Raw genomic sequence first — 72,089 nt, forward strand, 5'->3', positions numbered from 1 at the left:
AGCTCCTTACAATCTATATCAATCAGTGACTATATAAGGCTTAAACCTGATAGGTTTGAAATTTGCCCTTTTTAAGTCTTTGTAATGAGGGATCTGGTCAAATATATCAATTCTGGTATTCAAAATTCAAATTCAGTTCAAAACTGATCAGTTAAAAAAGGCAGATTCTCAAAAAGCTAATAGGAAATATGAAGCAACATGAGTTGAATTGCCAAGGATGTTGTGAGATTCCTTTTAACAATCTTGGGCTTCCCAGTTGGAGAATAGATTTCCAGCTGGACACAGTTTTCTAGCAGTTTTGTCCTCAAAAGAAGAGATGAATAGAGAAATGCAGGGAAGTAGATAAGTTCAGTTCAAAGAATACACAGAACATGCATAAATACAATAGGATATGCAGAATCATGGCTTGAAGAGGTATCTCTGTCATATGTATAATGCCTCACACTAGAACAGGTTTGGGTACAGAAGGCAGTGCTGTGTTCATGGCTATATTACATGCATGTGTGTTTAGGGGGGGTGGTTGGACAGAGAGAAAGAATTTTATCAGAGTTTGGGGGTTTATTTTTACATGTGAGGACATATGCTGTCTTCAGCTGCAACACCTATTTGAATTTCCAAACCAGAAGAAAAAACCCAAACTTAAGTTACATTTGAAGGAAATTTATAGTCAATTTCAAGTACGAGTTTTCTAAGCTGAATATAAAAGATCTTTTACAACACTGAAGTTGAAAGAGAGCTTTCACTTTCTGCAAGCATTTTGGAGTCCAATACTGTGTGTTTATAATATATCCATATCATATTTAGCATTCACTTTAATGGTTCAAATATTTCCTTAATTGAAAAACAACTCCAGTGGAGCAAGGGTAGTTGAGAGTTTTTGCTTTAAATAATGTTTTGCTTCATCTAAAGTTAATGATGACTAGTGAGGGCTTATTTATATAGCAGAATGTAATTAAAAATGATGCACTGATGTGGGTTATTCTCTATGTCCCTGATCCTGCAAATACACAGGAGATTAACTTTATGCAAAACAGTTTTTACATTAAGTTCCACAGAAATCTCCAATCATATAAAGAGGCTCAGAAGAAGAAGTGGTTTTAAAATTAAGTTATATACAGACATATCCTAGTGCTCAGGATGTTCTGCAGTATTCATATTGCTCTTACTGAACCTCTTTGCCTGCTCAGCATCAGTAAGAGTCGGTATTCTTAGTTCATAGAAAGTAAACCAAACATTACATCTCCAGCAAGGACAGGAGTTTTTGTTAACCAAGATTAATTGCCATAGTAGCTTTGGTTTAAATTAAATTAAACAGACTGAAATTCAATCCAGTGTTGCCAACCCAATTCAGAACCTTGCGAAGCGAAGAAGATTTCACTCAGCTCAAACTCCAAATGCCTCGTGAAAAAAAAATATAGAAATCCAATGTCAGAAATTTACAGATCTTGGCTCATAACTTCTTGTAGTGTAAATCAATTTGGCCTAGAATTTATTTGATGAAATATGCCTCCTGACAGTCTGTGTAGGTGATTGAAGCTACAGAAACATTTACACCTGAAAATATGAGCTGCCAAAGAGAATCAGTTTTAAAATTATGTCCCTAAACTGCAGTAGCATTTACTGGGGGGATGCCATCTGGTGAGGATATTAGCAATTTTTAGGTCTTCTGTAATGACCTTTTTCTGATGCACCTCTAGCAGTCTGTATCATATACAGAGCCAGATGTTGAATCCCATGTGGCGTGATGTATGAACTCTGAGCTGGAAGGCATGAACCAGCGCCGGTCTACTGAGACTTACTGGTTGGGCAGCATCAATCATAGGTTTATCTAAATGGCTTTGAACAGTGTGAAACACTCAAGAGACCAGGCACAACTAGTATGACTGTCTCCATCACATCATGTTGATGTGACAAGTATGTCGTCAGCTGCCTAGACCTAACAGTCTGTGCTGGATGTTTGGGGTTTTGCATGTCAATTCCCTCCCTGGTTTTTCTGTACAAACATGATGGATGACGAGAGGGACCTGTTTTAGCTGATAGGACTTTAAAAAATGGATCTGATTATAACTGTTTTAATTATGTTTATAAAGTCATAGGCTTAACAGGAGAAACATGACTGATTCCCATGGCTTAACATGTTTAACAGGAAACATTACTGATACCCTTCTTAACTTAAAGAAAAAGAACTACCCAACATATTTTTTTCATTCATCGCACACTTAGTCTGAGCAAACATTTCCTGAGGCCTTATTCTGGACCACTGAGCATGAATAAGCACCATAGTGCTTTTGCTAAATGACCAGACTAATATAGCATCAGTATAGTTAATGCATCATTTGTCATAGTCACAAAGATGGAAAATAGTTTCATGCATTTGTTTTTATTTGGGAACTGCATACTTTCAGCCGCCATACTCAGCAGGAAACCTAAGATTATTAGAGCACAAGCAATCTTTGGAATCTAGATAACATCTGAAGATATCTCTATCATATGTCGTGATCAGAAAACTAAACTCCTTGCAGCTACTTTAGAATAAAACTGTGCACCTTCATCAGTCTTATTTTGAAAATATCTTATTATTCTTCAAGATTCTTGAGCTTTGGTTTGTATATCAGTTAGGTCTAGAATCTCATTCCCTTTGTGTGTCTGCACATTATTTTGACCAATGGCAAATTCTACACTAGTGACACACTCAAGAACATTATTAGAGATGGTCAGATCCATGGCAGACACAAATATTGAAGTGACAGAGGACAAATAAAAATGATGTGCATTTTTAGAAAAGCCCAAGGACATCCAGCCACACCTACATAAACACATTACTCACATGAACCAGTGAACAGGTCAGGAATAGCAGCACTTAAAACACATCAGAAATACAGTGAAATTAATAAAAAGGATTCCATTAATTTCTGTGAGCTTTTCATAAGGCATAGCTGCAAACTATGCCACAGAGATTTAACCAGCAGCTTCTTCATGGCCATTAAAATACAGCTGCTTCCTTAAATTAAAGAACCTTCCTCTTTATTTACTGCTTGAGAAGAGTGAGGATGCTGGGTGCTGCAGTAGCCCAGCCCGTGTGGTTTGAGCTATGCAGCTGCTTGCTGTGCTTTTCTCCTTCTTGCATTTCAGCATTGCTCAGCACATCTATTTGGAGCAGAATTAAGTGTTTGCTCTCAAAGCAAGGCCCAAGGAATACAGAGGGAATGAAAAGGCCAGCAGGACTCTGCTCTGAGCAGCGACTGTGCAGTGCCTGCAGCTGCTTATTCCTATTCCATCCCACAGCTTCTACACTAAAGTTATTCCACTTTAACCTTTCACTATGTCGGGTGTGTGATGTGTGGGTGTTCATTTATGATGGAAGGAGTTACAGATAAATCCATTTTCAGGTGTAATTCCTTCACTTCAGATCATTGTTTCAGCTTTATCATCCATTTCTCTTCAACTTCTTTTACTAGGGTTCTTTCCAGTTTCCCAGTCTGCCAGACTACCTTCAGTTCACGGCTAAAAAACAAAACATTGTATTTTTCATTCTTCTTACACTGCTCTGTCCTTCAGATGATGGGCTCACAGGAAGTACTATAACCTGAAAAAGTTATTTTAACTTTCTGGAAGACCTATCCTGTTGTTTACATACCTCATTGCAATTCCTGTCTGCCTTGTGGGATGCATATACTGGACGTACAACAGCATACTATTGATACCTTGGATCTTGCAGAAAGATTTGTTTGCTTAGGCTTCTTTGTTGCATCTGAATTCATTTATTGATGCCAAATGCTAACCCAGAGATTAACATTTGTTAAGAACTTCCTGGGCCTGACTGGTAAAATGATTAAGGAAAAGAAAAGATGTTTTATGATGCTACAGAAAATGCAAATCTTCATTTTAGCAGTTCTAAGATCTAAAGCTGAAAAGAAATAACATTTTAAATGGCCAAATTGAATGAACTGAAAAATGCACCATCCGGAAAACATTCCGTCTGACTCCCAATTGACATCTTAACTAAATAATTTTAATAAACAAATAAGAAACAGAATTGAAAAGAGACAGATTGAAGGGGAATGAAAATGTCTGTATGAATGCTGAATCCCATAGTTTTGTCAGTTACAGCTGATATCAGAGAAAAGTGATAATTACCAAGTAAATCTCATACTTATCATGACTGGAAGGTCTTTAATGCTGGCAAAACAACTGCTGATCTTCCTCAATCAACTTCCACATTGCAGGAGAAGGGTGATATTTTTCATCTTTGGGTTATTATACAGTTATTTCATTGCCATCTTGATTTCTCTTTTCTAATCCATTGATGAAGAAACTATCCTATGAATACTGTGATTTAGCACCATGTCAGTATGCAAGTGATGCAGCACTATGCCCCCTTATAGCAGAGTCTTCCACTCCATTTGGTGTGTTTAATCATCTGGCCTGTGTTCATGAAATCTTCTTAATTTAGTTCCTGCTTGCTAAAACAACTTACTGTAACATTTAAAGGTTTGTTTCATTAGTTGAAACATGAGGTACTATTGACTACAGGCTGGCAGATAACCTGTCGACATTTTTAACTGACTTTCTCATGAAACTAGCAGCATCCTTCGATGTTGCTCCTGAGATTATCATTTATAACATCTAATATAAGGTTTTTTCACAAGTGAAAAGTGAGCTTTCTCTCAGTCTCTTAGCTGTTCATCTCCCTTTATATATACATATATATATATATATATATGTAAAAGATGATGCCTGATGGAGAGAGTGGATAATTGTAGTTGTTTAGCATGATGGCTTGTGTTATATATTTCTGGTTTTCACCTGGGATAGTGTATATCATATAGAGATTTTTCTTTCCTAAAATTAATGGATGAACTTGAGTCACTTTATACTCATTTTTTTCAAGCTCACCCAAAAACATTTTAGAACGAAAGAAAGCTGGGGTTTCTGGGGTTTGTCAGGAGTGCAAGACTGCAAAGGCCTGATCCAGTAGTCCTGAAATGGAAAGATTTCTCACTGACTTCTATAGCCATGCCTACAGCAACATGGCCCCATGGAAGTGCCCTAAAAGTTTTTGTCAAGCAGCATATTGCTTTTCCTCTTAGGAAAAGGCTAGTCAGATCTTCTAGGAACAGAGACCATTCCTTCATCCCCATGGGAAAAGACAGAGTAACGGATGCACATGTCCAACAGAGCAAATGCACCTACACCTACACTTACACCTACACTGTGGCTGCCATAGCTGTCATCATTCTAAACTGGAGCTGCAGGTGTGAGGCTCGTCCCTGGCATAAATTGGAACAAAGTTTGCCAGTGAAGCATTGCAGTTAAACTGTATAGTGGTTCAGAGGCAGAGTGAAAGAGTGTGGGAGGAATAAAGAACAGTTTTTTAATGGGGAGGGATTGGCTGCTCCCTTCATCATCAAGCCAGATGCAACATATTCTGTTCTCAACCATTTTAGTACCCCAATAGATCAAACCTATCAACCTTTGCTTTTACTGGAGCTCTTTGATAGAATTATTCTCTTTAATTGTATATTTAATGCTTGATCAGTGAGAAAGATGAAAAGAACAAGTTCACTGCTTCTCACTACCTTCCTCAATGAAGCTGATGAAGATTTTTCCCATCTTTGTGCTTTAAAAATTACTTAATAAATCTTTACAGACTGAGGAACAGTAAAAGCTCTAGTGCTCTTTTAGGCAGAAAAACCCAGTATATAGCAGGATAAATAATTCAGTTTAATACATCTCACCTCACTAAATAATGTTAGCACACAATTCAGAGAAATGTTGGTGTGAAAATCAACACAGACCGATTAAAATATTAAACAAAATTTGCCTGATGGATTTATTTATTTTTATGCTTTCCACATGTTTAAATAAAAGTACTTTCAGGGCATAATCTGTATGTCAGTAATACAGGAAAGAGCTAATCAAGACACCTATATCAACATTGTTTCTACTTCGAGCTGATAGTCAACAGAAGTAGTGCAAACACATGGTTCTTTCAATTTATCCTATGTATAGCAAAAATGAGTTTTTATACAAGATGTTAAGGTGAATATATACTTAGGGAGTAGCTTTTTTCTTTTCACTGGTTTCTGCATATTAAAAGGTTGACAACTATGCATTGCTAGGGTATCATTCTTAAAAAATTAAATATTTACAAAAAAATTGCCATATTTTAGATCTGGATTTAGTGAACAACCCTCCATTTTAGGTGCAAAGACAAAAATCATCATATTTTAGATCTGGATGTGGTGAACAACCCTCCATTTTAGATGCCAAGACAAAAATAATCATATTTTCCAGTGTAATACCTACTAAAATAGCCATGATTTCAGAGATTATTAATATGTGTGATCTCATTTTAAAGTTTTAACTCATTTTAACTGCTAAAATGTTTTTGAAAGGCTTTTTCGATAGATTTTGGTGAAAAACATAAAGAAGAAAAACCCACTTCAGCCTTTCAGACACTTTCAAATTCAATCGGAATCAGAAAACTGTTGCATTTTATTTCTACATATTCCCTCACTAATAATATCATTCTGCCTTCTTCCTGTGAGTGCATGTGAATTCATACATTCACATCAAATTGCACAGTCTAAATTATAGGGTTTCAGTGTGGCTTTTTTCCTCAATTTGGAAAGGAAAGGAGGCCAGGAATTCAGTGCCAGTAAAATCCATTTCCTCCTATGCCTGTGGGGTGTTCCAGACCACTCTTCCTTCCTCCACACTGCTACCTGCCAAAGCCTGTGAGCAAGAGAAAGAAAGGGAATTTTCAGTTCCCCTGCTGACAGTCTTCTGTCAAAAAGTAGCTCGGCCAGGCGACTAAAGGCAAGTAAGCAAATCTTTCTAAGCAACATCTGGGGAGGCCAAAGTAGAAGTCCTGATATCACTTCTTACATTAATGATCACTGCATTAAAAAAAAAAAAAAAAAAAAAAAAAAAACCATAAAAAAGACTGAGGCAAGCAACAGAACTCAGAATAGCACCTTATGATGCATGAAACAAAATTTTTACTGGTCTGACATAAGAGGATCTACCTAAGACAAAAAAAAAGCCTTCACCAGAGAATCAACCACATATCTTAAAATTTCAAAGCACAGCTAGAAATAAATCGACAGACCAATCTTTGATTCTAGCAAGTGGCTATAGCCCAGCATCATTCATAGGCAAGCAGAGTTAGACAAATGTTCTCATAGAAAATAAGCAATGCTACTGTTTTTTCAGGAAAATATTGATTTCCATACTTTTTTCCCTGAAGGAAATCATGAAAATAAAACATTTTTATAATACTAAATCAAATACGTTTGAATATTTAAAAGAAGATACACAAATTGTGGGCTTGAGGCTTGATTTATTTGCCTAAATTTTAAAAACATAGGCCTAAACAATACTGATGCAGTACCTGAAGGTTATGCAGGGTTTGCCATGCATCTCCATTGGTACTAGATATCTAGACAACTGAACCAAGCCTTTTTGTCTTATCATACTTGAAGATTGTCGTGGTTTAAGCCCAGCCGGCAACCCAGAACCATGCAGCCACTCAATCACTCCCCTGACTTTCTTCCTCCCCCTGCTCCCGTAGGGATGGGGAGGAAAATTGAAAGAATGTAACTCCCATGGGTTGAGATAAGAACCAATAACCAAGATAAGAAGTCCAGTAACTAAGGTATAACACAAAACCACTACTGCTACCACCAATAATAATAATGATAAGGGAAATAACAAGGGAAGAGAATACAGTTGCTCACTACTCAATACCCAGGCCAACTGAGCAGAGATCTAGCCTTTCCAGGTAACTGCCCCCCGTTTATATACTGGGCATGACGTGCTGTGGTATGGAATACCTCTTTGGTTAGTTTGGGTTAGGTGTCCTGTCCCTGCTTCCTCCCAGCTTCCCCTCCTCCCTGGCAGAGCATGAGACTCACAAAGTCCTTGGTCTGAGTAAACATTACTTAGCAACAACTATAAACATCAGTGTTATCAGCTTTGTTCCCAGGCTGAAAGTCAAAAACGCAGCATTGCACCAGCTACTAAGAAGGAGAAAAATGACTGCTACTGCTAAACCCAGAACAAAGATGAAGTGAACAATTGAAAAATCTTAAAATACCTTTTAAGATCAACATTCAAAATGTTAACTCGTCTGTGGAAAATAAGTGCTTTCCATTAGTGAGGTGACTTTTTTAATACAGTCAGCTGAGACCCACTCCATTACAAGATTAGAGATTAACCATAACCATACTCTTTGAATAAGACACTTGGACAGTCAGGACCAGACTAAATACATATGCTTATAGAAGGAAAATCTCTCTTACTATCAAAAATTCTATAAAGACATTATATGATTACATCTGGATCTATTTGTCTTGTCTGTGATGTTTTTTCTTTCTCTTGAAGAAGTAAACTGGCCTGATTACTTTTAAAGAAATCTTTCTTCTTAATGACTCCAAGTTTAAAACATCTTTTCCAGTAAATGCAACCATCAAGGGATTTTCTGCAAATTGCAGGGAACATTAAAATGTCAATAATTAAACACTGCAGGAATAAGAATTTTGAATTAAAATGGCTTATAGCTGCTTTCTATCTTCAAAGTATTTTGAAAAGAACTTCCGATAACTTCAGGGGAGCTATTTTGATCCTTCATTTTTAAAATTAATGCAGGAGATCCATAAAAAAAGAATATTTTCTTTTACCCCAAGAAATACTTGAGTTCCAGGAACAGCTTATTTGTGCTTATTTATTCTGATTTACAATTTTGAGATGCTTTATATTGTGAAAACTCATAGCTTTGTGTTAAAGAGATTGATGAATATAGGATTCCTCTACCACATTGATTAGATTTATTCACATTAGAAATGCATTGCTTTGTTTGTTAGTCAATATCCATTCTCCTGAAACTTCAGATTTTATTACTTGAAGAATTCCACAATCATAGATTTTTCAAATCCAGCAGTACTGCAAACTCCTAAAACAAATGTTTTCTTCACCTTTTGTTATCAGGATCTGTCCTGGGTTCAGCAGCAGCAGTCATTTTTTCTCCTTCTTAGTAGCTGGTACAGTGCTGTGGTTTTGACTTTCAGCGTGGGAACAGCGCCAATAACACCGATGTTTTTAGTTACCGCTCAGATGTTTAGTCTGACCAAGGACATTGTGAGTCTCATGCTCTGCCAGGGAGGAGGGGAAGCCGGGAGGAAGCAGGGACAGGACACCTGACCCAAACTAGCCAAAGAGGTATTCCATGCCACAGCACGTCATGTCCAGGATGTAACGGGGAGTTACCCAGAAGGGCACTCTCTGCTCAGTCAGGCTTGTTTCGGTGGGTGGCATTGTATTCTCTTCCCTTGTTGTTTCCCTTATCATTATTATTATTGGTGGTAGCAGTAGTGATTTGTGTTATACCTTAGTTACTGGACAGTTCTTATCTCAACCCGTGTGTCCTGTTCAGCAGTAAAAGTCAGTTTTTCTCCTTCTTAGTAGCTGGTGCAGTGCTGTGGTTTTGACTTTCGGCCTGGGAATAATACTGATAAAGCCGATGTTTTCAGTTGCTGGTCAGAATGTTTACCCTGACCAAGGACTTTGTGAGTCTCATGCTCTGCCAGGGAGGAGGGGAAGCCGGGAGGAAGCAGGGACGAAACACCTGACCCAAACTAGCCAAAGAGGTATTCCATACCACAGCACGTCATGCCAGGGGATGTAGAATGGAGAGTTCCCGGAAGGGCTGGATCACTGCAGGGGTGGGGGTGAGGTACCGGTTGGTGAGCGGTTGTATTCTCTTCCTTGTTATTTCCTTTATCATTATTATTATTGGTGGTAGCAGTAGTGATTTGTGTTATACCTTAGTTATTAAACTGTTCTTATCTCAGCCCGTGGGAGTTGCATTCTTTTGATTCTCCTCCCCGTCCCTCCAGGAGCGGAGGGAAGAAAGGTGTGGAGGGGGGGGAAGTAGACTGCGTGGTTCTAATTTACGACCTTAAACCGTACGGGCTTAAACCACGACACCGTGGGAGTTACATTCTCTCAATTCTCCTTTCCATCTCTCCAGGAGTTGGGGGGGGAGTAGAAACTGCATGGCTGACTTGCCGACAGGGCTTAAACCACGACAGGATCAAATACTGAAGTTATTAGATTATCATTCTATTTTCTTCAAGGCATTGAAAGAGTGAAGAACTGCCTAATGGCATGTTCAGTGTTTTGTTCATTCAATACCCTCCTTGTGACTTTCAAAATAAGACAGTGTGGGACATATTCAACAAAAATTCACTGTCAGGTTCTTGAACCATGCCTACTAATACACTTATCTTAACTGGCTTATCACGGCTATTCTAAAATATTTCTTCCTATTTCTTTAAATAGAGCATATAGATCTTTACATATGGGCCAACAGTGAGAAGCATTTGAAATACACTATTATAGTATGCCAAGAATAAAGCAGCACTACCTACAGTAAAAAATATATATTAGAAATTAAAGGAGACATGGCATCAAAAATGGCAATGTGACTTCTGCTTTTATCAGTGAATGTAAAACACGGGTAAGCATTTTTCATTTCAGTAGCAATCAATTCATAGAGACATGCATCATTAGCATTTGCAAACAAACATAGCCTCTTTTCCAAGAGCTGAGAACCTCAAGTGCAGTGAATGATGCATTTCATATTCCAGTTCAATGTATCTTTTATATTTATTTTGTATTTGCTTTCAAAAAAAATTAGGACTGCAATACTATTAATATTGGTCTCCAAAATATTTTTCATATAAGTGCATGCCGAGTCACACAATCTGATATTTTTGACTGCTCTTGAAATGGTTCCATAAGTCTCAAAGCTATAAAAGAAGGCAACAATCCAGTATATACTTCATCAGTACCTTATTGTTCACAAGACTTTTTTACTCATACAGTCACAGCAGAGGCCACTTCTTCTTCATATACATATGGCTGATCAAATACGTATGGCAGTCACTGATGCTGATTGGAAAGCCTGAATTAAAAATGTTCTCTGTTGCAACCTGGATCATTAAGGGACAGTCTCCAACAGTGGACAGATCAGTGCAAACCTGATTGTACTGTTCTTTTTCGGGAATTATAAAAGTCCAGCTGGCTGACCTATCCACTGTAACATCTCTTCAGTTCTCTCTTTCTGTCCTTAAAATAAATCTGTCTCACATTCAACCAAAATCCAGGATTTGGAGAAGGCTGAGGTTCTTAATGACTTCTTTGCCTCGGTCTTCACTGGCAAAGGCTCTGACCACACCACCAAAGTCTTGGAAGGTGGAAGCAGGGACTGTAAGAATGAAGACCCTAGGCCCACTGTAGGAGAGGATCTGGTTTGAGACCATCTTAAAAACCTAAACGTACACAAGTCCATGGGACCTGATGAAATCCATCCGCGGGTCCTGAAGGAGCTGGTGAATGAAGTTGCTAAGCCACTGGCCAGCATATTTGAAAAATCATGGCAGTCAGGTGAAGTTCCCGATGACTGGAAACAGGGAAATATAACCCCCGTTTCCAAGAAGGGGAAAATGGATGACCCAGGGAATTACAGACCAGTCAGTCTCACCTTTGTGCGTGGCAAAATCTTGGAGCAGATTCTCCTGGAAGGCATGCTAAGGCACATGAAAAACAAGGAGGTGGTTGGTGACAGCCAGCATGGCTTCACTAAGGGGAAATCCTGCCTGACCAGTTTGGTGGCCTTCTATGATGGGGCTACGAAACTGATGGACAGGGGCAGAGCAGTTGATGTCATCTACCTGGACTTGTGCAAAGCCTTTGACACTGTCCCACATGACATCCTTGTCTCTAAATTGGAGAGACATCAATTTGATGGGTGGACCACTCAGTGGATAAAGAACTGGCTGGATGGACGCACGCAAAGAGTTGTGGTCAATGGCTCAATGTATGCCTGGAAACCGGTAACGAGTGGTGTCCCTCAGGGATCGGTGTTGGGACTGGTCTTGTTCAACATCTTTGTCGGTGACATGGACAGTGGGATTGAGTGCACCCTCAGCAAGTTTGCCAATGACACCAAGCTGTGTGGTTCGGTTGATACGCCGGAGGGAAGGGATGCCATCCAGAGGAACCTCGACACGCTTGTGAGGTGGGCTGATGCCAACCTGATGAAGTTTAACCATGCCAAGTGCAAGGTCCTACACCTGGGTCGGAGCAATCCCAGGCACAGCTACAGGTTGAGCAGAGAAGAGATTCAGAGCAGCCCTGCAGAGAAGGACTTGGGGGTGTTGGTCGATGAGAAAATGAACATGAGCCGGCTTCAGTGTGAGCTCACAGCCCAGAAAGCCAACTGTATCCTGGGCTGCATCAAAAGGAGCGTGACCAGCAGGTTGAAGGAGGTGATCCTGCCCCTCTACTCTGCTCTCGGGAGACCTCACTTGCAGTATTGTGTGCAGTTCTGGTGTCCTCAACATAAAAAGGACATGGAAGTGTTGGAACAAGTCCAGAGGAGGGCCACGAGGATGATCAGGGGACTGGAGCACCTCCCCTATGAAGACAGGCTGAGAAAGTTGGGGCTGTTCAGCCTGGAGAAGAGAAGGCTGCGTGGAGACCTCATAGCAGCCTTCCAGTATCTGAAAGGGGCCTACAAGGATGCTGGGGAGGGACTCTTCATCAGGGACTGTAGTGACAGGACAAGGGGTAACGGGTTCAAACTTAAACAGGGGAAGTTTAGATTGGATCTAAGGAAGCAATTCTTTACTGTGAGGGTGGTGAGGCACTGGAATGGGTTGCCCAGGGAGGTTGTGAATGCTCCATCCTTGGTGGTGTTCAAGGCCAGGTTGGATGAGGCCTTGGGTGTCATGGTTTAGTGTGGGGTGTCCCTGCCCATGGCAGGTGGGTTGGAACTAGATGATCTCAAGGTCCTCTCCAACCTTAACTATTCTATGATTCTGTGATTCTATGGTTCTAAAATTAAGATATAGTTCCTGATCCTCGTGTTTTCAGTGGTCAAGTGTCTCTGGAATTCTTCTTCTCATTTAATCAATAGTAAATTGGATGGTATTTAGGGCTTTCAAATACTTTCCAGTTTACTAACCTTTAGCACTACACTAAGGAGAAATGTTTGCTGCTTTGTTGCTCAGTAATGCTTTCTGCTATGAAACAAAAGCTTGGACCTTCACCCTCCAAACAAGAAAAAGAGGCATTACCTTCTCTGGACCTCAAGTCCCAGGCTGAGCTCCTGACCACGCAGCAGTATACCGACAGCTCTGCTGCAGCTTAGGGATCGGGAAACTGCCCTAAACGTATTCCCCAGCTCATCTGACACAAAGCAGGGTGCCATGGCCCTGCTATGCCTCCTGCCTCGGAAGGAACATGTGTATACATGCCTTGGGGAGCAGGACTGGGTGACAGCAGAGGAACATCAGACAGCACACCAGAATGGCCCAGGATGCTTTCAGCAGAAAATCACCATAGGCAACATTACCACATGAAAGCATACAAAGGTCTTTTCTCTCTTGTCACTTGCTGTAGTATAAGCCAGGATGAATCCTGTGGAGCATAGTCAACTTAGGCTGGCATTAACCTGGAACAAACATCTATATCTAGCCTCTTTATGTATACTGAGAGACAGGGCTTTGTTGTTGTAATTACATTTTTTTTAAAGATGTAAGTTGCATAAATTTCATAATCATTTCCTCTGTCTATAATGGCTGTAATCTGCAGTTCAAGAATATTCCTAATTAATATTAATTCCCACCCTGTGCACAGTGTTTTGGCAAATAATTAAGTCTGAAGGGATGGCCAAACACACTGATCTTCAAATTTTGAACAATTTAATTACAGGCTTGCTTTCTGTGTGGAGCTGCATAAGCTATGGGTTTAGTAGAGAGTGTCAGTGTGGTCCTGTTACAGAGGCTGTCTCTGGAGCAAACAGCAGACAGTGCTCAGCAGGATGGAGAGCAGGCAGCTCAGGCCTTCTGCCCAAAACCATTTGATTTAAATTTTGATTTAAATGAAAGCCAAACTGTCAGCTTATGTGAGTGACTGTTTACTTGGAGGCTGCTCTGTCAGACTGCTGAGTTTGCTGCAAATGCCTTCTTATGAGAAGCTGGCTAACAACAGAAAGCAGAAAGTAGACACTCAAAAGCAGGAATACTTTAAATTTTAAATGAGTCCATCAATAAAGAAACTTCCTTTGTCACAGATTTACAGAGTAATTTCGCATGACTACGCACAAGAGAAATTGCCCTTTTCAGTCTTTTAGAAATTCAGCCCTTCATTAGGTATTTTTGAATTTATTTCTCAGTAAGTTTTAGTCATTAAGTGAGAGTGGCTAACGTTAAGGCCACCTTCAAGAACAAGTTACTGTTCTAGAAAGGAAGAAACATCTCCTGTCCCAATCTGTCATTCACTAGATGTTCCTTTGATGTCAGGTAATGGGACCTTCACTGATAGGGGGAGCTCTGAACCCTTTACTCACTCTGTTAACACATGTTCCAAAGAAAGTTAATATTAGTAAAATAGCTGTTATATATCTCTCCCAATTGCTTCTGCCCAGTAAAAGGTGTCAAAACAAACTGATCAAAGTACCAGAAGAAACAAGACTGCTAACTTGTCAACGACTTAACTGATGGAGAATGATAATACAGTTAAATAGTTAAATGTGTAATGGTAAGTAACGAATGCTATATAAATGATTAAATGTGTTTTCACAGGTGCTTCAGGAAGCCCTTACTTGTAAACTCTTTACTTATAACCTAACTGTAATTGTGGTGGATAAAAGCCAAGAATTGCACCTGCTGGAATTGCTTAATATAAACAGCATGAACCAGAACATCTGACTGGGGTGATCATGTTTAAAGATCAAGAGAGGAAATAAAAAGAAAGAAAAAAATCTATGCTGCACTGGTATTTCCTCACAGGATATTCTCTGCACTGTCTCAGCATGTTTGCCTACTTTGGTATCCAAAGTATTAGCTATGCACATAATATAACCATTGGAAGAAGAATTGATCTTGAATAGCAGCAATAAGCATGTGTATCTATCTAATCCATGCTGACACTCCCAGACCTTACACTTGACTCTGGTTCACAGCAACATCATTAAACAACAGTATTCCCCAAACAGCTCAGGCGTGCTCCAATGGGGATGCTAGCTCTAGGTGGGCAATGTTAAGAGACATATACGTCTCAGATGTCCCTCTGCAGTGGACACCAAATTGTGGTTGAACAGGAATGTGAATCTGTTTCAGAGGAGGCGCAGTTGACAAATGTCACAGGTATTTAGTCTGTTTCTTGTGTTGGTATTTAATGTTTATGCTGGTACAGTTCCAGTAAACATCCACACCTACCTAGGGGCCTTTACAGCACTGAGCTCTGAACAAGGCATTTGTGATCCATAAGTACTGATGTCAATTCAAGAGTTTGAGTTAAATTTCATTTCTGCATAGTATAAATAAAACTTCTTCAGTATGAATGTTTTCTTTGTACAGCTTATAGTTAATTTGTATGGCTTCTGTGTTTTTATTTTCAAGACTGAAAGATTGTTAGAGTTAGCTGAATCTTATACAGCTATGACAAGCAAGTAGAATACAAATAAGGGAATGTTAAATATTGTGCTAAACCAGCTTCCATTTGCAATACTTGCTGTAACTTAAATGATCAAAGACTGGTAACAGATACTATAGGTTTCTGATTGATTATGGTCTTCTTACTGCTAATTGATTATTTTGATGGGTTACCACTTTCTGATCTCCTGAATATTCTGTAAACTTAAAATCAGCATTGCCTTTGCAAGACAGATATATAGCAGGCTACAGTACTTGCTGCTACTCCAGCTATGCATCTTTCGTGAGTTAAACTCTTCTTATTTGGAAAAGCCTACGTTCACCACATTCAGTAGATAAGTTGATCCTAAAGGAACACTGCAATTTTGACAGGTTTTACCTAATATTCTTGGAAATCAACATTAGCTTCAATACAAATGCGAAGTATAACCGACTGCACACTGCAGGTGTTGAAAAAATGGATGCGATCAGGAAAAAAAACACAGCACATGAGTCCATATTCCTCAGATGTTTTGTGAAGAGGGGATGGAAGTAGCAGTTTCATCCCTCCCTCCCTTGCATCCTCTCTCCACCTCTTCCTTGCTTCATCTTTCTTACTAGCAAACATGAGAAAGAATGAGTTAAATGAATTAAGAATTAATTTTATGACACTTTTTCTGCTTTGAAAGATGTTTCTAATGAGCCATTTTCACTTAAAAACTTTGCTGACACTTAGTTATGTATTGATATTTACTGATTTGCCATTTCTAAATATAAGGCCCCATTCATCAAAACACAGAAGAACATGCATAAGTTTAATTACATGCTTGAGTTGAAAACCAAACTAGACAGTAAAATGTCAAATGCATCTCTTTGACCTGCAGGTGATTCTCCAGTGGACTGCATAAAGTGTACCAAGAAATACTGCTATAGCAGGGAAGTAATGCCTGCTAGAAGTCACTACTCCCAACTCATTCCCAACGGTGGGCTCCTTTCTGGAATATAAAGCTTGTAATACAGGCTGTAAATAGTCTCAAGTCATCAAAGTGAAATATTACAATACATAGAGAGTATCAGAATTCTTGGCAATAATATAAGTGCATGTGTGAAAATTACTAATATCTAATATCAAGCTGGAACAAATGAATATGATAAGAAAAACAATAATGTTCTTTACACAGCTTTTACTGGTCTTTACTAGCAAGGTCCAGCATGACATAAACGATGTGTTGACTTGACAGATACAAATAGGGTATGTACAGTCAAGGCTCACTTGATAGTAGTGAAAAGGCTTCTTGGTTGTATTGCCCTTTTTGGTGGAGGGACACTATTCTTTCAAAATTAAACACATGAAGAAATGCTGGATCTTCTCTGACACCATTACTAGAAGTCAGGTAACTCTTTTCGGTATATGATGAAATTCACGGACACTGGGGACATATGAACATCAATTATACATAACCACCACAAACATTAAAAATATATCAAGAAAATATTATAAGAAAGATTAATAGCCCTATAAAGGAAGGATGAATATAAAAGGAACGATTTTCAATTGTAACATTCAAATAAGCTTTCAGCTGTGGCAAAAGCTGTATTTGACATTATACAAAATGGGAAGCCATTTGTAAATTTTATATCAATATAGCAGAGACTGTTCTTTATTAAAACTAGGAAAGAAGAGTGGATTAGCAATGCCACATGGGATGCTATTACAGAAAAAAGTCAGGATAAGTTAAATCTACTCAATACATTAAGGTCAGAAAAGTAAACAAAGAAAAAAGGAATATAGGAATAAAGATAAAGCAGTAAAAAGATTAGCCAAAAAAAATTATAAAAGAGGCTCTCTTGATAGACAGGAACTGAAAGCAGAACGGCAGCACTGAAGGGACACATGAGAAAATTTTATCAAACTGTTTAAAGTCTCACTGGAGGTTTTAAGCCACAACAAGGAAAGTGCAGTAAGGAGTAATGACTGGAAATCATGAATGTCAACTTATTCTAGGGGTACAAAAGAACAGAAAGGCAGAACACCTCCCAGGCAAAACTGCAAGAAAAAACATCTTATTTTCCTAGTGAAAGATGGCAGAACTCGATGCCTGTCTTAAAGAAATCAAATCTTCATGAGCTTGAAGCAGCCTCTGAAAGACAGAAGAATGCTAAATTAACAAATACAATTCAAATCACTATAGTATACATATGAGGAAATAAAAAGGACAACATGATGTTTGGACATGTCCCTAAGGTTTCATCTGAAGCAGAAATAATACAATCTGTTCTTGTTCCCATGGAAAGTCTTTGGTGCAGTCAACTATACCGCTTTGAAGTTGTCACTCTAGCAGACTTGGGAAACATGGCAACATTTGCTCTCATTGATCTTGTGCAGACACAATTTTCCTCCTACAAAGCACCACAGAACAATGTACAAGATAGTAGATGCCTCTTCTCCCAGACTGCATGAGGTTTGATGATCGATTATCACAGCAATTAATACCAGCCTTTGAAATTCGTTGGATAGTGATTCAAAAAATTAAGATGTATGTCACGAAGTAGATACAGCTGGGAGGTGATGAACCATGGTGCCAAAGACTGCACCATCTACTCCCCCACCCTCCGTTGTAATGGTTTCTGTTACTTGATCATTACTGTGGAAATGGGTATTTCAATATAAATGAAGAGGGCAGAGATGTAAGGATTTGCAGCCAAAATCTGTCCTAACTAAATCAGTTGAAAATCTGTCATAAGAAAGCTTCTTACACTTATGCCAAGTAGGCCCCACAACTAATAAATTAGAGGTAGGCAATGTCACAGATGATAAATTATCTACACAGAATTTTCTCTATTTAGAAGCTGAAGCTCGTACAAACTTGCAAAACCTAATTCAGAATGCAAATAAATGCATGCTTAATATAAGTTAAGAACAATAAACTATTTCCCAGACACATTATTGTGCAGAAGTCTTGCATGATTAAAAAACCACTGAAATCAAGGGGAAGAGTCCTCAAATGCAGTGCAGAGTCCTAGAAAAATAATGCACTCATCCTGTGCAAATGGCATAGCTATCAGTACAGGTGTCTGTAAAGGCTATTTAAAGTACTGACTTAATAAATAAGAAATGAAGAAGCCTTAAAATGAATACAGATAATGGAAACAGTACAAATAGGGAAAAGGAAGAGAGGGGACAGATCTATTTTTCATGACTCTCCAGTAACAAGGAGAATCAAACAAATAATTCTGCGGTAGGTTTGGTTCCAAAGGGCTGAATCAATGGCACTCTGCAACACAGTTATGGTTGACGTGATTCTATTACAAAAGCAAAAAAGACCTCCAGAAATGAGTCAGACAGTATATGGCTGACTAAGATTATTTGACTTCTGTTTCATGGTCTTACCAACAACGACACTGTTTAGTAAAAGCTTGAAAAAGGGTTACAAATATATTGGAGAAGAAAATTGAATTAGGGAGCTGAACCAATAACTTTCTTCATTCAATTTTAGCTCAAGCATAATGCTAACTTCAACATTGTGATTAAGTTTTAGTTCCACATCAAGGAAAAAATAATGAATAAACTGGCTTTGATTTGGTATTGATATCTTAATTGTCAATGAAATATTCTTTCACACAGAAGAATGAGTTTGAAACAGTCTCATTTCAATCAAAATTTTCTCCTTCACTGGACAGTGTAATAAAAAATAATAGCTGAAAAAGATGTTCAAGTCCAAAAGTTGCTTTAAAAAAGAAAAAGTGGTTTCGAAAACCATTTAATTCCATGTTTCTGATGAAATATTTCAAATATTCACAAATAAATATAAATTCCTGTGGTATTCTTTCCCCAAACATTCTTATTTTTTTTAGGATTTAAAATGATGCTGCGATTAATTTTTTGGTGAGTAGACAACAAAGCAAGAACTTAACTGGTCCAAATCTCATTTTCAAAGAAAAGGTCAGCTGATGCCTAGACGTACAAAAGAGTCCAATTATCCTGTATCAAAGGAAAAATGATCAGGTGCTGTCATGAGAACCACAATGGAAGCAGGTTGACACTTAAGTCTTTTGAGAACTTGGCTCCTTTTCTGCACACTAAAAGTTTACCCTGATTTCTTTCAGTAATTTACAGGTCAATGTCTATTTAGTGCTATAGGATTTTTCCCTTGATAACAGTATTTACTTTTTGAAAGACCTGAACTCTCCTCCAAAGTAACTGTCAGTTTCGTTACATTTAGTCTCTTTCTTTCAAGATCCGGAACAGGCTACTTCACTATCCCATTTTGCTATCACAGGGTTTGTACTGCAGCTTATCTATTTAACTACTTACAGAGATTTCAGCTGACCTGTTCTATTCGATCATGGCATCCTGAGCAGATTTATAATGCAAATTGTGTCTCAGAAAGTATATAGATGTACAGAATGTTTTGTCAGCAGACAGTTTCTAGTACATTTGATAAGACTGCATAATTTTGCCTATTGATGTAAAGCTTAGTTTGAGAGATTAAAGAGAACTTCCAAATGTTTAATAAATCCAGCTGGCCTATAAATCTTTTCGTATATCCAAGACATATTTTCAAAGTCACAACAGGAGAAGTAAGGACCCCAGTTCCCACTCAAAATCAAATACCATTCCTTTTATTAAGAAAGCTGACATATTCCCTCTATAAATCATAATGTTGCTCTTCTGTGGAGGGAGGGATTATTAAAAATAAAGTGCAGTGAAGAGCATTTAATAGCATGGTTACAATTGTGATGACTTAAAGATATAAAGTATAAGAGGACAGGTCTGTAGGGGGAGGTAGTATTTTCTGTGAACTCATCTGATATGTTTGGGAGGAAAAAATAGACAAGCTTTCAAGCACACAAGTTCTTCAGATCTTGTACAGAAGAGGCAAAACATGTTTGGAAGTGCAAAGCAGCTAGAACACGTTTTACTTCTAAATCTGTGTTTGTGCAAGCATGGCATGAAAGCACTATTCAAAGCAGATGTCCAGATGTCCTTATACAACCTAACAGAAGCCTAAAGATTAGGGTGTCAGCAGGAAACTTTCCACCAACTTCAGTGGCTGTGCTGATGTCACCTTTGGTAATTGTCCCTGAGTTTGGACTTGACTTCTTGAAGCCACAACTGGCCAGGCTCCAAGCGACAGCTTTTGGATTTCCCAAGATTTAAACCCAGATGAAGGTCATGGGTCTCTGGCCAATACAGTCTTCTGGTAGCCCAAATTGAACTAAAGGTCAGTTTAGTTTGAGAATCCAAGTAAAAAACAACAGGAATTAGAGACAACAATCAGTCAGAAATAGTTCTGCTTCTGCAGGACCTTCTCAGTCTGCTGTGATGGCAGGTTTGTATTGGGATGCTGGATGAGGGAACCCAAGCAGCAGTGACAGCATACAGGTAGATTGGTAGAGCACCATATGTACTGGATTACTTCAGGAAGTGTGGTCTTGGTTCATTTTAAGCCAGGTCCATCTTACTGCCTAGAAAAGCCTCATACAGCCTCTAAACTGCTTTATTTTTTTTAATGAGATCCTGTTAGCATCTACCAAGCATAAGCTCCAATAAGTACATTTAATTTATCTGCTGTCATTTACCCTGCTCCTACCTTTGTCAGACTAAGCAGATTTTTATGAGGGTAGATTTTTTGTATCTGTGCCCATGCTCCATATACATGAGCTGGGGTGACATATGGCTATTTAGGCAAACTGAATCTCAGTTACACACATAAAAACCCAAAAGTTACTTCCCTGGCTTCAGTGGAGTTGGATACCAAATTGTTTCAGCTTCAGAGTAAAACTTCGGTGCTAAAAAAAAACACAACAAAATGTGGATATTTTGCTCCAAATTTCTTTTTTTAATTCTTTTTTAAATCCCAATTGGCATTTCCTTATTAGAAATGCCAAGTAATTGCTCAGACATTTTGCTTGTCTCATTCTTTTTGTTATGAAACTTTTGCATTGACTTAATTTGATCAAAGATAAGTCTTGAAAAGCTTCAGCTCTTTTAACCTGAAGCCCCAAATCATTAGCTGAAATTTTATTTCAAGTTCAAGTTCACACAACTTTAAGACATACTTGGTCAGTCTAACTTCATAATTACGCTAGTAAGGGAATTAAACATTGTGGGGCTTATATACCCCTTTTTGACAGTTAGTTCCTGAATCCTAAATGTTCATGTGATTTTTGAGTTTGTATTTATTGTATTTTAATCCCAGATGGAACCAGGTAGATCATTTATTCTTGCTTTCTCCTTAACTCCAGTCACATAAAAGGTTACACTTGTCTGCTCAGTTTATAGATACCATTATGAAACTTTCAAATATGAAGAATTGACCACAAATATTAAGAAGCTGCTTCAGTGGTTATTCAGGTTTCATGTTAAAAATGTGCCATTTACTTCCTGTTTGAACTTTACTAACCTCAACATCTATTCATTTAGTCATCTTGTGGTTTTGTAAGCTTTTTTAAAGAGGCCTCTTTATCAGATTAATTGTATATTTAGGAGGACTTGAGGGGGCATCAGATTTCTATTTCCTTTTGTTATATATGTTACACTTTGGTTGTTCAGGTGATTACTGCTTCTGCATTTCACTTTTATCAGAGCTTGTTACCTAGCACAGTTTAGTTCCAACATTATTTCCTTTCTCTTCCAGATGCAGGCACAATGTGTTTATTCACAGAAACAGAGAATGGTTTGAGCTGGAAGAGACCTTAAAAATTGTCTAGATCCAACTTCATGCGCCATGGGCACCTTCCACTAGACCAGGTTGCTCCAAGCCTCATGCAACCTGGCCTTGAACACTGCCAGGGATGGGGCAGCCACAGCTTCTCTGGGCACCCTGTGTCAGTGCCTCAGCACCCTAACAGGGAAGAATTTTTTCCTAATATCTAATCTAAATCTCCCGTCTTTCAGTTTAAAGCCATCACTCCTTGTCCTGTAACTAGATGCCCATGTAAAACATTTCTCCCCACCTTTCTTGTAGGCCCGTTTAGGTAATGGAAGGCTCCTATAAGGTCTCCTCAGAGCCTTCTCTTCTCCAGTCTGAAGAACTCCAGCTCTCTCAGCCTGTCTTCATAGGAGAGGTGCTCCAGTTCTCTGATCATCTTGTCAATTAGTTTTCAAACATAAAAAAAAAAAAAAAAAAAAACAAAAAAAAAAAAAAAAAAAAACAAAAACAAAAAAAAAAAAAAAAAACAAAAAACAAAAAAAAAAAACCTTCAGACTAAATTGCTTACAAAATAGATTAATTAGATCATAATCTCCAGAGGAATTTTCATTCCTATCAGAGCTAAGCATATTCACTTCTAACCCTTCATACTCCAGTCCATGTACCTACACAGAGAACAGAGGAGCCAGTGCTGGTTGCCCTAAAAGGATAACTGGAATCAGAGTATTCCTTATCATCTCCCAAAGCCCCCGGCTGTTGTATTTCAACTTGTGCACCATTAAAATATCAAGTATTTTACTATTTTAAATGTTATACAGAGAAAGAGAAGTGCTCTGGAGTGTATTTGCCTTCACTACTCCCAATTTCGTGTTATAAATATAAACCTGGCAGTAATAAGCAGAACATGTACCAGACTGTGACTCTCCCAAGACCTAGGGATACTGCATTTCTGGGTCCAGATGGGGCGCAGGAGGGAGGCATAAACCAAATGCTCAGACTGTGAATGCCCACAGGCAAAACATCAGGTTCCTCTAGAAGTCAGCAGGGTGATGATGAAGGAGTTTAGGCAGCTCCAAAACTAAGTACTAGCCATGGAATCCAGTCAGCCGGTGGTTTTCAGCACACTGTGTGCTGCAAGTTCTGCTGGAGATATCTACCGCTTTACTGTATCTTTTACACTGTCTCAATGGGGAAAAACACTCATCCCCTGCAAGCCAGTAACATTGCCACACAGCATAAAAGGAACACATTATTCTGGATGAAAAGCAAATTAATTGGCTGGGGATGAATTCATATTCTGGCTCACCTGAAATGAACACAGCTAATCCTGTGGTTAGGGTTATGCTACTGTTGTTAGAATTATATAAGCATAGGCTTTTTACAGAGTGGCACAAGAAAAGCAAGCACAGCAGCAAAGAGACCAGTGGGACAGTCCTTGCTTTGAAGACCTTGTGATCCAGGCAGCCAGACACGCTCCCAGAAGAGACACGCTGTGTATATGGCTGTTCTCTTTACCCTCCTCTAACCCTCACCTAAGTGTACCACAGGCAATATCCAGAGGAAGACCTGGGGACTGGTAGCAGTAGAGAGAGGAGGTGGAAGAAGGGGCTTAGCAAGAGACAACATATTCTCTAATGCAGGGCAGTGGCTTTTCTCAGGATCACATACCACCACAGAGTGTGAGGTGTCCCTGCCCATGGCAGGGGGGTTGGAACTAGATGATCTTAAGGTCCTTTCCAACCCTAACTATTCTATGGTTCTATGAACACTGAAACGCCTTCGACCCTCCAGTAAGCAGGTTCAGCTGAAGAAAGAGCCATGAAAGTGGCCGTGGCTTCATTTTTATTGTCACTTCTCAAATTTTCCATCCAAAGGAAGGTAACGTAAGTCACAGGGCCATCAGTGAAGGAGATCTGAAGACGTGTTCCTCACAGCAGGCACATAAGATGGATGGGGATGCAGCAAGCACATGCCCCACTCCCCCTCTGCTTTCCTCTGTGGAAAGGGGCAGTGAGCCAGACGTATCCCGCTCTAGTTACCTCTGGCTACTAATAGGTCAACCTCTCATGTACCTCCAGAGAAAGTCCGGAAGCCCAGACAGTGGAAATACCACTCTAAGTTTGCTCAGTGCTTCCGATATTATCGAGGTTTCTCTGCTTTCACGACTACAGCCAAACGCCCCAAAGATTTTCCGCGCTGCTTCCCTCCCAGGCCAGCACTCTGCCGCTGCGGGCTTGCACGGGAGAACCGGCTTTACCCTGGCTAGCAGGTACCCTACATCTGTGCTTAAAAACATGGCTCTACAGCCCCGCCAGGAGCCGCCGGGTCCCCGCTGCCTGCGGTCCCCTCAGGGCGGTGCGGCCCCTCAGGTGACGGCTGCATCTCATGCGGGTGGACAAGGCCGCCCCCTAGCGCGCCAGGCCGGCACCGCACAGCGAGCACCCTCGCCGCACGCCCGGGAGGTGATCCCGCCGCCGCTTCCCACAGCACCGGCAGCTTCCACCCGCCGGGGCGGGCTCCGCCAGGGCCGCTTCCCCTCACAGCCGGCGCCGCGGAAAGAGAAGCACCTGACTGGCTACCAAGAGGGGTAAGGGGCTGCGCTGAGTGGCGAGGAGCACCGCGCCGACGCCCTTCCCTGAGACCGCCGTGGGACAGCGCCGCAGCGGGGAGGAGAGGGCGTCCGGGCTGCGCCGCTCCGCGGGTGCCGGGGCGGCAGAAGGGGCGGCAGTAGCAGCAGCAGCAGCCGCCGGGGCGGTTTTCCGCCCGCCGGGGCGCTCCACTGAGGCGAGCGGGCGGGCGCCACGGCTTCACCTGTGGGCACTGAGCATGCGCGCGGCGGTGGGGCACGCCGCCGATTGGGAGCGCGATGCGAGTCTAGGACGGAGTCGTTGGGCAGCCGCGACTTCGCGCTGCCGCGCCGCCGGAGAGGGGCCACCGGGGGCCGCTCTCCATGGGATTGGATGCTGCTGCCGCCGCCTCGGACCCTGCTCCCTGCGAGGATCCAGCTCCCGCCGCCGACGCCCGTTGGCTCGAGGGTGTCTTCTCCGGAGCTGCGGGCTGCCTTGAGCCGGGCATGACCAGGCGGGTGGCGGGGGCGAGCCGTACCCCGCTGCCCCCTCGTCGGGGGCCGGGCGGAGGCAGGGCTGCCGGGCTCCCTGCCGCGCTGGAGAGGCGCTGCCCGGCCCTGCCCTGAGGGTCCGGCGGGGCAGAGGCGGGCGGCTCAGCCGCTGAAGCCGCTCTACGAGGCGGCTGTTGGACCGTTGGCGGGGGGCGATGAGGGCAGCGGGGCGGCGGCGGTGGGGCGGCGGGGCGGGGCGGGGGCTCCGCCGGGCTCTCTAGGACTCCGGCGCCCCGCACACCCACCATGGATCTGCTGCTGGTGGTGAACACGAGCCTGGGCTCCCCCAACGAGTCCCTGGCGCTGCCTCCCTCCTCGCCGTCCTCTTCTGATCTCCTGCAGCCGCCCTCCCCGTACTCCCCGGCGGCCGTGGCCAGCCTGGCGGCGGTAGTGGGCTTCCTCATCGTCTTCACCATCGTGGGCAACGTGCTGGTGGTGATAGCTGTGCTCACCAGCCGGGCGCTGAGAGCACCCCAGAACCTTTTCTTGGTGTCCCTGGCCAGCGCGGACATCCTGGTGGCTACCCTGGTCATGCCTTTCTCCTTAGCCAACGAGCTTATGAATTACTGGTACTTCGGCAAGACTTGGTGTAACATTTACCTGGCGCTGGATGTGCTCTTCTGCACCTCTTCCATCGTCCACCTGTGTGCCATCAGCCTCGACAGGTATTGGTCAGTCACACAGGCGGTGGAGTACAACCTCAAAAGGACCCCCCGGCGGATCAAGGCCATCATCCTCACTGTCTGGCTCATTTCAGCTGTCATCTCCTTCCCTCCATTGATCTCCATGTACCGGGACCCTGAGGGAGACAGTTTTCCCCAGTGCAAGCTGAACGATGAGACATGGTACATCCTTTCTTCTTGCATTGGCTCTTTCTTTGCCCCCTGCCTCATCATGGTGTTGGTCTACATCCGCATCTACCGCGTGGCCAAGCTAAGGACCAGGACCCTCTCTGAAAAGCGTACAATGCCAGAGGGGTCCTCCCAGACTGAGAACGGCTTGAGCCGCGTTGCTGGCAGCTGCACATCCATGAGAATGAAGCTGGGAGAGAATGGACATTATTCAGTGCACCACTGGCGCAAAGCCTCTGAACTGGAGGACATTGAGCTGGAGGAGAGCAGCACCTCAGAGAGTAGACGGAGGCGGAGCCGGGAGGAGCATCCCCGCAAAAGCAGCAAGAGCCAGTCCTTCTCCTACTCATACTCCTCCAAGCACTCTAGCAGCCGTCTGTCCCGTGCTAGCAATCGCTCCATGCAGTTATTCTCATATCGCCGTCGCCGGAAGCGTAGCAGCATCTGCCGTAAGAAAGTCACCCAAGCCCGGGAGAAACGCTTCACTTTCGTGTTGGCTGTGGTCATGGGGGTCTTTGTAGTTTGCTGGTTCCCTTTTTTCTTCAGCTACAGCCTCTATGGTATTTGCCGGGAGGCATGTGAGGTCCCTGAGACTCTCTTCAAGTTCTTCTTCTGGATTGGGTATTGCAATAGCTCCCTGAACCCAGTCATCTACACCATCTTCAACCAGGACTTTCGCAGGTCCTTTAAACACATTCTTTTTAAGAAGAAGAAGAAGAACTTCTGGCATTGAGCTGGAGGGATGGATTTGCCTTGAGCAGGAGTAGAGTTAAAAGACGAGAAGGCTCTGTGCTGACAAAGAAGGGAGGGAAGAGAACATGGGATTTGGGCTCGCCCCCTCTGTGGAGCAGAGTGGTGCTGTGGGTTATAGAGGTAGAGCCAGGGAGGCTGAGGGCATTCACTGTGGTACAGAATGGTGCTGGAGTGTGGATGGGTAAAAGGGAAGGGGAGTGATTGTCTTTGAACCCTGATGGAGGGCATGGGGAGTCCACAGAGGGAAATAGGCTGACGCTGATTTTGGGAGGCAGTCAGCTTTTACAGGATCTGGAATTTTGTGGGAAAACAAGCAGAGACATCAGGAGGAAAGGATTAAGTGGCAGTGGTGATGAAGATTTGAGTATTTATAAATAGAGCAGCTGGGTCCTGTGATGGTCTCGTCCCAGTAAGAAATTAGCTTTTACTGCTTATGTTGGCAAAGAAAGTGCAAAGTACCAGGCACTGGCAGTTTTTTTGAGTTACAAAAGGATTTAAATGTTTGCCAAAAAAAAAAAAAAAAATCCTAAAGAACAATCCAAACTCTTTTCTAAATAAACCTTTGTACTGTTAAAACCTTCTGAATGATGATTTTACACAGGGCTTAAGTCAAAGAGAAAGCATGGGGGTTTCTTTTCTTTGGAGGGGTCTTTGCATGTAGAGCTGGATGGGAAACTTTTTCTCTCTTCCCATAGTTTTTGATTGATCAGTGGGACAAACCTGTGAGTCTTGCATGTCTTCATGAAATATGAAAAAGAGCACATGCACTCTGTGACCTTACTTCTCCCCCTTGGATTGCCAGGCAGTAAGATCCATCTCAGATCAGTGTCCTAAGCACCTTGGTGTCCTGAAGCAGGTAGTGGGGGAAAACAAAAATCATTGTTGTGAACTCACCTAATATTTTCTGAGTTAAAATAAAAAAATTCAGATTTCCAACCAGCTCAACTTGCATGTGTCTTGGGGAACTTACTCCCCTGCCCCTACCCCGCCCTCTCTTTTTAAGTTCCCCTCAAAAGGCTTATCTCAGGGGCCCAGTGCGTGCTGCTCTCATCCTCAGACAGGCAGTTGGAGGCAGTCTGCTATGCAGATTTGCTGAGGAGAAGCAATCACCACACCACTAAGGTCTTTAAATCCTTCGTATTTACAGTCTAGAACACCTAAATCCTTTGTATTTATTTTTTTAATGAGAAGCATACGTTGCAGATTGTCAGTGGTGTATGAGAACAAATTTCAAAAGAAGGTGCAGCTGTTCCAAATCTTTAATATTAATGTTGCTTTCTTTCTCTTTTGCTGTTTGGATTTCTAGTTTATGATTTCAGAGGATTTTGTTGGGGGGAAGGGAGGGAAAAGGGGAGAGAGTTTGAATAGTTATTAAAGCAAACTGTATTTCCCATGAGTTTGTAAAATGTCATGAACTGTAAAGAAGAGGAGGAGAAACAGGGTCTGGTGTCTGTACGTTCACCACTGAATGCATACCAAGTGTAAGACTCAGCTGAGCATTTACATCCCTTTCCAGCTGTGCTGCTGCAAGGTGTGTATTCTGTTTGTTGTTAAATACTGCTCCATTTTAGGTGTATCTGTCCTTCCATAGGCAGCAGGATTTGACATCTGCCTGAAATTAACCTTTCCATAGTAAACAGCTCTTTGAAAAATAGAACAAATTCTAATCTCATATGGGAGGCTTCTTGAAACAGCTAAACTGAATCTCTGCCTGAGAATCATTAGATATCCCCTTCTTTACTCCCTCTGATCTGTCTGACAGGTGTCTGTAGTCTCTTTTCTCTTGAAATATCTATGGCATAAGGAGAAATGATAGAGCAGTCACTTTGTTTCATCACTTTTTCATAGTAAGCATTCGGTTCACTCAACCCTAGAAAAGAAGGTTGTCAGTAGCTGAGAGTCTGGTGTTAATTCAACAGACAATTTAACTTCAGGGCCAACTCAAGTGGGAGTTCTGCAGGAGTAAGGATTAGAAGATTGCACCATATTTGGCTTTATTTCACTAAAGAAACAAATGAGACATTTTCAAAGTCTTGAATCCATAACTTATTGGATCCTTGATATAAGGCTTGGAGTTGTGAAAAGATTTGAGCTTTGTTTGCACATCTGCACTTAGAGAAAGGATGTTAAGACCTATTTTCAGGAGCATCCCTTTGTAAATAGCAAATGGTTTGGTACAAATATGTACCTGAGACAGATAAATAATAGAAAAAAAAAAAAAAAATAGCAAGGAGGAGGAAATTAAAAGCCATTTCTCTCTTACAAAATGGAGAATTCTTTTTAAAGTTACATCAGGAAGAGCTAAGGCAAGCTCATATTATTTGTAGGTAACAATGTAGCTAAAAAGTTCAGGTTTGTTTAATCTGAAGAAACTATGTAATTGCCAGAGCAACCAAAGCAACACACGGTACATAGCTGCTACCTCTGAGCTACTGGACAGCTTCGTTAGACATACCTATTCCCACCAAGATGGAGGTCTGCTTTGTCACTTAATGCTCGTTTGGAGTGGTTTCTCAGTGTGTAGACAATGAGATTTGTCGCCTGTGAAAATAATCCTTCCCTTTTGTTTTACCTTGTAGAATTCAAGGAGTCTATAGAAATGAAATTTAATTGACAGATTTTAGTCGACGTGAACTACATATGGAATGACTGATGTGCCTTAAAAGTATTTTCTTCGCTATAAAATTATTCTGTGGTCATTATAAACGTAAAAGAAATAATGCTTCTGTTTTGCATTTCCAAATGTCTAAAAGAGATTGATGCAGACACTGTATATCCAGCTGCAGCAGCATACATAAAACCAGGGCATTTTCTGTGGTTTTAATTTATTTATCATCACAGTTACTCATCCGATTAAATTCCTTCTGAGCTAGATTAAAAAGTAACATTATCAATAAAGACGTGCAGTTTACACCCCTTTAAAGTGCATTTCCCTCTATAAATCAGTGAGTATACAGGATTTCTATAAAAATTGTTTTTAACGTCATCACTGAATATGCATCAAGGAAGTAAAATGGGGCTGATTTATTTTTTTTAATTATAATGTTCTCTTATTACTTGCAATAGCTGAAGACTGGAATTTGTTTGTAACATATTGGGTGGTGTTAACTTTTTATGAAAAGTTATCAGCTTTGCTACTCAAGCTGTGGCTTTGCTTTCACTGTAAGTTGGCTAATAGCATATACAGGAAAAAATATTCAATGCAGCTTTTGCTTAAGAAAAAAAGGAGAAGATATTTTATGTTTCAAATGTGTCCACTTGAGTCTTTGATCACATCTGATGAGCTGGTTGAAACACTTTTTACTGTTGTGTAAGAAGGAAACATTGGTATGAAGTCATACTGATTTTAACAGCAAGCACTTGATCTTTAACTCTTCATTTGCTCATTTCACCCTGAAGAAGATTTTCTGTCAGTCTAAAGTGAGAAGTTAGTTTTATTTTCAAAACCAGTTTTCTGAATAGTAACTCTATTGGTTGGTTATTTAAATATTGAACACTGTAACTTATCTAGGATGGGAAATCAGTGCTGCTGCCCTTAGCCCTTTTCTGTGTGAGTTTTGCATGAGTGACACTGCAGAATTAGCCTCTCCAAGGCTTGGTGCAGACAGAAGAGGCCTTATATGTAGGAGATTTGACTGGATCACAGCTTTAAATTGTTGCCTAAAATAGGAATCAGTCCCTTGTTCTATGTGATCTCTGTTCAGAAAAGTCACATTGTTCCAGGGGCGCTGGCAGTTTCTGAGAAGTAGACCTGAAAATGAAGGTTACATGCGAGCAGCTTTGCCAGCATTGAGCTGTATCAGCCTTTGTGGATAAGCCCAGAAAACTTCAGTGGAGTTCACTTGTGAATGAGGAAACTACTCAGTGCGAGCAAGGATGTTAGGAGCTTCCTTAGACATTGCCTCTTTTTCAGTAAATGTGCCTGAGGAATGTAAGCAAACATTTGTGCACAAATGTACAGGAGCAAAAGGAAAGCAGTCTTCTCTGCTTAACTTTGACTACTGTTCAAATCCGTAGAAGGTGTGAGTCAAGAGGTTTGTGACTATATAACCAGAGCAACAAACCCTGCTGTATATTTTCAGTATAAGGTGTGTGAAGAGCACTCTCTGATTGCAGCTGTTTTTCTGAGAAGAAAACTGTTGGCCTCCTTCTTGCTCTGTGGAAGTTGGTATTGGTTAGAACTGCATCTGAGAAGCATAAGGATTTCATAGGAAATGTCAGTAACAACATGCATTTCAGGAGAATGTTCTAACCTTAAACTATGACTCCAGTCAAGAAGCAGAGAGAATACCTCCAAGCTGTGCAAAATGAAGGCCAGATGCTATTTGAGAGTTTGTTTTGATGGTTGTGACCTTGTTGGTGAGTGGAAAGCAACTAGATGCTTCAGAGAAAAAGCTCTGAGTTGGAGAGAGGGAGCAGTGCGTGAGGAAGTGACTATCTATGACACCAGAGGAATTAATATTTACTTACCTTCTTTGCACTCTAGACAAGTACAGTGGAGAAATTTGCCTTCTTTCATCGCACAATAGCAAATAGCCTTTCAGATCTGTGGGTCAACTAGGTCATACAGAAAATGGCACAGGAGAAAGTAGGGATAAGGGATTGCTCACTTCAGTGCTTAACACCAAGTTTAAGTTTGTCCTTTGTCCTTGAAATTAAGCCAAAAATACGGTTTTGGCACTTGGACCCAAGTGGCCATGTAGCATCAATAGTGCTACACTGAATGTTGTCTAGTTTTTGCAAAAAGCATCACTTAATATTATACACCCTGCACATCTCTGTTTCAGACCGGAAATAGGAGTCTGACAATTAAGGCATGTTAGAAAGGAATAGTCAGCATTTACTAGGGTGTACTGGGAAGTTTCCCTGGATCTCACTTCGATAACTGAGCTGGCTTTAATTTTGTGGCTTCCTAATCTCTTTGAACTTCTAAGAAAGACTAAGGGAGCTATGTGACATGGAAATAGTAGAAATACTGCTTCTCAAGCAAGCAAAAATTGGCGAATTGCTCAAAGAGTCAGTGTTCAGATGGTTATTCTAGATGCCCAGTCCTCCAGTGGGTGGATGACTCGATTACTGGGTTTTGGAGGAAAGGCTGGGGTGTTTTCAACTCACACTGACTATCATACTTGGTCTGAATTTAGGTGATACCTACAGTTGGTACATTGCCTTTGTTTGAAGTGGCGGCCCTTAGAGTACAACAGAAGACATTTTAAGTAGTTTATCTCTTCTGGCACATATCCTTCACTACAGCATCCCAAACATTTTTTAATTCAACTGCACAACAGTTGATAAGGTAGAGAAAGATTGCCAGTATCTTACAGGAAAAAAAGAAAGGCACAGAAAATACTAGGAATTGAAATCTGGTGTCTTAGTCCTAATCTAGCATCTTACCACAATACCAGTCTTCCTCTTCCCACCCCCCCTTTTTCTGTTGGAAAACAGAAATTGCAGAAGCTTATTTTTAATAGATTACACCAATGATACAGTTTACACTAAAAAAGGAGCTTTTCTATCAATAGCCTTCTGCTGTAAAGCAATTTTCTTCTCTGAGAAATCTAATGAAAAGTAAAATAGCATTTAATTCAGTTTGTCTATATGTAATTCTCATAACAAAAATGCTTTATTAACAGTCCTGAATGTAAAGTGCACAAATATAGCTGCCTGCTTCATCAAAATCAATTAGTTGTGTTTCAGCATTTTTGTGAACAGCAGTCATTCATTTTGTGTGATACTCTTTGCTGATAGCTTTCTGCTGACAGAGAAAGCTGTACATCCTGTTGACAACAGGAAAAAAAATGAGGATTCCTATTTCCCTCTATTAACTCTGTTGAGTCTTCCCTGATGAATTAAAAAGCAAGCCGCTTGGAGTAGGTTTTTTGGTGTGATGTCTAGTTCAGAGATGGACAGGACACTTAATAGGCTAACCCTAAGCTGCAGGGGCATGCTTCTCGTTTGCCTTCTCTATGCCTTTGACCCAGCATTTCACATTATTTCCTCTGTAGTGGAACACTGAGCACAGCATCCCTTTCAGCTCAGCCTGTTGGAGTAAGAAATTAATACTGAGGTCTCCCACTTCCTCACTGAGTGCTTTCACCAACAGACTATAAAGGTGATGCAGCTAAAATGCCTTTCCTTCAGGCACATAAATGTTTTATTTGATCTAGCTTTTTATCTCTCAGTAGATTAACACTCTCATTCCACAAGGACATTCTCTATCTGGAAAGCAAACACATGTCAAATACTGGGAAGAATATCAGAAATCCCAAAAAAAAAAGCTAGCCACTTCAGCTAAATTTTAAAAGAAAAGGCCACAGCTGAACTAAGGAGAAGGCTTAATCTTGTCTATGGTGGGAATGCCCTCTCTGAGATCACCTACTTAAATGTGTTTCTCATCCCATTTTGGTGCAGTGTGGAGAGGTATTCAGGCAGGGCTCTTGCATCTGTACTGACAGGAGCAATTTCAAATGCCCAGCAAAGACTAGAGTATGAAAATAAGTGCCTACTGAATCACGTTATAGCAGACTCTCTCACTTCATCTTTCTGTTCCCTTTCTGTTTCCCTTTCCCCTGTTTAAATCAGTCTCTACTTGCAATCTGAATACAATTCACAGCACGTGCTTGCTGTGCCTTTACCTTGTATGCCTTAGTGTCTGATCTACAAAGGGTAGACAGTGCTTTCCTTCCTCCTAGGAATCCTTGGGAGGATTGCCCAGAAAACTTACTGTGAGATGCTTTAATGCAGTTCTGCTATATGTAAGTACCTCAGAGTAACACAAGTGATGCTAAAAGTTCTTGACTCACTCCAAGCCATACTGGTTTATCACCAATAAATGCTTATGTGCAGTGTCTACAAATGTTCATTCCCTAAGGTTGGCACTAATTTGTTTCATCAGCAGTAGTTTCTGTTGGTGATTAAAGGGAGACTTCTAGTCAATCGGTCAGACCACTACTTTTGATCTGCTACCTGGTACATCAGAGGAATGTGATGCATCATTTTAACAACACAATTGGCTATAGAAGTGATTAAAGATTCCTGGATGGCATGTTCTTCTGTCAGAAAAATGCCACTTTGATAAAATCTGATCTTTTCTTAAAGAATGTGTCTTTTTTGTCCCATGTACAATGGAAATCAGGAGATCATTAATCAGCTTCTGCTGGCCTGACTGCTTACCGGCTTGTCTAGCTGGCTGCTGGGTAAGGTGCCAGAAAGCCGAGACTTCCAGGCTCCTGGAACCTGGGCAGTTCAGGCCTCTGGGTTTATGGGCACTCAGCTCTTAGCTCTATTATCATAGTATCTAAATGCTTCATAACCTTTGTTATACTTAGTCTATCAATGTCTTTTTGCATTAAGGAAGGACTGTCTTGCCCTTTTTGCTGATGAGAAACCAAAAGATTAATGGCATTTAGGTAGGTCAATATCAACAAGCTTCTAATTTATGTTGATCTTCCCAGTTGCAAATTCACTATTGATTCTCAGAACCCTGCTAAGCTCCAATATATAAAGTTCTCCTGTGCTTTAAAGTTCTGCTTCTCCACCGAACATGCACATGAATCCTATCAGGAAACTAAAAGTTTCTCTCCTTTGCTTGTCTCCAGCTGGTAGTAGGCCGTGCAGTTTGGGTTTTACGGAGTAAGAAAAAAGAAAGGCATTACCTACAGTTTGTGAGAAGGCACTGGTATTGTTAGCTTTTTTTTTTTTTTTTTTTTTGACTATTTTTGTGGTTTTAGTCACCAGCATTGATTCACACTCCCATTTCTAGGTGTCTGTTTTTACCACATATTGAACAAGTATCCTCAGGACACAACCGACCTATGATTTACACCCCAAAGGGGTGAACTTCTGTATTCCTGGCAAGGTACAGAAATCAGATGTATTACTGAAAAACAAATAAGTTGACCCAAGATCCCCAAAACTAGTCACTGATATGGCCAACCTCATTTATGGGTAAAGGCTCAAATTCAGACAGAAAAAGAGATGAAGCCAGGGATCTTTCATATCTCCGATTTTAGTGCCTGCCAAGTGTCTCAGGATACAATGCAGATGAGCAGATCATTATTTTCTTATACTTTGGAGGTCGCTCCCTTAAGATTACTGAACCTGTGTCTTCAATAATCCAGAAATTACCTGGAAACTAAATGAAAAAATAATGTAGAGTCAAAAAATAACATACATGATTCTAACATTAGGTATGATCTATGATTCTATGATGGACTCCCTAACTGGCAATACAGCCATTGGGAACAAACGTCTTGGGGCATTGAGCAATTCTGTGTATGTTTTTCAGCCAAAGTGGTGACTATAGAGGGAACTTAAATGCCGGGTGAACGTTTTGTACAGAGAAGGCTTCCTGACAGTATTTACCACCTTCAGAAATGCCAGTCAATGTCTATCAAACTCACACTTTTCATAACTAAGGGGAAGGATTGTCCCCAAACATGTTATTAAAGGAAAAAAGTAGGTAGAAGTAATTTTTTTAAGTAGTCATGCATAGTAAATGTGGAAGGAGAAGGAACCTGTCTGTTCCTGGAGAAAGGGTTCAGTAACGGTTCAATTTTACCTAATTCTGCCATCTCCAGCATGGGATAACTGATAGTCATGTGGGTTGAAGCTGCCCTCCGGTTACAATGTTTTCAAAAGGTGTTATAACCTTTTTGCGTGTTAACTAGGTTTTCGTTGTGGTAACAGTTACCACTAATTAATGACAGAAATTACTCCTACCCCCTCCCTCACCCCTCCCTTTTCTTTCAGAGGAGAAACAAACAAACAGAAAAGATGTTTTGCAGGACTACAAGAATAGCTGTTCCTTTTCTATTTTGGTAATGCAAAAATAAACATTAGGAATAAACATGTTAAAAAGTCATTTCAACTTTTGGATGCAAATTAACCATTTCATTCTCTGATTTATCAAGCACAACTAGATTAACTCAATGCACTTACTTATCCATGAGGATAAGTAATGTCATGTAATAAAATTTCTGGGTTGCCCAGAAAGTCTGTGCTGTCTGTCGTTAGAAGTTTTCAGGACCTGACTGAGTAATGCGCTGGGTAACCTGGGTTGGCCTCATAGCTGACCCTGCTTAGAGCAGGAAACTGGACTAGAAACATCCTGAGGTCCCTTCCAACCTGAATTAGCAAATGACTCTTAAGAACTGTTTCCTCCTAAGAATAAACAAAAGGAAAGTCGTAATAATTGGATAGCATTGAAAGAATAGTCTATAGAATGATGCACATACATTGTTATAGGACAGCAAAGTTTGTTCATCTCTTCCTTAGGCTATTTGCATCTAGATATCTAAAATTTTTCTATCTCCTGTGTGCAAATTCTAACACATATTTGGCTGGGTCCAGGATACAAACCTTTTCTTTGTTTAGAATTAACTTAGTGACTAGAGATCCCTACATCATGTTCCCTTGTCCTGCCAATCTCCCCACCCCTGCCCCACTCCTTACCACGGTAGAGTCACATGCACATATGGATATTTTACAAGCATTTTCTTTAGAACTCCAGCCAAAGTATTGCTTTGGGGTTGTTTTTTCTTTTTTCCCAAATAAAACAAACCATCTTATGTCCAGCCAGTCAAATGTGTCTTCAATGATCTACTGACTCTGAAGCTGTGAAGTATTTAAATCGTAAAGCACCTAGCCATGATGTATACCATAGCTGTCATGAGCGAGATAAAAACATGGAAATGAGTGTGTTTCTGTACACTGCTGAAGACTTTAGTTAAAGGCTGAGCAATGGGGAGTCTCCGACCATGATAAATGTAGCTTCATTCCTTATTCATTTTTGCATGGAAGGGGCCTGACCCTTCTGTAGTAGTGGCATTTCAGAGGATCAGGTGCTAGCTCATGAGTTTATGAATATGTTGTCACATCTGGAATTGCAAGTCATTTTTTTTCCTTTCAGAATATCAGCAATTATTCTCTGCAACTACAAGGCAGATGCTATTGTAGGACATGGCAATACAGTCGTATATTCCATGTATGTTATAAGGTTTGTTATTTGGTTGCTACTAAGCATATTGCAGGTCTAGAAAATGCTCTTAACATACAGTAATCCTTGATGTAGCTTGTAGAAGTACAACATAAAATATCTGTATCTTCCCCGTGTCTACTCAAGAGAAAAACAAGATTCCTGGTGCCAAATCCGCAGCAAAGTATGATCAGAGCTGGTCTGTAGCTGCTTGCTGTAGTCTCTGGTCTTCAGACACTGCTGAGGCAGCTGAAGCCCACTGGGTGAGGGAGTGATGAATCAACACCATCATGAAGCCACAGGCTACATTCCTTCCTCACTATACTTGTTCATGGGGTCAGGAGAGTACAGGTCCCATTGCTGCTGGTGATGAATATGTTGTTCTGTTTAATTATTAAACCAAATCCTTTCTTGCTGCCCACTTGCACTGTCTTTTATGAAGCTCCAGAGGTGCTTGGTACCATTCGTGCTCCCACCCAGCTTCATAAAGTTTAGAAAACTCTTTGTGAGCTGCTTCTGTCATAATGGGGACTCCAAGAACACTTTTAAATGTCAGCAGTTTTATTTAGCTTTTGATACTATCCAGGTAGAGTAAAAGTGCTGGTTCTGGGCCCAAAACTTTTAAAATTCTGTTTTAGAAGTTAACAGCAAACACTATTGAGGCCTGGACAAGGTTCATATCTAGTTCCATTGCTGGCCTCTAGCCCAGTGTGCGATGTGCATTGAACCTGTCATTTCAATCTTTTACCTCTTTGCTTCATTACAAGATATGCACAATACTATTTCAGTCATAAATATTTTTGAAAGTTATGAACAAAGAAAGGGCTACAGCAGTCCTAGATCATTATTTTTAGAAAAAAATATATCATGGAAACTTGAGAACAGTCACTGAGGTGCTACTTGGTAAGGAGTTCATCTGCTGTCTCGTTTTGCTCTGAATGACTTGAGATTTGAGGGTTGCGATATGTATCATCAGTGTTTACTTTTATATCTAATTTTTGTAGCTTTCCCAAACTCTTGTAAACTGAAGTAGCTCTAAAAACTTTGAGTTTGCTATTTTATGTATCTACAAAAAAATATTACAGAACTGATGTTTTACCAGTGGGTGTCAGTCTCTTTTCCCAAGTAGGACAAGATGAAACAGCCTCAAGTTGCACCAGGGGAGGTTTAGACTGGATATTAGGAAAAATTGCTTCACTGAAAGGGTTATCAAGCACTGGAACAGGCTGCCCAGGAAGTGTTGGAGTCACCAGGAAGTGTTGGAGTCACCATCCCTGCAGGTATTTAAAAGGCATGTAGACGTGGCGCTTAGGGACATGGTTTAGTGATGTACTTGGCAGTGTTAGGTTGTGGTTGGACTAAATGTTCTTAAAGGCCTTTTTCAACCTAAACTATTCTATGATTATAGCTAAAGGCCAGAACAATTTTTAGAGGAAGAATTTTGCCTTATATTTTCTTGCTTAGCTTGAGTTCATATTATTCACAAATATACAGTGCAAAACCTCTCTTTCTGTCTGTTGTACAGCACTGGGAAGGAGTTAATCTCTCTGGGAGCTGTGATTCTGGGAACAGCACTTGCACTGAGACTTTGATGTTTTTGAGGCTGTTCCTGTTTTGGGGTTTTTTTATGTACAAGTTCAGTGACTAGAAGCGGGATTCCTGCTCAGGATAAAATAATAACAAATTGTCTGAATGTGGAAAAAATTCTGGAATGATAAATGTCAAAGTTTTGTCTACATATATCCAGAAAACTGCACTCATGAGGCTTCTAAACCAGTGTGCTCTGTTTCTGTTCTTTGAAGGTATTTTTATAATAACTTCTCAAGCAACTGCACATCTTACAATGAGAACTACATATGTTCCAAGATTAAAATATCAGAAATAAGCCATTTTTAAACCTTCAATGCTCAAAACAAATGTTGAGTGCTGTCTTTATATGCTAGCTGAATATTCAACTCAATTAAATAATTACATTGTGGAAAAATAAAATACAGTTCAGGATAACAATATGGTTTTATGTGTTATTGTTAAAAATGTAAATTGCCTCCTTAGATTGATTTAATATATACTTAAATTTGTCATGTGTTTTTCAAAGTTTGGTTTTGTCTTTCAGTTCCATTTTTGTTCTTTTTTAAGGAGCAATCACACACACACATAGTCAGGTAAATATTTCCATGAATAGCCTCAGGGTTCCTTTGCAAGAATGTAATTGTCTGTGCACTGACTCTGTAACTGAATTGCCTTCCTTAATAATAGGATATTGGTTTTATAGGCCCCTGACTTCTCCCCTTTAATGCCCATTAATTATCATTTTACTTTTTTTAATGAATGTCCCTTTCTCCTTCTCTTCCTTCATGCTTCTTATGTTCCTTCCCTGTTCCACAACCCCTCTGTAAAGGTGCAGTGAGTACAAGAAAATAAAGCAGCAAAATGACGGTAAGCTGGCATTTACAGACTCCTATTAATTTCAAACAGACGACTCCTGCACTGCAATTGAATTAACTGATGTTGGAGCTCAGAAATACAAGCAGGCTCACTCCTATAATTCACAGCTGCCCCTCCCAGAAGTGAAGGAGATGCTGCTGCCTTCTTGTAATCTTTTGGGTCTGGAGACCTGTAATACTGCAAAATAATTCTCTCTTTGGGTAAGTGTATCTGGCAATAAATTTGAATGATACATAAGAAAGAACACAGAGGATACCAATTCTGCAGCCTGCACCAGTTACAGATGGCTATTAGGTACATCAGCCCCAGCTTCCAAATGGGACCTAGAAGAAACCAAACCAGGAAATAGGCATAATTTCATCAGTGATTAAATGCTTCAGTTCAGATTACTTGGGTTTTCCTCTATGTTTTTAGAAAACTTCAGTTTTGTGCTGGAAACCAGCATGTGACATTTCAACCCCCAAAATAGATGAGAAAATTAGTGCTTAGGTTATATGGGCTATTAAAACCATAACTACTATTTTGCTGAAGTGATAATTGCAATATATATTGTCTAGTAAAAACAAATGGATTCTGCATAGGTGACCATGAAATACATTTCTTACATTACTGGTTCTTCCAAAAGAGGTATAAAAATACTGAAGAGTGTGTAGCTTCAGCTTTCTTTTGCTGAAGTAAGACTTTTGGTATTGATTAGCAAATTCTATGAAGAGACTGTGGAAGAGAAAGTATCATTCATTTATGAAATGGAACTAAGTTGTCACAGCACTTATTTTGCATGGGCTAACTGTTCATAATTCCTCTAGAAATGATCCATCATTGTACTTGAACTTGAGTTCTGGGTCTCAGAGGTGGGAAAGGGAAGGAGCTCTTACCTGAAAAAGACAGTTTATTTTTTACACACCTACTGTGTTCAGCTGCCTTAATAGCTGATGCCTCCTTTGCATGAGAACTGTACAACAAAGCTGATAGAGGGGTTTGCTGGAAGAAAGTGCACAAGTTTTTGTGGCAGGTATCAGCAGTTTTCAAGGACACCAAAAGATGTTTCAAAGGACAGGAACGGAACCAAGTGGGCTGCCCACTTCAATAAAACTACACCTCTGAGTCAGGTCAACCTGTGATACTGTCTGGAAGGTCCAAGCAAGAAAATCCCTTGGGATGGGAGACAGACTTCAACTGAAACACCTGGATGTTGTGAGCAGGTTTGAGTGGTGGGTGGAGGTGTTACTAGAAGGACCATCAGATCAGTGAATGGAAAGAAACAAGCTACCACAAAAGTTACTGAGGATGCGAGTCTTTCACTCCTGTTTGTATAGGGATTCTTATGCTGTATCTCCTCAAATTATGATGCGTTTACTCTCCTAGGAATGGTTTGTTTACACATTGCTGTAATGCTACCAAATGGGGATTTCACTCTACGACATCCCACAGGTTATATTCAGTTTTCAAAGGCATTTTAATGAAAAATTAACAAAAAAACAATGACCAAAAAATCCCCCAGAAAAACCTGACACTAATTAACAAAAATTAACCCCCTATTTGTACCGTTGTACCTAGCAGGAGTAGCAGAAGAACTGGAGCTAGTTTTCAACATTATTTTCGCATTGTGTCAACATTTTTCATAGAATTTTAATATTTCCTTTTGGCTTTTTTCAAATGCAAAACACCAATGTTGGGAAAAACCCTCCCAAACCATATGACATAAAGATCCCTTTTCTGTTTTTCATTCCTCTACACCTGTCTTCCTACTGGTACAATCTTTCCTATTTTGCTACAGAACCATGTAGAAAAGTAAAAATATATACCTGAAAAAAAAATAAGAATTTCAGATTATTTTTTTTATTAAAAAGTTCTTGAAACCCAAGCAAGACAAATAATAGGAAGAATGAAAAATTCTGATGACTAATAAGTTACTTGTTGGCAGAGATTTTTGTGCAAGATACCATAGTTTCTGGACTAGTGTTTTCCATTTGAGCCTAGAGGTGGTAATGTGGATACCCAATAGGCATATTTATGCCTTTAGTTGGACTCTCTACTAGGAGTAGTAATGCTTTTGTCAGAAGCTGGATTTCACCATTAACTAAACAAACCACAGTGCTCTGAGAGGAAGACTACTCAAACACAGGGCTATAACTTAGCAGCTGCTGGCTCAGATGGTGAGCATTAATTGTTTTCAGAATAAGCTGCTCTGTTAGCATGGCAAAACTCAAACTTGGAATTTAGGTATCTTCAGTCTGGACTAAAGAGAATAACTTTAGACGATGAGTTTTGAAAATCTTGGGTCTTGCATCTGATCCCAAGCAAAGAGCACTCCATTAAACCTCTTTGCTTGGATTATAACCAATTTTTATTGTTATGGCTTAGCAGCTTTTGAAATCATTTCAGGGAAACTTTTGTTGTCACAAAACAATACCTTTCATTATTCAGTCCCTGCCATCAACACTTCTTGTTTTCATAATATGTTCTATCAATAAACTCTTACTATCAGTCAATCAGTGTAAACTCTGTTCAGGTTCATCTACTGAATATTTTGTGATGAAAAATTTGTGACAGTTCTAAAGCCAACTGATCAGCAAGCTGATTTTTTAATCATATGCATGGGTGAAAGTATTTTACTAAAAAGGAGATATGAAAACTAAGTAGATCATTATTACTGAAGCAGAGATTGCTTTATATTTTTATCTTCTAAAATGCAGCTGTGAAGATCGTTATTAAGAAGAGAATGTCATTTTTCAAAAGAATTTGTGGCAGTAACAGCTACTGAGGCAATTTGTATTAGCTTCAAGAGGGAATGCCTGTTACATAATAGTACAGCAATCGTTTCAAGGCACAAAATTCAGAGCTAGATGATGAGGAGAAAACATTCAGGAGGGCACAGGTTCAGAAATTTGGTCTAGAAAATTCTACAGAGTTGGCATTTATAGATTGGCTGTATTCTGTGTAGTGAATAATAAAGAGTACTATTGCTCAGATAGAGTAAGTATATACATTTACTACATGATGCAAATACTTTCATCTTGCCCTGATAGGTATGGAAGCTGTTTCTCAGTATACAGAAATTAGATTTCAAGTGATATATTAGACTGGGGGCGGGAAGTCCAAAAGAAAAGGATGCTGGAGAGGACTCTTCATCAGGGACTGTAGTGACGGGACAAGGGATAATGGGTTTACACTTAAACAGGGGAAGTTCAGGTTAGATAAAAGGAAGAAGTTCTTTACTGTGAGGGTGGTGAAACACTGGAACAGGTTGCCCAAAGAAGTGGTAAATGCTCCATCCCTGGCAGTGTTCAAGGCCAGGTTGGACAGAGCCTTGGGTGACATGGTCTAGGGTGAGGCATTCCTGCTCATGGCAGGGGGTTGGAACTGAATGATCTTAAGGTTCTTCCCAACCCAAACCATTCTATGATTCTATGATTCTATGAAAAAAGAAGTTTTTTTCTCAGGCATGGTGTGTAGAACAGTTTCCATTGTGGAACCAAGAGGGAAAAGTTAAACTTCATTTACAATGGTGAATGCATGTTTCTGACTAAGCTAAGCTAATTGAATTTCATTTACTTATCCGCCAGTAGTCATGACACTTTTATTTTTGTTTCATCTTCTCCCCAGTAGGCTTCACTTATTGGCACAGATGGATTCCGATATCAAAGGCAATTTCCAGTTGGCTTTAGGACAGCTATTATTTAATTGTTCCCTTTAACCGTCTTTGTTACCAGAAGCTTCTGAAAACTCTTGTATTTAAAGAAGGCTGTGGGGAAGATTCCCTGCTGGGATATTTTTAGGGAGGTAAAATCACAACAGATTTCACTGAGTAAATTCCACTCTCACTGCAGTATCTTAAATTTCTCTTTATCTTTTTGTGATAGCCTGTGAAACCTCCATGGAAATAACCAACAACAATACACTGACCAAACCCCAGTAACTACCAAGCAAGCCATGTCATCCGTCATTTCTCGCCTTCGCTACTGAATAGAGCTGCCAGAAAGGGGCTTGTTGCCGGGGGTTGCAAAGCAAAGCTTTTTGACGGAGACAGGCTCCCCAGCCTGACTGCTGAGGACATGATGCTTTGCACCTCCTAACGTCACTGCTCAGCATAGTAACAGGGCAAGCACCAGGAGAGATCCTGCAGCATCCTCCAGTGTACCAGCCACAATTGTTGCTCAGCAAGGTCAGTTGGTTTGTGAAAAGGGATAAAATCACAGAAAAATGGTGAACTGGAACACTGGATGCCACTGGCATCTCAGGAACCTCCATAACTTGTTCCACAGCATGGGGCAATCATGTCCTTAATCATAATTCACAGGCTGAAGTGCTCTGGGGACATTGTTCCTTATGTTGGTACATGTTGTACTTACGCTGGTAGGAACAGGTGTGGTGTCAATTATGTTATTGTAAAAAACATTGTTTGAGTAGCAGGTGGCAATGAAAGAAGAGGCAGTTTGTAATCCTGCTTTCCCAGTCAGAGAGTTCTGGAGATCATTTCTTAGGATTTGACTAACAGCACAAACAAACTCCCAACTAATGGATCAAAATCTGTCTTTGCTTTCTGAGGGACAAGAGGGCTGGAAGAGGGCTCAGAGTAGATTTAGACATATCATGTAGAATATGATTACAAAATTTCTTTGTGTACCTTAGTTATTAAAGAATTATTGACTGATAGATGAACTGTGTGTGCATTTGTGCTTTCAGAGCACTTCAGTGTGCAAATAAATGAGCTGTATCCTGAAATATTGTTGCATTTGGCTGGAAAGTCTTGACTCGAAATAGAAATTAGAACACGAGGGTTAATTTGGGATGTGATGTTAACAAAAGGAAAAGAAGGTCATTTCTCTGAATATTTTTTTGCATCTTAGAGCAACCTAAATCTGACAAGCCTTCAGAAATGCCAGAGACAAAGGTATCTGCATTTCTAAGCACACCAAATGCGTAGAAGCTGAATTCTTTTTCTGTGAGATCATGAGACTTTTCTAAACAAAGCCAGTGCCAAGAGCTGCCTGTAGGAAACATCTCCATTAAGAGCTGTATTCTGAACCTTTTTGCATCAGAGCTTTATTTATGTCATGTGCTCTTGCATGCATGTTTCCTGCTAGCTCAGGAGTGCCTAATCAATCCTACACAAGACGTATTCCCAGGCCACTAGGCAAGATTCAATTAGGGGTATGCTTCTGGTGTGTTAAAAATAGTCCTGTAGTAATACTTATTTTTATGCTGACATACATGTCATCTCAGTAAATCCTTCAGTCACACTCTAGATATAAGGCTGTAAGCAAAATAATCTTGTGGACAAATTAACATATAGATTTAGACTTTACAACAGGAAACCTTTATGCAATGTAGTAGTAACACTCACTGATATAGCCAGGTGGCATTGTTCATTTATAGCTAGCTCTCTGCAGGGACTTAGGTATCAATGTGCTCACATCTGTGCCCTGTACTGAACTCTGGTTATTTGTAAACTCTCAAATTAAGCCATTTTCTCCCCTATATATTATATAAGGGCAGAAAGCTCATGTAATGAGAGTGGAAGAGTACAAATGAGCGTCTGCTAAAAATGCGCACTAAGCACATTGCTGCTGGGAAAACCATGGTGGGATGGGTGGGATGGAGAGACATTTTCTTAGGGTAAAGCCACTCTCATTCACAGGTGGAAACTCTTCCTCCATACAGAGTAAAGTGTAAACCAGGAATTTAAGTCTTGCAGCATTCATAGAAAGGAAGGAAAGACCTGAGCTTCAGTCCTGAACTCTGTAATGCTCAGTCTGAAGCAGGAAGAAAACCACAATTTCTGTGGCCTAGCAAATATGTAATCATATTTGAACAGTTTTGACAAAACCAAGTAAAAGGCATGCAGGCTTAGAGCTTATAGCAAGTTGGGGCTGTTCAGCCTGGAGAAGAAAAGCTGCATGGAGACCTCAGAGCAGCCTTCCAGCATCTGAAGGGGACTACAAGGATGCTGGAGAGGGATTCTTCATCAGGGACTGTAGTGATAGGACAAGGGGGAATGGGTTCAAAACCAAGGGAAGTTCAGGTTAGAAATAAGGAAGAAGTTCTTTACTGTGAGGGTGGTGAGGCAGTGGCACAGGTTGCCCAAAGAAGTGGTAAATGCCCCATTCCTGTCAGTGTTCAAGGCCAGTCTGGACAGAGCCTTGGGTGACATGGTCTAGAGTGAGTCATCCATGCCCATGGCAAGGGGGTTGGAACTGGATGAACTTATGGTCTTTTCCAATGCAAACCATTCTATGATTCTATATTCCTATCTGATTTTGTAAGAGCAATGACTGTGGCCTGAGTTCTGGCTGGATTGAATTTGTCATAAAGGGACAATGAGGGATGATCACTCTGTGAGTGCCGGCAAACTGCCCCTGCGGCTCAGCCCAGGTCATGGAAGAGCACAGATTGAAACACCGTTGCTCAGAACTTTCACATTAAAGTCTTGCAAGTAGGCTAAGCAAAAAATCTCACAATACATTAATTCCTGCATGTGTTTGTTGGGTGAGATCACACAAGGGCACGTCTGCTGGGAGGCCTTGGCCTCACACTGCTTTCAGGTCTTTTAGGCTCAGGAGATTAAAGCCGACATCTGCAAATGCTTATGGCAAAGTCTTCACATGCAAAGCTTGTTTGTCCAAGCAGACTGTACACACACAGAATTTCACCAAAGGGTCTGATGGCACATCCAAGAGGCCCTGAGTAAAAGATTTGTTTTACTACTGCTTTAATAAATGTTCCCTCTGTATCCCACCTCTAATACCGGTTCTGTCTCTATATTTTTCTCTCCACCTCCAGAACACGGTTATAGTGTACCTTCAAAGAAACCTTATTAAATAATAATAAAAATATCATTCTTTATAGTCCTACTGTTACTGTTTCCATCTGTTGACTGAGGTAATGAAGTAAAGAAATTAAATGTTCTTTGGTTTGAGATTGCTAGTGAAATTACGGAGAGAGATCATTTTCCAATCTTTAATCTAAATAATTCAGTTGCCATAGGATCAAAGTATGTGTTATGCTGCTCTCAGTTCTCCACACTTTGATTCATCCTTATTCCCCTTAGCACATTTTTGCTTTGATTTGATAATGCTCATGAAATCAGTTAGCAGGGAGTATGGTCAGCATCCAGATTGCTCATTATCACTCTTATTGTTCTGAGCCCTATGTTCTTCTCTTCCTTTTGTAACCATTTATACTTGAGAAATAAAACCTTACCTTGTGCGTATATCTGTGTAAGCATTCAGGAGAAAGTCAAATCTCCTGCATACATACTAAAGCAAATATTGGAAAGTGGTTTAATCTTTGCTATTCTAAACTGAAATTCATGAAGTAAAATACAGTAACATAAAAAACTAATCCAGTCACACATGATGTTTATACTCAACTTCCTCTGATACATCATCTGAATTCTGCTAGAAAAATTAGACTTCTCAGTGAGGGTCTGGTTTATTGCCTGTATTTGAGAACCAGCAGAGTTAAACACTTGGTGAACCTTAGGTGTTACAAACAGGACTTTTTATTCACCTTTGCACCTTTCATAAAGCATTATTCTATAGAAGCCTACAGAGTTACCCCTCATTTACAGGGATGTGAGTCAGGCCTCAGCAGTATTCCTCAGTTTTTAGAGGCTGTGCTTTTAGAGACAACCCCATATGGAGGGACCCACTCAGATGCCTGATAGATATTTTTAAGTAATGTATTAAAAAACTTCTTTGTGCTAAATCTTTCAGGCAGTTACCCGAATCACCTTACTCTATCCTCATGTGTCCATAATTTTTAATATCTTTTTATCCTTTTCTTTCTTAGAAAATAATTATTTTCTGTTTGTATCATCTCTAACAATAAGGTCCCAATTATAAAGAAGCTTCTTGTTTCTATCACACTAAACATAAAAAACAATAAAGAGAGTCTTTCCTATGACTAGTTCAGCCAGATCTATACATAAGGTACTTGAACAAACATACTTTTGACTATCATAATGCAGATTTTTATGCTTCTCCAAGTGTATAGTTTTTTTACTACAGGCTGTGAAACTTATCCTTGTTACATAGAAAGTTTCTAATTCAGATTTGTTCAGAACCTAGCAATTCTCTAATTCAGCTTATCATGCGGTGTGATTAGAATTCTTCTGGAAGAGAGAAAAGTTACACCAGATTTTTATCAGAACAGAATATATTTAAGTTTACAGCTCCATTTTTAGCTGCCACACCTGGTTTTGTTTGATGAACAAAATTGGTTTGAAAATTGCCAGATCTACTTGGAAAAAAAGATTATCAGGTTTCCTTGATTGCACACATCAGTTGACTTTATCACCGAATTGTCCTCCTTGTTTTATCAACTGGTTACCAAAGATGTTCTGCATTCACCTGAAAGAAATCCTATCACAGAGAAATCTAGGGGGCTTGGGCACATTGCTGGCATTGCCACAATAGATTTACCGAGATGGAGATTCTGAGTTTTATAAGGCTTTGAGGGAATAGTAACACTGACTTTCAAATCCTGGCGATAGATAGAATCATAGAATAGAATCATAGAACAGTTAGGGTTGGAAAGGACCTTAAGATCATCTAGTTCCAACCATCCTGCCAAGGGCAGGGACACCTCACACTAAACCATGTCACCCAAGGCTATGTCCAACCTGGCCTTGAACACTGCCAGGGATGGAGCACTCACAACTTCCTTGGGCAACCCATTCCAGTGCCTCACCACCCTAACAGTAAAGAACTTCTTCCTTATGTCCAATCCAAACTTCCTCTGTTTAAGTTTTAACCCGTTACCCCTTGTCCTGTCACTACACACAGATAGGCACAGAAGTATTTCAAGAAGGACTAAAAAAGTGGGGAGATTGTTGAGGAGAAAGAAGGAAGAGAAACTCACAGCTTCATCTGCAACTTGGTGTCAGAGCACCAGGTATCATCACAAGTACTTCTAACAGGCAGCCCTTAAACTCTGACAGACTGCAGAGCATTTCCTGCTTTAGATCCATGTAAAGCATAAACTTTCTCTGCCCAAAAGTCACATAGCTAATCAAGGATATATGAGCACCCAGAAGTCAGTGCTGTCTTTTCATTGAATAGGGTTTGCTTTGGAGGATTAATTTTGTTGTTGGTTTTTTGTTTGGTTTGTTTTTTTCTTTGAAATATTTAGTTGAATTTACACCAGGAAAACCAGCCTTTCTGTGTACATTAAGATTAAACTTTAGCTATTTATGGTTTGCTAACCACAAAACCGAAGACACAACTCTGGACTGCCGCAGAGTAGCTGCTCCTGCATCATCCTTCACGGATGTTTGCCCAACCACTTCTGGAAAACCCTCAATGACACATTGTCCTGATACAGGCTTTTGCCTCCCTGTGAGTTACAAAGATTTTCCTTACATCCAGGCAGAATAATCTCTCTTCCAAATTAAACCAATTTCTCTTTGTTCCTCCCAGCAGGCATATAAACACATTGATCTCTAGTCTCTTGCTGTTCAAACAACTAGCATTGGTAAACATTTCACATAAACACACACTCTCACCTAAGAAATCTCTCTGATTCATTGTTTATCTTCTTGATGGAAGCTGGCCTGTTGCTGGCTGATTTTGATACATTGCAAAAGTTACAATCTAGTCTGTTTTGTAAGATTTCAAAGTTAGAAGAAAAAACACCAAACAAACAAACAAAGCCCCAAAGCCAAACAGGGATATTCCACGTCAGGCACCTGCCCTTCTGCATCTGTGAAACGCAGTCTGCAATGTCATAAACAATGAAATAAAGTCACAACAGTGTTGCAAATGTTCCACTCCAGGATATGCCCTACATCTCACATTTCCTGTGCAAAGCCCATACAATACAACCTTTCATCTCTCTACAGCATCTCCTGCATCTCTTTAACCCCTACTCATCAAGTCATCTTAGGGATGAAGGCCAATGTCACCAAGTGAAAGAAAAAGAGCAGAAGGGGGTTAGCTGGGATGCCATGGTCTGTTCAAACCACTGCACAGGGAGGATTGAACACATGTTTAGAGGCATCTGGTAGGGTTTCTTATTCCTTTCGTTGAGCCTTTGAATGTGTGCACTGACACAGATGATCTGTGAGTAAAAGTGATTCACAATAAAATGGAATTTGATTACAAAATTCCAACAATCACAAGGGCATCCTGCATTGCTTTGCAATTATCATAATGTAACCTTCCCTTTCGAACAATTAAGTACTGCTTTTTTGTAGCTAGGTTCTGAAATTATCAGATCCCTCCCTCTGTTCAACCTCATATATCAAAGCATATAGGATCTGAGGTACATAGGACAAAAGAATCTCTGGGATTTCATGCAAATCACTCCACTATCTTAAATCTGCTCTTTCTTCCAAGACTACAGATGCCATGCAGTGTATGGATGGCTGCTTCTGCATCCAGCTCTATAGGTGATGGAACACAGTCAGGTAGAGCATGCTTGTGCCAAGGGAGAACACATGCATCCTGTTTAAGAAGCTTAAGGAGATTTGATGGCTCAAACCCATCACAGAATCTTCGCTCCCCGATTATCTTTAAGTTTCTTTGAAGCTGAAAGGAACTACAGGAGTCACGGTAGTTCAGAAATGAGTCTTTCTGATTGTCAAGGTTAGTTCACCAGCATTTGTGCATGCTATTGGTGTTTTGGGCTTTTTTGACTTACCATCTCTTCTACAACCAGCTTCTGAATTTCAAGACATTTTACCTTTGAAAAGCAGACACCCTTTTTCTGAGATCTATTAGACATTTTCCCTTTGATCATATTACAGGTAGGCTTGGTAACATCACTTATTTGAGCTTTCCCAACGTCTTGCATTAAAATTTCCTGGTTTCAGTTGCTTATGATATGGCTAAACTTCAGCTTTTGGAATAAACGATTTCTATAGTGCATGTATACTGAAATATTTTTATAAAATATAAACTGATGTATTTTAGTCATTTCTGAAAATGAAGTCATGGAAAAATGTTATTTTATCCATCACAAAAATCATTCAGAAGCAAGTCCTGAAAAAGATCAGGTGGTCCTGCTTTGGCACTATCACCAGCCCTTCTGAATCCACTTTTCCTTGTTGACATACTCATTCCCCAATCTCATATCTAACTTTTAGGGGAAGTAATATTTTCTTATGATTTAATGTAAATGGAGCTCCCTGTTCATTTCTTGGCACTTCATCGGAACCATTATCTTTTTTAATGATAACTATATCTCCATTCCCTGCATTTATTTTAAAACAGCTATTTCCTTCTAACTTCTTTTATCTGACCTGCCAATTATATATGTATTAGGGCTGAAAGGCCATGTGTATGTTTGCAGAATGTTTATTCCACTGAGGCTGTGCCATAAATTGATAACTTTTGCTGTTGTCATAAAAGTATAATCTGGAAAATTGATCAAGACCTGGAGAATCTGGATAGCAGAAGGGAGTAATATGAAAGGAAGCGCAAAGGAGGCACATTGGAGTTCATCTGAGCTGCATCAGGAAATCTGTGCAAGTGACATGAAGTAGCAGTTATCACTAGTATGGGTTTATCTCTCTTCGTCCCCTGTAACATAGGATCGGATACAGTAGGGATATATTTCTGTCTCTTACCGTGTTGTTAAACCAGGCACACAGCTATCAGATCTGAATATGAGGGCTTCACAACACAGTGTGATATATCTTATGCCTTTCAAACTGACATTATTAAAAGGAATAGTAACAGTGGTAATGTAACGTCTTATATTCTAGATAATCTTCAGGGTGATGTAATTGAGGAAGAAACAAGAAAAACCTGGGGCTGGTATCAAAGAAAATGTCTTAAATCATCAAATGAATGAGAAACTTTATATAGTGCAGTTTCGTAGACAGGTAAAAATCCTGAAGTTAAGCTACAAAAGGCTGAAAAATATTTGATACAGCACTTTGCTTCAGATGTGACCTCTGCAATTAGTTTCATCACAACCTACACGAGGATATAGATCACAGATGAGGTATCTAAAGGAATCCTGGTCACCATTAGCATTACACATTCATCTGTAAGTACAGGAGACTACAGCATCACAGCCCAAAACAAAGGTCCTTCATGGGTAAGATAAATAATATACTTTGTCAGTTGATGGTAGTGTAACAATCCAGACTCAACTTTATGAAATCTAGTTTAAAATTCAAACTATGATATATTTATACAGTACATATTCTAGAATGACCTATACACAACTACAGAGCACCATACTAATCATTCCTTGGTACCAGGAGTACTTCATGTCTGAAGGATAAAGTCACCAGAAGCAATACACAGGTTTAATCAGATAAGTTTTATATATATATATATTATTCTAACCTTAAACTATACCCACTTTGCTTAATGTAAGCTTATTTATAAGTTGTTGGACATTACCATAGGGGTGCAATAATGAAGAAAAGCTACCCCTAGTTCTCGTAATTGTTTTCTTATATATTTAATGTAAGTATTTATTCATGCCATTATCGTTTAATAACGAAACATACTAGTGTTTTTACTAGCTCAGTTGAATGTTAGTGATTGATATTTTGTCAGAATGGTGACTTTGAATGAGACTATTGTTTGAAAATGGTCCTCTTGTCTAGAGTCAGGAGTCCAAAGAAAAGACAAACAGAAAAGAGCTAGGAAAGTGTTACAGAATGATCTGAGTTCTGAAAAATGAGCTTTAATGTGAGTTAAACCCAATGAATAACACTCTATTTAGCCTATTCAAAGGAAGGTTAAAAGGCTAAGATCACAATCAAGTAGTATCTAATGGTAAAAGAATTATGACTCCTCAATGCAGAATAAACAGATCCAAATTTCAGAGGCTGAAGCTTGATGTACTTGAATACACAAATTTTAAGTGAAGATAACTAGCTGTTGGAACAACCTATTATAGGATGTGATAGCTCTTCTAATCAAGTTAGAGTGCTTTTTTAAAAGACAGATTATAGCTTAGTGTTACAGCCTTGTTGCAGGAATGATTGGTGAAGGTCTTTGGTCTGTGTTGTGCAGTGGAGTCAGACTAGATTATCATAATGGCCTTTACTGTCCATAGTAATCTATACTTATAAGATTTCATCATGGCTAAGTGCAGATGTGGGTGGCATAAGCAAGTAACTCCTGCTTTAGAGCCTTTGTAGCAGAGACTTTTCCCTGCTTCTCCCTTATCTCCCAAGGGAGCAGTAGAAATTGTGTTCTTCACATTATAGGTTTAAGAAGAATCAAAGAACCTCCCTTTCATAAATGTCTTGGAACATTTAATAAGAGAAGTTAAAAATATTAAAATCGAAACTGGTTACAGTAGTTAGACAGCAGTGCTGAGTGCACAGAAATTAAAGAGGCTGTCCTCAGGGAAGCTTCAGAATGTTCCTCGATCCCAGTTCAGCTGCAACTCTCTATAATTCATTTGAGGATCAATTTTTTAAGTCATGTAAGGTAAAGAAGGCATCTTTAAGAACTATTACACTTCTCAACCTAAGGGAAAAATCATTATGAACAATCTCTGACTAAAAACTTGATCTAAATTCTTTACTGAGGCAGATTCCAGCTTATGCAATGTTCAAAATATGTAAGAAGGTGGGGTGTTGGGTTTTTTTTATATAGATGGCCTTTGCAGCAGACTTTATTTTATTTTATTTATAAAATTTATATTTATATACATTTATTTTATTTATAAAAAGGACATGGAACTGTTGGAACAAGTCCAGAGGAGGGCCACAAGGATGATCAGGGGACTGGAGCACCTCCCGTATGGAGACAGGCTGGGAAAGTTGGGGCTGTTCAGCCTGGAGAAGAGAAGGCTGCGTGGAGACCTCATAGCAGCCTTCCAGTATCTGAAGGGGGCCTACAAGGATGCTGGGGATGGACTCTTCATCAGGGACTGTAGTGATAGGACAAGGGGTAACGGGTTCAAACTTAAACAGGGGAAGTTTAGACTGGATATAAGGAAGAAATTCTTTACTGTGAGGGTGGTGAGGCACTGGAATGGGTTGCCCAGGGAGGTTGTGAATGCTCCATCCTTGGCGGTGTTCAAGGCCAGGTTGGACAGAGCCTTGGGTGATATGGTTTAGTGTGAGGTGTCCTTGCCCATGGCAGGGGGGTTGGAACTAGATGATCTTAAGGTCCTTTCCAACCCTAACTGTTCTGTGATTCTATTCTATGATTGTATTTCTAAATCATTAGTATCTGATAAATGAAATTATACTTCCATTACTAATTACACTAAATCCATATAAAATATGATGAGATTAATGAAACTCAGGTAAGAGCACATGCATATAAAGAAGATGGAGGCAAAGAAGAAATACCATGAACAATTTCTCTTTTGGTCTTCTGTGGAGATTGGTAATGGTTGACCCCATGGCTGTCCATGAAATTCAGATCTGAATTTCTCTGTCCTGTCTATTTGGTAGGAAAATTCCTAGAGTTCATTTTCTGTAACACATCTTGTAGATACACTGAAATAAGAATAGATAGATAGGTAGATAGATAGATAGATAGATAGATAGATAGATAGATAAAAAGGCAGCTGAGAAATATCTATGGATTTTGGATAATTTTGCCCAGTATTTTTACAGTTTTCCAAAGATGGGAAATGGTTGGTCTTTCTGAGTAGGAAGACATGACCATACTGAATTGTGTATGTGAACGATTATCTATGTCAATGGCTTTGAAAAAAGGTTAGAAGTCAAATCAACTGCTTTGGAAACAAAGATATGAATGCTTTCTGTCATGTCTTTCTTGAGACCTTTTATGTCAAATGTAAACTGCAGAAGGCTGCTAAGAGTTACTTTCCCTTAAGCCTTCACAGTTGTTCACCAAGATGACAGCTCAAAGGAAAAAAAAGGTGTATCAGATAAACAAACAATGGCTTCTGCATGACAATATGGCACTAAAAGTTTTCTATTAAGGGAGGAGGAATGCAATCATGTACGAACAGGATTAATCTAAAATTGTGTAGCACTGTTGTGAAAAGAGAGAAAGGGGCAGTGCATACAAAGCATCTTTTCTCTGCCTCAAAAAAGAAGCAAAAAAAGATTGCAGCAAGCATTACAAGGAGGCTGCTGCTGGGCATGAGCAGCAGAGATGAAAGAGAGCAGTGATTTCCTCACAACATACCTGGTGAATATTCTTTCATATAGTCCCTCATCGTCCTTTAACTTCCTCTGTAATTGTCTCATCTACTAAGAAATACCTGCTTCCTGGTTTACGTCTTACCCTGATTATGTAAAGGGGCAATTTTCTTTCTACAAGATCAGACTTCTCTCACTGGTACACAGACAAGGTTTAGACTGCTAAAACAGGCCCATTAACCAGAATCTTATCCATACTGTTACTCTGAGAATTTTGTTCTGATACCCAAAGCTTGGAAAATTATACAAATGATCTTAAGCACATTAGAGATTGAAACCAGAATGCTTTAAACAGCAAGGCTGAAAACCTGACAGTCACTTTCACAAAGGGGCCTGAAATCAGATAGCAGATTGTAGGCTGTTGTGAATCATAAGGGAAAAGAGATGGGACTGGAAAATGGAAGAGACTGAGTGTCTAACCTTCACAGGCTGATTACTGTGGTCCTCTCAGTTTTTAAAAGCACTAGGTAAAAGTCTGTGTGGTGCTTTTAACATTTCTGAAAGACCAGAATCTTGGGAAAGGCAAAGTGTAATTCAAAATTAAACTTTCCTTTCCATCAGCTTGTGGGTTTCAGTCACTATCTCATGTCTTTCATGCCATGGCTCTAGCAATGAGTAACTGAGATGATTCAGTTCAGATCCCATCTGAAATGTTCAAATGGTTCAAAATATTTGCTCTTTTGGGAAGGGTTAAGCAATTTGCCTTCTGCAGTTCTAGAAATTATTAATGCCACCCTTAAAACCTAAGTACTGGGTGAGATAGAATCATAGAATAGTTAGGGTTGAAAAGGACCTTAAGATCATCTAGTTCCAACCCCCCTGCCATGGGCAGGGACACCTCACACTAAACCATGCCACCCAAGGCCTCATCCAACCTGGCCTTGAACACCGCCAAGGATGGAGCATTCACAACCTCCCCGGGCAACCCATTCCAGTGCCTCACCACCCTCTCAGTAAAGAATTTCTTCCTTATATCCAATCTAAACTTCCCCTGTTTCAGTTTGAACCCGTTACCCCTTGTCCTGTCACTACAGTCCCTGATGAAGAGTCCCTCCCCAGCATCCTTGTAGGCCCCCTTCAGATACTGGAAGGCTGCTATGAGGTCTCCACGCAGCCTTCTCTTCTCCAGGCTGAACAGCCCCAACTTTCTCAGCCTGTCTCCATATGGGAGGTGCTCCAGTCCCCTGATCATCCTCGTGGCCCTCCTCTGGACTTGTTCCAACAGTTCCATGTCCTTTTTATGCTGAGGACACCAGAACTGCACACAATACTGCAAGTGAGGTCTCCCAAGAGCAGAGTAGAGGGGCAGCATCACCTCCTCCGACCTGCTGGTCACGCTCCTTTTGATGCAGCCCAGGATACAGTTGGCTTTCTGGGCTGCGAGCGCACACTGAAGCTGGCTCATGTTCATTTTTTCATCGACCAACACCCCCAAGTCCTTCTCTGCAGGGCTGCTCTCAATCTCTTCTCTGCCCAACCTGTAGCCGTGCCTGGGATTGCTCCGACCCAGGTGTAGGACCTTGCACTTGGCGTGGTTAAACTTCATCAGGTTGGCATCAGCCCACCTCATAAGCGTGTCAAGGTCCCTCTGGATGGCATCCCTTCCCTCCGGCGTATCAACCAAATCACACAGCTTGGTGTCATCGGCAAACTTGCTGAGGGTGCACTCAATTGGATCATTTGACTTACGGAAACAGAAGATATTAAAGGCACCTTAGTTTAAACAGCTCTTCACTGTATGGTGAAGCATAAAAAGGCCCTGAAAGCACTCCTGGGAAGGATAATACTGCTTATGTTTATGTTCTAATTGAATCTAGTGAAGCTTTCAGTCCACATTGAATGATCCTGGCCTCCTGGCCTTGCTGTCAAAAAATTTAGGGACTGTGATCTGTGATTATTTCCACCAAGTTGCTAACATACTTAACCAAACTCTAAGAAATTGCACTTTTGCATTGATCGTGACATTCTTTTTGTGAAGCTGGTTTGACTTTAGTGGTACAAAAACATCATGATAGAAGTGGTTAATCTGATTTTTAAGTTGCAGTGTGGCATTCAGAGAAAGCTTTTAGTCCTTAGGTAAGTTGACAAATTTAATTTAGGGTTTCTGGTTTAGGGACATGTTGTTGTGATTCCTCCTATTCATTTTGCTTGCTGCTCCCTGGTATTCCCTGTGGAAGGTGAGAGTTTAAAAGTTTGTTTTATTTTACTTACAGGCACTGTAAATTGGAGGGAGGGAGTGAAGGGGAGGAAGGTAGACAGACAAAGGAAAAAGAGACTAATAAGAGGAACACTCACACCAGCTCAGCACACTGAATTACTGAAACAAGGATGCTTGTTTGGTGACTATGCAAGACCTGAAGCCTCTTCCTTTTCCTATTAAGACTGGTAAAAATTTGTAATAAATTATGCAGAAGACAAATGGAAGGAAAGATTTCTGTGGCAAACAGAACTGAACGGCTGGTGTTAGAAAGGGATCTACCACCAAACCCAGGGCTGGGAGCCAGGTACCACAGCCTTTTTACTGTGAAGCTACAAACAACTACACTGTGCAAAATTTGGGCTTTCAGAGTCATTTTGCTTTCACTGTTGAACACTTCTGATAGCACCCAATAGAAGCCTTTCCTACATATATGTATGTAAAACACATGCACTTTACAAGACATTTTGCCTCACATTTGCATATCATTATACTCTATGCCCAGTCAGTAGTAATCCTAAATAACCCCAGGGAAAACAGGTAAACAGCTGTTTTAGACAATCTGGTTTAGAGGGAACAGAACCTGGAAAGCAATAAAACATCAGGTGATCCACAACCGCAGAAAGTGGAATTCAAATCTGGTCTTTGATGAAACAAATCTATGTGGCCAAAACACCCTTTCCCACCTCCAAAAAAAAGTTTCAGTGGTCAAGAAAGCAATTTAAGAGAAACATCTGCCAAAATTGACCCGTTTGTGAACAGCTCTTACTACTGTTTGCATTCATTGGTACACCACCCACAAAGACTAACTGACCGCTCCTAGGGGTAACCAGAAATAGTACTGACCAATTTTGAAGCTATTCCTTTCCAGGCACAGTCTCATTGCTGATGCCAGATTTCTGCTGTGTGTTCTTCCAAGTAGGATTTCTCTGTCCAGACTTTGTGTATTTAATTAATGTTAATCTTAGTACTAGCTACTTCTATCAGATGGCATTAACTTAGCATTAGCTTCTGACAGAAGAGTGCACTGAACTCAAAAATTCAGATTTTACCTACTGACAAGTGTACCCAGTGCACATTGATCCATGGCATTGGGTTTTGCAACATAATACAAATCAAAACAACCTTCTGCCTCTCTGCATTGAGTTCCAGTCTTTGAAGCCTAAGCCTCTTCTTCATGCAATCAGTGTGAAAGCTACCATGAGATTCACTGGAGCAAGGCCCAGCCCATGTGCTTATATATCCTATATATCTGTGCATTACTAACATATGGAGCATTTTCCACAGGCTTCAGAGAGGAACGAGAACATACATTCTGTACTGCTGTCTTTGACGCAATTTATCAACAAATCTGAAGTGGATATATTTTCCCCTTTATCATAGAATTCCTTGTGAAAGAGATTTATATCTTCAAAATATTTGTTTTTCATCAAAATATTTGGTTTTCATAACTCTTCTAGTCTCATGTTTATGATAAAATAGATTGCAGTTTGCCCAGCAATGTCTGAATCCTTTACACCATGAAATCTCATCATTTTGTTACTAATACAAGTGCTGAAGGTGTATAAAACTTCAAGCAACTCAATTAGTGTAACAACTTGACTTCAATCAGTGTAATATCTGGGCTTGACACTTGAATGCATGTTGGTGAGCTAGGACTTTTAGACTCACAGCTCCTCTGTATGGTCATTGACTGACCAAGATCCTCCAAACACTGGAAGGACTGGAGGATTCGCTGAAATAACTGACTTATGGCAGGGTAAGTAGGGCTGCTTGCAGCTGTAAAAGCAGAAACGTGTAATCACTCTGTTCCTCAGTTCATCCAGCTGGAAAACGCGGGCCATGATGTTTGCCTACTTCTTAAGGGGCTGTGAAGCTTAATTAATTAGGATCTGCAACGTGTTCAGGGATTTTTGCTTGAGGGCATTTTGCATACAAAATACAGTCTTCTGAAATTATTAATTGTGCTGTAAAAGCATCAAATGACATAATTAGGAACTGAGCTTCACATCAAAGTCACCTGGATAGTGCACACAGCCAAAGCCACTCTACATTCCAGTAATTTCACAGCAAGATAAAGGAAATGTGCACAGGAGGGAGAAGAGAAACACTCAACAGAATCATGCCTTTCCACAGGGCTAGAACAGAGTTCACTTGTTTGAAGCTCTTTCAGTTGCTTTGGCTATGTAGTTTTTCCCTGTAAAGTAGTAAATTTGAATGTTGTATATTTGTCTTTCCAGACCTTCTGCATTGCAATCTTTCCACTATTACTTACTTTTGGCTTTGTTCCACACTATTGCATGCTTCTTTCATTTCAGACCTCTTCAGGAATGAGATACCTGCATCAGCTTTAGAAACAAATCTATGAGCATCTCTATTGTCTTTTTGTTAAACTTAAGGTTTTAATATCAAGGATAAATTTTCATTCAGCAGTCTCCTGTCAGGAAAGCCATCACAACAGCAGCTCCAGAGAAACATACTAAATCCTTGTTTATAAATTGACTTCTCATCCTGACACATGGCTAAAAACTACAACCCTCCTAGTTCTGTTGATGAATGGCTCTGAAGTCACGAAGCAAATCAGAATCACTCAAATATTAATTTTCTTATGAGTTCAACCAAGATTTATGTTACGAGATCCTGGGGTTTGGCTCATTTTTGTTATGAACTTATTCACATAATACTGCATCACTGTGATTAGCCAAAATGAAGATTTTAATTTTCATTATTATCTAAAGGAAGGCTCCTGATTTGCATTTCTTTTATCACCTCTATATAATTTTATTCTCTGTTGTTAGACCTGAATATTTTTTATTAGTTTTATCTATTTTTCATTCAGTGAGAGCATTGAGCATTTCACTACAGTTGAACCAACAGGAAATAAATTTCCACTTCAAAATCAGGGCAGAGGAAACAGTAGGAAATGTTTTAAGGATTATTTTTCTTAGGACTGGAGACTAGCTTCCTGTTATGTTTTGCCTGTCTTTTTCAAATTGCATCATTTGACTGTTGCAGATGAATTTCCAAGAGGCACGGAAGATAACACTGACAACTAGTTTTCAATTTATAGTCTGTAACATTTTGAAAGAGCAATTGAGAAAATCAGACATGTTTGCTACAAATTTAAATTTACAATCCAGGTGCCTGTGCCACTGTTAGTGGATATTTAGGAACTCCAAGGAGGCTGCGTGCATCAGTGATGTGAACAGACTGGGTACAACACATTAAAAGTCTGGCAGAAAACCCTCGGCTCAGTAAAATCAGTCTGAGCTTTATCATTCTATTTCACGGTACCAAGATTTTGGATCTTGGAAGTATTATTTTATTCTTAAACCAACAAACAAACATATGAAAGGAGATCACAGAAGTGAGAAATGAAGTCTTGCAGTCTGCCTGCTACTTAGTAAGCCAAGGTTGAGTTGATAGCTTTAGATTATTTCTGTGAAAGGCAGGGAGGAATCCTTACTGATGTTCAGCCCATCACTTTGCCATCACAGCTGCATTTTCTTTTTCACAAATATCATACGTATTATGTACCTGATGAGAAACCAAAGTGCCTGCAATTAAAGAATAGATTTTTCAGCCTGATTTGGGAAGATGACAATTTAGCAGGTGGTAAGTGCCAAATACCCTTTATTTTTCAAAGAAGAGATTTAGAAAGCCACAAAATTAAGCCCTGTGGAGATGTTTGTCGTGGAGAAGACCATATAGAGTCATAGAATCATAGAATAGTTAAGGTTGGAAAGGACCTTGAGATCATCTAGTTCCAACCCCCCTGCTATGGGCAGGGACACCCCACACTGAACCATGCCACCCAAGGCCTCATCCAACCTGGCCTTGAACACCGCCAAAGATGGAGCATTCACAACTTCCCTGGGCAACCCATTCCAGTGCCTCACCACCCTCTCAGTAAAGAATTTCTTCCTTAGATCCAATCTAAACTTCCCCTGTTTCAGTTTGAACCCGTTACCCCTTGTCCTGTCACTACAGTCCCTGATGAAGAGTCCCTCCCCAGCATCCCTGTAGGCCCCCTTCAGATACTGGAAGGCTGCTATGAGGTCTCCACGCAGCCTTCTCTTCTCCAGGCTGAACAGCCCCAACTTTCTCAGCCTGTCTTCATATGGGAGGTGCTCCAGTCCCCTGATCATCCTCGTGGCCTCCTCTGGACTTGTTCCAACAGTTCCATGTCCTTTTTATGTTGAGGACACCAGACCTGCACACAATACTGCAAGTGTGGTCTCCCGAGAGCAGAGTAGAGGGGCAGCATCACCTCCTTCAACCTGCTGGTCACGTTCCTTTTGATGCAGCCCAGGATACAGTTGGCTTTCTGGGCTGTGAGCTCACACTGAAGCCGGCTCATGTTCATTTTCTCATCGACCAACACCCCCAAGTCCTTCTCTGCAGGGCTGCTCTGAATCTCTTCTCTGCCCAACCTGTAGCTGTGCCTGGGATTGCTCCGACCCAGGTGTAGAACCTTGCACTTGGCATGGTTAAACTTCATCAGGTTGGCATCAGCCCACCTCACAAGCGTGCTGAGGTCCCTCTGGATGGCATCCCCTCCCTCCGGCGTATCAACCAAACCACACAGCTTGGTGTCATCGGCAACCTTGCTGAGGGCGCACTCAATCCCACTGTCCATGTCACCGACAAAGATGTTGAACAAGACCGGTCCCAACACCGATCCCTGAGGGACACCACTCGTTACCGGTTTCCAGGCGGACATCGAGCCATTGACCACAACTCTTTGCGTGCGGCCATCCAGCCAGTTCTTTATCCACCGAGTGGTCCACCCATCAAATTGATGTCTCTCCAATTTAGAGACAAGGATGTCATGTGGGACAGTGTTGAACGCTTTGCACAAATCCAGGTAGATGACGTCAACTGCTCTGCCCCTGTCCATCAGTTCTGTAGCCTCCTCATAGAAGGCCACCAAATTGGCCAGGCAGGATTTCCCCTTAGTGAAGCCATGCTGGCTGTCACCAACCACCTCCTTGTTTTTCATGTGCCTTAGCATGCCTTCCAGGAGAATCTGCTCCAAGATTTTGCCAGGCACAGAGGTGAGACTGACGGGTCTGTAGTTCCCCGGGTCATCCATTTTCCCCTTCTTGGAAACGGGGGTTATATTTCCCTGTTTCCCGTCATCGGGAACTTCACCTGACTGCCATGATCTTTCAAATATGCTGGCCAGTGGCTTAGCAACTTCATTCACCAGCTCCTTCAGGACTCGTGGATATGCTTTTTATCTCCCTCCCATTGGGGTGTTGTATTAAGTGGAAACCCAGAAGATATCTAAGCTCACATAAACAGAGATTTACAGCAAACTTGAGGGATGGAATTGTCAGAATATTATTTCATAGCAGCATGTAGCAATCCCCTAATTTCATGCAACTTCAGATATGTTTCTCACTCCCTCAGAATTAATTAATTAATTAATTATTCTGACAGGAAGACCAGGACATCACAGTCTCTTCCACTCTTCCAAAAACAAGATCTTGTCCTTCACACACAAAAAAACTCACTTTCCTGTCTCTGAAGCTATTCTGGTTCTACCAGGCTCTCAAAACTAACCAAGAAAATCTGAGGGGAAGGAAAGCGAGCAAGATGACAAAATAAGAGATCAGTCATTTTCTTTGACATCAGGGCTAGAGTTGGGTAAATTCACTGATCTCAGTTTTGTACTAGCTTCACACAGGGACAAATCAGGTTCAAAAGCATTAGCCAGTTAAGTGTGAGCATAAAGATCTGATTCCTATTTCAGGCATGGGGATTAAGGGCTCACCTTTGACAGATACAACAGCTTCATCTGGGCAGCGATAGTCTTGTGTGCTCCAGCAGAGCCCTCACTGCTATGGCAAACTAGATTATATCTCAGGCAAGCTCTGAGCCACTGAGCAGGCAAAACACCATTAAAATCAATGGACCTGCATCTATTTACTAAAAATGTAACAAGAGATTATCCTTTACCCATTTAGAACTAGAAAAAAATAATCATAGTGTGAGGGAACTTTACTGGTTCTGGCCATGTTTAATCTAAAGTTGGAGCAGAGTCCTAGAAAGCCAATTGATTGCTTCAAAGCAGTAAAAGCTAGTTTATTCAAGCAATCAGTCTTGCAGTAAATGTCTTCAATATTTAAGAGCTTGTAATTTAGCACTACTAAGGCCAGAGAAACAAATATCTCATTCCTGTGAGAGGTTCCAGGACGTTTCACAGACAGACCATCCACTAATGCTTCACAAATGTTAGCAAATGGAATAGTTTTACATGCTGTAGCAAGATGTGAATTGTGGATCCCAGGACTGTAGCCACACATCAGTAGAAGGGAACTTACTGACTTATTGTCACTCTATGGGATAGACAAGTTGTGGTTAAGGCAGAAAACTTCAAAGCTCTAGAGAAGAGACTGGAGAGTATGTGATGCGTAGGGAGGAGAGGGACTCTGCCACTTGCCTGGGGAGGATGTCAAAGGACATTATTTAGACATTCTATGATGTAAGGGGTCTTTCTGATATAGAAGGCCTTAGGAAGTTACAGATAAAGGACTTAAAAGAGCATATCTCTGAAGAGGAATATAAGCAAATGTGAGCACACTGATAGAGGTGACAGGCAGAGGTTGAAAGGCTAGTCCTCGAGTTTCTATGGCATGTACAGAATAACTTCTCTAGTGAGCCAATAGAGAAGGAAGTTCGTGTATGCCTGTTTCAGTTTGGATTTTTATCCTTCAGTTCACTTGCACGTATTTTAGAGTCCAGCCATGTCCCTACAAAGCCTCAAAAAAACACATATCCAAACAAATAATTACTTGCCATGATTTTTAAGACAATGTCATAATTGTTATTCTTTGTAAAGGAGAGTATGATTTGAGTTGTTATTTTTGAGCTTGTGGAGTCTGCAAAACTAGGAAAGCCACAATATAAAACTCAAGAGATAGCTACAGTATTTGACTGGTAAATTGCACATAAAAATACTTTTTAAAGTAAGATTTTGCAAGAAGCATTAATGCTATTCAATTAGATTTTGAAGAAAAAAAATCATCCCAGATATTTATCTAACATTGTAACATAACCCATAAAATTCAAGTTTGATTTCAATCTGTGCAGTACGGAAATGTAGATAATGTTATTTTTTCTCAAATAGGCCTGATCTGAGCATCTGGACAGCCAATTTATTTTTATGATGTTCTGTGTGATAAAGCAAGAAATGTCCAGGGCACTTTATAGCCATAATATATTTGCCCACATATTTCTAATGAAGCACTTTTTTCTTTTGCATATAATTTACTACAGAAATGATAGCTCTCAGATTGGTTGCCTGTATCTTGTAACAATCACTGTTGCATTTATGTCTGACACAGGGTTCAACATCATGAGCATTTTTTAAAATCTATGCTAAAATGATTAATAGTAACATATTTGAAGGAAAATTTGGTATAGCAAAGGTTTGGGGGTATTTTTTCAGATGACACTATCTCCTATCAAACTTAAAATTCAGACCCTTCTATGAGAGAATTGGTGAGATCATTTTAGAAGCAATGACAAACCTATTTTGTGATATTTGTTATGCATTGTTATTCATTCATGGTAACCTCCAGGTACCAGATTGGATGTCACCTTATGTGCTTTGGTTATGAGGCCAGGTGATTAAATGGCAGCCTTTGTTTCAGCTCTATTCTCTGCCTGCTATAGAGAAAAATTGGCTAAATATTTCCCAAATGAGCACCCTAATCTCTGGGCTATGCATTCACTCCCATTCTGTTTCTCTCCAACCAACTTAATTGTTAATTATTGAACTAAAGTCATTATTTCATGCAAACTAGGGCATGAGGGAACCCTAACCCAGAAGTGGTAGGTAGCCTTCTGACTGAAGTATTCCCAAAGGGGGTGTGGGTTCGCTTCCCCCAGGCAGGGGAGGAAATAAAGCAAAGGCTTCATTTCAGCCAAAATTATGCAGAGAATTCCACCCACATTTGCAAATATAAGATTCAACAAAATAATTTCACTCTTTTCTGCTCCATTACCGTGAGGTGCTGTGAGAACATCTTTTCAAACTCTCCATCATCCCACACCACATGCAAGGTGTTGAGTAATGCCACTCTAGATGAGTGTCATGCAGGCAGAACACCTTGCTTTCCATGTTGATGTTGCCTGTGGCGATAAGATATCACTTAAACAGTATGATGACTGGCTGCAGCCTAGGGGTCTATTTAACAGAAGAATAATTTCAAACCACTGATATATCCACACTCCACATTAAGAGGCCATCTAGGGGTGAATAATAAATGGGTTAATTTTACCTAGGCATTAAGCAATTCTAGATAATATTCTATTTCTTTATTTTTATGAAATGTAAGCATAACAGAAATACATGATTACATTCAGTCAGTAATTTTTCAGTCTTAAAGTTAGTGTATTAAATAAACAATGGCTTACATCTCCATAGAATTATTGTAAGCCCTTAAATCGCCAAATTACTGTATTAAGCTCTTCATAGCAGCATTTCACTGTTGATGCAAGCAGTACTTCTAGGAAGTTTCTGGAGCTACATCTTATGTGTGAATGTGAATAAGATACTAGAAAGATGACTTTATATTAGAAAAAGGTTACCTAATAGATTAAGTATCATATTCATGTTTTCTTTTTTGTTTTTCACAGAAAACTTGACAATGTTCCTCCATCTGGCATAAAAAGTTTCTAATTATAGCACGCTAAGCTTGTGTAATTACTTCTAGCTGGTGTACGGTATAGTACATATACCTTGCAGTAATGAAAAAGTACTTTCATGAAAACACTCTTTTTAGAAGCTCTCTCTGTTGTAGTGGTTAACAGGTAGGCATGCTGTTACACAGCAGTGCATGGAGAATATCTCCACCCACAACAATGGAGACATTTAACTGTGAAATTACTTATACCATAAAATTGATTAGGTTGCTCAGGTAAATAACAGTACTTTCCAGCAGTCTGATGGTGCAGCTGGTACTGCCAGAATTTACAGATCCCCTTTCAGCTGAATGCTTCTTTAATCTCACTTTCAACAGATAAAATAAGGCAGAGAAGTCAGCAAACCAGCAGCTCTGGTTAAAATTAATACCATAGCCATCTTCCTGAATTTGGCAAATGCAGCACACTTTTGAAAAGCATTCTTCTTTTATTCTTCAGCATCTCTACCAGCACAAGGAGATCTAAAATAATTACTATTCAGATCTATTCAGGGGTCATTCCTGAAGTCCGGCTTGACCATATCTCTACAGATAATACCTCGTTGATAATCACTCTGTTAAACTCAGTCTGACTTGGTCACGCTCATCCTGACTTTTAACTGTGCGACGTAATGTCTCTCTCATTAATTAAAGGTAAAGGGCAGCTTTCAAACACATTGTACTGTATCTAGCAAGTAATCCCCTCTCTCAAAGTAGCCTTGCTCAGAATATTGGAAAACAAGGAAGTTGCAGTGGTCCTTGTTGCATTAATTGTTTTCTGTTCTGTGCCTGGGTCATGTACCAGCACTGCATGGATAAAATTAAGATCATGCAAATGTATGATCATGCAACCCCATCCAACGCAATGATATATCGATAGTTCAGGAAAAAAATGAAGTGGCATGAGCAACTTTTGCGTTGCTTTTTCATTACCATTTTCCAGGCTTTATTTTAAAGGAGAAGACATAAGAAAATTGCTTTTTCAGTTGTCTTTTTTTTTTTTTTTTGATTCAGAAAAATGTCAGCAGAGACAGCTGTCATTAGAGCCATTAGCTGCATTAACTAGGAGCCTGTCAAAGGGAAGACAGAACTGGCCCCAGGGTAAAGAGAAACTTTACTCATTGCCCTTTTTCAGCTCTGCATAGAATTTTGGGAAGACAATAGGTTGTGGAGACTTTTAGGGGTGTTTCTCATCCACGAAGGGGTCTCAGAGGAGTCTGAACCACTGAAATATGTGCTTCAAATAACATTCGATATCATAGCAAAATCTGAAGACCTGTAACCTGGGCATATTCTAGAAAATATTAAAGACTCACTATCTTAAGGTCTTTTCCAACCCAATTATTCTATGATTCTACAATTCTATGATTAACATAGGAGGTGTGAGTATTTTGCAAAGAGAAAGCTGAAAGAATACTGTGTAGAAAAGTTCTGGCTAACCCAATATTGATTGGCAACATACAAGTGTACATACATGGCTATAGCAGCATCCGTTCCAGATTATTATATGGCAATCATCAGAGTGAATCTCACGTTCTGGATACTGCCATATTCAAAACCACAGACTGAGTCACTTCACAGAATACAAAGAAGTTCTGAATCTTCTACATGCTCAGTAATCGCTGCCTTAGTGGTAAAAAGCAAACACTATCATAAAGTAAGATCATGGTTTATTCCAGATCAAATCAAGTACATTTAAAATAAAGCTCAGTGAAAATTTTCCTCAGTCACAGTTAGCCAACACCTTGCCTAAATGTGAAAATTGCTTAAGAAGTATCATAGAATCATAGAATCATAGAATATGTAGAATATAGAATATATATAGAAATATCATAGAATCAATATAAAAAAGCGGCAGATTATCCAGCTTTCTTCTTAACCTCTAATAGGCACTGATACAATAAAAGTAAAAATGCTCCCTGTTCTTGTTCTTTTTACTGTATCCAAAAGAATGCTTTAAGGAATACATTATTTTGCAACATATTTAGATGTGTTTATTCATTGCTGTCATAGCAAGATCTGGAGTTGACATAAATACAAGCTCCAAAAGATCTGTTTCTCTAGTATTTCAAATATTCATTAACATCCTTGGAGTATTTTGGATTAAAAATAGAAGTATCTAAGTGACATTTTCATCGATGTGAAGTCCTACCGCTTCTTTGCTGTAGGAGTAATAAGTTATATGTAAAAAAGAGTAGTATGATGAAGAGCCTATTGCAGTTTATTGTTTATGAATGTTAACACTGGGTAAGAGATGAGATTGCAAGAACTGTTCTTTCACCAAACTAAAAAAAAAAAAAGAATAGAAAAAAGAGGACACTTCTGCAGAAATTCGATTTATAGCAAATGGAATCTGCTGGAGACATGATTTATGTGGACTTATTACACAAAAGCAGGACATGTCAGCTCACTAGTCAGTTAGTGACTTCTTCCCTTCCCTATTTAGAAAAGGTACTATAAAATGTGCACATCTAGTTCAGAATCAGTTCAAATCCACATAACCAATACGAGAGAAGTTTGATCATACAAGAATGCTGAGAACAAGGCATGAGCCTACTGCTGTTCATGAGGGTCCATGGCGCTGCCAGGTCCCAGTGCCTTCTTCAGGATCCCAAAGGCGTTGGCGTGTCCCATTACCTTTATCGAAGCATTCTTCCTCCTGGTTATGCAGCACTTGATGCTCCAATTACCTGTGTTATGAGGCTCCCACTCTATGAGTGGGTGGACTTCAACATCAAGGAGAGAAAGTCGTGCATGTTTGGAAAGTTTTAATGTTCCCCATGAGCCCTTCCTGTGAGAAAGCGCGTACTATTTAAATATCAGACAGTAATCACAGGGAGATGTTCCCATGTGCAAAATGCCATGAGAAGTCAAGATCTATTTTGGAGTAAAGAAATTATGGGTTGTCTTCACCAGGTAGACAAAGACAAATTCTAACAGCTCCACTAAGCCCAAAATATGTGTAAGAAATTAAAACCATATTGTCTTGTATGGTAGCTCGACACTCAGGATTTTGGAAAGGCTTCAGCACTCAGAAAATGCTGAATGGATCAAGTTTAGAGAAGGAGTTAAGTTAATGAAAAACTAAATGAGGAAATAGAGTGATCTCACTCTCAGTTCAAAAAAATTTAGATGGCAGCATGTTTTCCAAGTTTTTACATTAAACAGTTAAGGTAGAATTCGCTCCTGGTGTTGTAGCTACCTGGATGTAAATGAGGGATGGTATGGCTTTGTACCATTTTTGTATGCTTTTATTTTGAGGGAAAAAAAATCCGCTTGGAATACAGTTTCACTGTTAGTCTTTTCTGTCAACACAGCTGGTCAAAAATAGATGAAATGCGTTACACAAATATTTTCAGACTAAGTCTCTTTCCAGGTTACTGTTCAGCAATTGCTGTATGTCCTCCCCCAGCCAGATGCTGATGTGCACTAGGTTTATGATGTGGGGTTTTTAATGGGTCTAAATGTATCTTGAGTACAAAAAAGGTTGTTCAAGCCTCTAAGGACAGCAGATTATTGTCATAATAATCCTCTCCAACAGTAAGTAGCTGAACGTTATTTATTAATTTCAGGGCTTCTTTTTCTGAAGTTTATTCATATAGTTCTGATTGTTTCTAGAGTTTATATATTTCATACAGTTCTCAAAGACCCAAATGAAGAATAACTGGTATATTTAGGTTGCATATCAGACCCAAAACCAATAAGGTTTATGAACAGACTAGTTCAGCTTTATTGCTTGAAGTAGAATAATGAACAAATTAAATATATTTCCTGTCATCAAAAGGACCTTTTAGATTACAATGTTGTTTTGTGAACAGATTATGAGGGATTGAACAAGACAGTACAACTATTTAAATGTTAGCGTTCTGACTTTTAACTTCAAAATTAAAACGAATGTGGCCATTTCATCTGAGTTTAAAATAATTTCCTCTGAGGTTTTGATAACTCTAAATGCAAATTTTAGACAATCACAATATGTGTTTGTCAGATGATCTAGCAACATCATTATGTTACAGACTGATTATAGGATACAACCTATTCCCCATCACAACTTTAACACTTTCTGTGTGCTCACCACCTCCCAGGACTCAAAATCCTTACGTATCTGTTAATCCCTGACTGATCCATACTTTCATGCAAGTGGAAATATGTACTTCAAGGAGCACTGGTGCATCCTACAGCTCACCCTGCTTGCTCAATACATGCTGAACGAATTAGTAGATTTTCAAAAGCATGCAGCACAAGAAAGCTAGGTCACACATTGAAGCTATGAACATCCCACCCCAGAATCATTTTCACCACAATGAGGCAACTTGTTAAAGAGCCAATAATGAAAGTAATACCTAATCAATATTCAATTTGCAAGTCTTGCTACTGCAATTTTTATAAGACATGGACACATTTTCTTTGACAATCTCTATGTACTACATGTTGTGATGTGTTTTGGTTTGAAACACCCTTTTTGGAAATAACAAAGGAAGAGATCGATCATTTTGAAAGTATCTTAAAACTATTCACTAGCAGCATGATACATTTTGTTTTTAACGCGTGCTCAGGATCTGATTATATCCCCAGCAGCTAACATGAGTACTTCGAATGCATGTATATGTGCATGTATAATGCTACAGTGATTTTGAGGGCTGGTCTTGAATGTTGAAGTGCTTTGTACAATATATTGCCTAAAACTATCTGAGAGAATTTTTATGGATGTTTATAGGAATATGAGAAAATTAATGGAAAGAGTGCAGCTGAAACAAATAAATACAAGGTTCTTTAAATGTGTAGCTCCAGATTCAGTTCCAAGACAGAGATGTTTCTGAAACATGTGCACACACCCACTCACCCTTAAAGCAACGTTAATAAGCACCTCTATCCTAGCTGACAGCAGCCAAACAGTCTCAATTGCAAACCACCCCCAATTACATTAACAGAAACATGAGTAATCCATACCGAGGAATACATGAGTCAGTAATGATGTGAAATTAGACAGTGGCTCCCTAAAATAGTGACCTTTAGTTCATGAACTAGGTTTGTCACATCCATTGTAATTTTGTTTTAAATCCACAGTCTGGTTGCTATAGTTTAACCTTGTCAGCCAAGACAGTGCATGACTGGCTATGTCAGTGCTACAAAAGCTAAAGCCAGTAGATCTCTATTTTTCGTCAGAGGATTGGATCTTGCATAGCATTAAAAGTTTTCAACTACTTGGGAATTGCAGATTGAAACAAGCCAATATATAAGCAGCTAGTTGAAAAGAACACCTTCTCCTCTGTTACTCTAGCTCACACAAATTGATTTTGCTTTCTCTCAGGTAGGTCAGGATTACTGTCGTATATAAACAGCATTAACCATAGCCCAGACTGAAGAAAAGTGAGGTAGAGGTATCTAACAAACAACTTCCTATTTTGAGAGTACTCTTGAGTCATTGTCTACAACATGTCCTGCTAAAGCTGGAATCACGTCATTCAATCCTTTATGAAAATTAACCAAATTCCATTTTAATGTATCAAGCATTACTATTTGCCACTACCCCGCAAAGATTGAAAGAAACTTCTCTTTTTATTCATAAGAGTTTTGTACTTATTTGTCCTTGAAATAACATCTGAAAATACATGTAGGTCTATTCAATGCCTGTTACTGCAAACTGCAAGAACCCAATTTCTTTGTAGGATTAATTCCTCAGAATATAACCTGGAATTCTGAATTCCTTTTCAGTATTCCAGTTCTCACAGCTGTCTATTTTTTTCTGTACTGTATTTCAATTCTCCACCTATTGAAAAAAACTCAGTTTTTGTCACCAGAATAATTTGTTAGCAGAAGCATAGCAGAATTTCAGTGAAAATATCAGTTAAGGTCTTTCAGACTTCGTCCATCCTTCCATGTAACTGTCATTTCCCTCTTCAGCTTCTTCTTTGCACAATTCAACATTTGCCCCACTCCTCAACTGTCCAAAACATCTAATGAATGATTCTAAAATTGTTGGCATACCTGGTTTTATATGATCATGTTAAAAAGGAATAAATAGCAATTTTTTAATAGCTGCAGAAGAAAATGAGTTAAGGCAAACTGCAAGCAATACTGAGACTAGGGAAATAAAATGACCAAGATCTCGTATTCAGTTTGCCTGCAAACATCCCTTGAATGAAGCGATTTGCACTACTGAAAGTGCAGTCACTCTGAAGCACTATATATTAAAATACCACTGCGACTGCTGTTGAGGACTTCAATCAATCTCTACCAATTCACAGTCATTTCATGTGCCTACACAGACACCCCCATACTCAAACAAAACAATGAAAAACTTCAGGCATTTGGAGAAAAGCAAACAAACAAACAAATAAATAAAATCCAGAACTATGGATAGTGTTTATAGGTAGCAATAGGATTTATGGGATCCTTCAGACTATTCTTCATAAAATATACTGGTTCACTCATCCTGCATGTAAACCATGAATCACTGCTTCCCACTGATAAACTTCCTTCTGAAATGGGCTTGAGACAGTGATTGCCTTAGAAACACACTCTGGCTAGTATTAAACCATTAGTCCCTTAAAGCTGCCAGGCTTCATCCTGCTGTGCTGAACTGTGCTGTCACGAGTAAGTAGAGAATGCAGCAACTTCAGTGATGTAGCAGTTGCTGCAAAATGACTAACCGAGACTTCAAGCCATCTAAATTCATATATAGAATGCCTTCAAAAATAGCCTGCCATATTGAGATGTCTTACTGGACTATTTCTGAAATAACTCACAATTTTCATATTGCAGCTCCTGTCCCAGTATCTAAAGTTCTGCCTCTGAAAATATGCTGAATTGAA

The 72,089-nt window shown here is 39.9% G+C and overlaps 1 protein-coding gene across 1 annotated transcript; it reads left to right on the plus strand.

Moving 5' to 3' along the window:
• Window positions 1-25,496: 25,496 nt before the first annotated feature.
• On the plus strand, window positions 25,497-26,843 carry ADRA2C (adrenoceptor alpha 2C; the record flags this gene model as incomplete). The annotated part of the gene is made up of 1 exon (XM_080624348.1): window positions 25,497-26,843. The coding sequence occupies exon 1, from the start codon at window positions 25,506-25,508 to the stop codon at window positions 26,841-26,843; it is 1,338 nt and encodes a 445-aa protein (XP_080480474.1). The 5' UTR covers window positions 25,497-25,505.
• Between the last annotated feature and the right edge of the window lie 45,246 nt (window positions 26,844-72,089).

This window comes from Psittacula echo (assembly GCF_963264785.1).
Source record: "Psittacula echo genome assembly, chromosome: 1".
NCBI lineage: Eukaryota > Metazoa > Chordata > Aves > Psittaciformes > Psittacidae > Psittacula > Psittacula echo.